This window comes from Lactuca virosa, chromosome 2, assembly GCF_052849685.1.
Source record: "Lactuca virosa cultivar CGN04683 chromosome 2, Lactuca_virosa_CGN04683_v6, whole genome shotgun sequence".
Lineage (NCBI taxonomy): Eukaryota > Viridiplantae > Streptophyta > Magnoliopsida > Asterales > Asteraceae > Lactuca > Lactuca virosa.
In genome coordinates, this window is record NC_136427.1 from 254,053,891 (window position 1) to 254,125,979 (window position 72,089).

Sequence of the window (72,089 nt, forward strand, 5' to 3'; positions counted from 1 at the left end):
ATTTTGTAGTGATTTGGTTTTTGATGAAAACCATAAGGGAATCATATGTATTCGGTTAATCAATATTAGAAATCACACCATCTTTTAGTAATAGTTCAATTATATTGGTTGATTCGGTTTTGGTGTGGTTTTCGGTTAACCGCGATTACTGTTCATCAGCGATACTGTTCACCGTGATTACTGTTCATCGGAGTTACTGTTCATCGTGATTACTGTTCATCGGAGTTACTGTTAATCGGTGTTACTGTTCACCGACGATACTGTTCATCGGTGTTACTATTCACCTGACGATTACTGTTCATCACGGCTACTGTTCACGGATACTGTTCACGGTTACTGTTCATCGCACTATTCATCGGTACTGTTCACGTGCACTGTTCATTGCCACCATTTGCAATTTTGGGGTATGCCTTTTTTGCTCATTTCTGTATTTGGTTTGGTTTGATTTGTTCGTTTGTCGGTTTTGAGGGTTTCGTTTTCGTCTAGCTTTGTTGATTTCGAGATCTTGATCGTTTTTTGCTGCTACTCGTATTTAGTATTTGACTGATATTGAAATATGGCCCCAAGAGATGATTCTCTTCAGTCCATTAGTATTCAACTTGATGGCAAAAACTTTGCCTATTTGAGTTATGTTATGAAAAATTTCTTGCGGTGCAAGAGTATGTGGGGGATTGTTACAGGTGACAAGAAGAAACCAACAGACGAGAAGGCCGCTAATTATGCAACCTTACTGGATTCATGGGAGACTAATAACTCCAAGATCATTACTTGGATTAATAATTCTGTCATCCAGTCTATTGGTACTCAGTTGGCGAAGTATGACACGACAAAGGAGGTTTGGGATCACTTGGCTAGGTTGTATACTCAGTCTAACTTTGCAAAGCAGTATCAGTTAGAGTTTGATATTCGAGCCCTCCAACAGAACAATCTCAGTGTTCAGGAATTTTATGCAGCTATGTCGGATTTGTGGGATCAGTTAGCTCTTACAGAACCTGATGTGTTGAAGGCTTTTAAGCCTTATATTGATAGAAGGGAAGAGCAACGTTTGGTTCAGTTCTTGATGGCATTACGTTCAGATTTTGAAGGTCTGCGTGGATCAATCTTGCATCGTACACCTCTTCCCACTGTTGATTCGGTTGTTCACGAGTTGATTGCTGAAGAAACTCGTATCAAGTCCATTGCTGACAAAGCTCCCAAGACAGCCACTCCTGCTGTCTTTGCTGTTTCACAACGACCCCAATCTTCAAACCAAAATCGTCCCAGAGTTGCATTTGATGAGTGTGCTTTCTGTAAGAAGAAGAACCATTGGAAGGCAAATTGTCCTTTGCTGACAAGCAAGGGAAATCAGCAGCAACAACAAACAAGATCACCAGCACACTCTCAGTCTTCACAGCAGAACAAGTCTTCTGGACAGTCACGTCCCTCTTTTTCATCTTTTAGGCCACCACAGTACGCTGCTGCTACACCTTCAGTTGAGAATGAAACAGATTTCACACCACCATCAGCCTTGGATCCACAGATTGTTGAGCAGGTCAGACAGTTCTTAGCTACCAATCCAACTGCCATGTCAGCTTCCATGTCTCATTCAGGTCTGTCTTCATCCAACACGTCAGGTATTCCTTCATCCTTGTGGATATTGGATTCTGGTGCATCTCATCACATGTCACCACATTTTTCATCTTTTGCTTCATTATCTTCTCGTACATCTGTCTCTGTTATGTCTGCTAGTGCTACACCCATGTCAGTAGAGGGTGTTGGTTCTATTGTCACTCCTTATATATCTTTAACAGATGTGTATTACATTCCTACACTTGCTTTGAATCTTGCATCGGTCAGTCAGTTGTGTAAATCTGGTTGTTGGGTCTTCTTTTCTGATTCATTCTGCTGTGTACAGGACATTCGGTCTCGGAGGGTGATTGGGATAGGCCGTAGACTTGGGGAGCTTTATGTCTTGGAGCAGCTACATGTTGCTGCATCTAGTGTCGATTTGTCGTCTTTTCGTTTAAACCCTTCATCGTCTCCTTTTTATCTTTGGCATTCTCGTTTGGGACATGTTTCAACGTCTCGTTTACAGTTTTTGTTTTCCACTGGTGTGTTAGGCTCTTTGAAATTTGATGATATTTCTGATTGTTGTGGTTGTAAACTGGGAAAATTTTCTGCTTTACCGTTTAATAAAAGTGTCACTCGTTCTGTTGCTCCCTTTGATATTGTGCATTCTGATGTGTGGGGTCCCTCTTCGATAACCTCCAAGTCCGGAGCTAACTATTATGTTTCATTCATTGATTATTACACTCGTTATACGTGGGTTTATTTTATGAAGCGCAGGTCTAACTATTTCACCATATATAGTGAATTCAGAGCTCTTGTCAAGACTCAACACTCTGCTATCATAAAATGTTTTCGGTGTGATCTGGGAGGAGAATTTACCTCCAATGATTTTAAACAATTATTGGCATCTGATGGCACTATACATCAATCATCTTGTACAGACACTCCTCAGCAGAATGGTGTTGCAGAAAGAAAACATCGACATCTCCTAGAAACTGCTAGATCCTTACTACTCTCTGCTCAAGTTCCCAATATGTTTTGGGGAGAAGCTGTTCATACCGCTACTTATGTTATTAATCGCATTCCTACTGTGTACACTTCGGGGAAGTCTCCTTATGAAATGTTGTTTGGACAAATCCCAGATTATTCTTCATTACGAGTGTTTGGGTGTACATGTTTTGTCTTGAAGCCTCATGTAGAGAGAGATAAGTTGTCTTCAAAATCAGCTCTTTGTGTTTTTCTGGGATATGGTATTGGTCAGAAAGGTTATCGGTGCTATGATCCTTCAAATCAGAAACTGTATGTATCTCGCAATGTCACCTTTTTGGAGCATATTCCATTCTATAGCATTCCTGTTCAGTCACATGATGCAACCCGAGAGGAGCTTCGTACTATTGATCTGTTTAGCATTGACATTGATGATCCACCACTTGCTGCTGATCCACCACATGTGGCTGATCTAGCACCTATCGTTGATCCTCTGCCTACAAATCATCAAGACCCCCCTCCATCGAGACCTTATCGTAATAAGAAGTCCACAAAGCTTCCTGAATTTGTCTATTCCTCTTACTCACCGGCTTTTGCTTATTTTATTACTAATGTACATCGTCTCTCTGAGCCAACATCCTATAAAGAGGCCATTTCTGATCCCCTTTGGCAGACCGCTATGGCTGAGGAACTTGCAGCTCTTTATCAGACTCATACATGGGATCTGGTTCCGCTTCCACCTGGAAAACACACGATTGGTTGTCGTTGGGTTTATAAAATCAAAACAAAGTCTGATGGATCCGTTGAGCGTTATAAAGCCAGACTTGTTGCGAAAGGGTACGCGCAAAAGTATGGTATGGATTATGAGGAGACGTTTGCTCCTGTTGCAAAAATGACGACTGTTCGCACCTTGATTGCAGTTTCTTCCATTCGCCAATGGAATATTTATCAAATGGATGTCAAGAATGCTTTCTTGAATGGTGATCTTCATGAAGAAGTATACATATCTACTCTCCCTGGTATTGCTCATCGGCCAGGTGAAGTTTGTCGACTTCGGAAGGCTCTATATGGCCTCAAACAAGCCCCTCGTGCTTGGTTTGAGAAATTTTCTACGGTGATTACTTCTCTTGGTTTTCAACCAAGTAACCATGATTCGGCTCTATTTATTCGATGTACGAATGCAGGTCGGATTAATCTTTCCTTATATGTCGATGACATGATTATTACTGGTGATGATCATGATGGTATAGAGTCTTTAAAGCGTGATTTGGCTCACCGTTTTGCTATGAAAGACTTGGAATTACTTCGTTATTTCTTGGGGATTGAAGTTGCTCAATCTCCAAAGGGTTATCTTTTATCTCAAACGAAGTATATTTCAGATTTGTTTGAACGTGCACGACTCACGGATAATCGAACAATTGATACGCCTATAGAGAGTAATGCAAAGTACTCTCCAACTGATGGTGTCCCATTATCAGATCCAAGTCTTTATCGTACCATTGTTGCGAGTTTGGTTTACCTGACTGTCACTAGACCGGATATTGCTCATGCAATTCATGTGGTTAGCCAGTTTGTCACTGCTCCTACTACTGTTCATTGGGGAGCTGTTCTTCGTATTTTGAGATATTTACGTGGTACTCAGTTCCGCACTCTTATGTTTCCTTCTTCATCCTCTCTTGAGTTGCGTGCCTATAGTAATGCAAATTGGGATAGTGATATTTATGATCGTAAGTCCACTACTGGGTATTGTGTTTTTCTTGGAGATTCATTGATATCATGGAAAAGCAAGAAACAAGATGTTGTTTCTCGATCTTCTACAGAATCTGAGTATTGAGCCATGGCTATCGCCTCTTGTGAGATTGTTTGGTTGAGATGGCTTCTTGCAGATATGGGCGTTCACATCTCTCAGCCTACCCCTTTGTATTGTGATAACGAGAGTGCGATAATGATTGCCAAGAATTCAGTGTTTCATGAGCGCACAAAGCACATTGAGATTGACTGTCATTTCACACGTCATCATCTCCAGAAGGGCACTATCTCCCTTCCTTATGTTCCTTCCTCTTTGCAGACTGCTGATATTCTTACGAAGCCGTTGACTGCTCCTCGATTCCATTTTCTGTCTGACAAACTCCCAATGCTTATTGCTGTTGCATTGTGAGTTTGAAGGGGGATGTTAGCCTAATAAGATTTTGGGCTTTATTTTGTATTGGGTTTTATGATTGGGCCTTTTCGCTAGGAAACCCTAATTAGCTTGTCTATATATTATGTCTTTCCTTTTCATTGTATTTGTACTTCTCTTTGATAATAATATGAAACCCTAGCCGTTATATGTATTTCACTTGTTATTTTACATTCCAAACATAGGTATCAGTTTTTTCTGTTTTTCTTGTATGTTTTCGTTCACAAACTCTACATGATCTCCTCTTTTAAACAATTGTGTTTGGTAATGTTCCTTAGATAATGGTCTTTGGCCTAAGTTTTTTAAAAGATAGGGTAATGTAAGGCCATGGATAATGACATTTGATTCGTTATGTTCCCTGTCATATTATTTATTTCTCTTGTAAAACACAACGGGTTGAATTAGGTTTAGTGTGAGAAGGTGATTGCACCTAAAGAGGTTGGTGATTATGAGGTTAACAGTTTATTGCGACTAATCGGGGTATTTTAGGAAATTGAAGATGATGTTTTTTGAAGGAAGCTAGATCCTTATGGGTGCGTTTGATAAAAGTATACATGGTAATATGGTGATTTTAGACACTTGACAAGAGGGTACGCCTTCAAAAGAATTGGTAATTGGATCTAAACATATTTTTGGAATGATATATGGGTTGGGTCAAGATCGTTAGCCAATCGATTCTCAAAACTAAACTATTAAAAATAAAAGGGTCTCGTCTTTTTATTGTGACACGGAGAAATACTCTACTTAGAAATAGACTTTATGTCCAGGAAGTGGATGTGCAACTTTCCTTTAGTTCTCTAGACTTTTTGCTTGTGTTACTATCATGGATTTGGAAAAGGGTTATTGACATAATAACATATGAAAGTTTCGTGTTTGGTTTTGAATGAACATTTAACTTTTTTTAGACCTTTTAGATTATCAAACTCGAAATATACATGTCTAAAATACCATTTTTTTTTAAATTAACAGGTTTCCCGGCTGAAGTGATGATGTGTAGATTTACTTTTAATAGTTAAAGGTTTCCATAGCCACCTAGACACATCCACGTGAACCTGAGGAATGAAATGTAAATCTTACCCTTCATCTTTAATGGATGCTCCAAAACCCAATAACTCAAGGTCGTCACCTCCAGATACACAAATCATCATCTTGATGCACAAATCGTCATCCTAACCATCTCTATTCTCGATCTCTTCTCTTTTTAGAAACCATTGTTTTTCTCACCTCCGTTTTGGATCTCATCTCGACGCACGCATCATTACTAAAACCTAATCAGACATTTTCTTTAGATTTATGGGCATCCTTTGAACCTAATTGAACCTGTAATTAGTTGAATCAACATAAGAAATCAGCTTTCAGAGAAAGGAATTGAACCTTGCCATCTGGTGTGTTCGTAGCCAGATCGACGAAGTCTCTGGGTATTTCAGTCCATGATTTGTTCCTATAGTTTACTGTTAAGGAAATCCATATGGATATTTCCTTTGTGATTCATCATTATCATCACCATCGCTAGGTATTCAGGGGCCAAATACCCCATTGTTCTAGTTGTTAGTGTTGAAACAAAACTTTTACCATGGTCAATCATCGTGGCTAGCCTTAAATCCTCTAATCGTCCATTGAAATTTGCATCCAACATCATATTGCTAGCTTTAATGTCTCTATAAATCACTTGTTGCTCACATTCTTGATGAAGATAAGTCAAAATAGAGGCTAACCAAATTACGATATTGTCTTCCCTTCATGAAAATGCTTTAATTTTTTCACAACTATTGCATTGCCTGAGGATGCCACAAATGCGTAAACAGACGCAAAGCACCATGCCCAATGATCCGACCTAAATGGAACCCATTTGTGGCTATTTTAAGCTCTATGTAACTGAATTATTTGGCCCTGTTAGAAGCTCTGTTTGAATGTTCATATCTATTTTTTTCCACCTCTGTTTCTTGAAAGAAAGGTATCCGAAAACCACAAAAGCGCTGCACAAAACCAGTAAGGTATATTTTGATGTGGGTGTTTTGCATAAACAATTTTCTTTGTCATGATTTGATACACCAAGGTAATGTTTGGTTTCCACTATTTCTGTTGATAGTCAACGCATCATTCAAAGTGTGGCTAAGGTAAACAAAATTAACTTTTCTTTGCCTTTCTTCTAATTTGACCGTCGGTGTCTTTTGCAGCCGCCAAGAAATCCTATTATTTTTTCCCTTTGTGATTTTTTTTGATCGACAATACAAATATATATTAAACTACTCCTAAATTATTCCATGTCCACAGTGGGACTTGAACCCCCGACCGCAAAGAGGGAGGGCAACACCGGATACCGCTGAGCTAGAAGCCCTAAATTATTCCCTTTGTGATTCATCACCAACTGTAATTGATCGGAAAAATGATAGATTTTGTCGGGTTTGGAAGTCCGACCTTCTTTGGTTCGCGGGTGAAACTTAATACACATTCTCAATTTTTTTTCTCAGCAATAGGTTGGTACACGTGGCAATGGAAACCTTTGACTATTAGAAGTCACTGTACACATAGGAAATATAACTGGGAAACTTGATAATTTTGAGAAAAATGATATTTTAGATAGGTAAATTTTGAGTTTAATGGTTTAAAAGGTCAAAAAAAAAAATTAAATGATCATTTAAAACTAAACGTGAAACTTTCATGTGTTATTATGTCAACTAGGAAAAGGCCCGTGCGTTGCACGGGTGAAAGTTTAGTGGCAAAATATAAAGAAGTAAAAATAAAGTGCCAAAATTATAAAGAGGAAAAATTTGTTGAAACTTTAGTGACAAAATTAGTAAAAATAAAGTACCAAAACTATAAAGAGGAAAAGTTTGTTGAAACTTTAGTGGCAAAATTATAAAAAAGTAAAAATAAAATGGTAAAATTATAAAAGAATAAAGAAAAAGGGTTTTAAAAAAGTAAAAGTGAATGTTTAGTGGCAAAAATATGAAGAAGTAAAAATAAAGGGGCAAAATTATAAATAAGAAAAGTTTATTGAAACTTTAGTGGTAAAATTAAAAAAAAAAGTAAAAATATAGTGTTAAAATTATAAATATGGAAAGTTTCCTGTTGAAAATTAATTAGGGTTGTCTAAATGGTAAAAAAATGTGTCTTTTTAGCCAACATTTATATATATATATATATATATATATATATATATATATATATATATATATATATATATATATATATATATATATATAATAACCCTTTGGAAAATTATTGGTATTGTGATTTATGAGTATGGGGTTATTTCTCGGTTTCCTTTGGATACTAAAGATTAGTGATTTTTAATCAACTTATTGGTTTTTTAGAAAAACTAGAATTTTTTGGCTTTTTAAAAATGTCATTTTTTACATTAAAAATTTGATATTTGTCGAACTCTTTTTTAAGCTTTTTAAAAATTCAATAAATTAATAGTCATTTTGAAAACCACTCCCAAACACCTCTAATTTTATAGCAGCTATTGGTTTAACGAAACCAAACAATTTATGAGGATGGTTTTTTTTTTTTTTTTTGCTGTTGTATTACGACTCAAATTCTTTGGTCGAAGGTGACGAATTACTATTGCATTTGGCTGCAATTTTTTTGGAAATAGCGAATAAGTATATAAATGATCGGGCCGAATTTAGACTTTTATGCAAGCAATGGTTTGATAAAGTTAACTCTTATCATGACTTTCGTCTCGTTATAATAACTTTAAAGTTTCTTTGGTTTGATACCAAATTTATTCAAATGTCAAGCTAAATTATTCAACTTTATTTATTACTTGGGCTATCTTGCGTCGTCAATAATTTGCGGCATCAGTACAGCCACATTTCCAGAATACTTTGCTGGTAAAGTTGGTCCATCCACCATGCGCTACATTATCCTTTTTCTGACTTTTTTTTTTCTTTTTTTTTTATTTATATTTTCTAGATTGCCAGCTAAAACTTGAGAGCGAAATACTGATTATAAATTTAATAAAAAATATTAAGCACCGTAATTCATGAAAAGTCCCACTAACATGATAAATCAAATTGACAATATTACGCTCAACTTTTTTTTTTCTTTTATCAAATTTCACATACCATACCCCACTCCCCCAACCCACTCTTCCTTTTTCCCACCGGAAAAACGTGACGTAAGCACCCTATCTTTCGCTACTTTTTCTGTTCCTAAGCTCCGCCCCATATTTTTACAACGGAGATGCGAAAATGAGATGAATTGATTATCCGGACGATGTCGTTTTGTCTCTCTCCAGACTCCGCGTCATACCTTGAGAATTTTCGCCGCTCTAACAACTGGATTTTCGCGAGCAATAGCCTCACGTCCGGCGGCTTTGTAGTCGTAGTTACAGTCATGTCGATCGGAGTATCGGTGCTCGGAACAAAACATCTCGCCACAACGGCACCTAAACCCCATCAGTCCAACCTTCCTCTTGCAACCTGAGCACCTGTTCACCTCCCGCTTCTTAAACATGTTACAGACGCTCTTATCGAACAGATCCACCTCCAATCGTCGTTTTTGAGGCAGATCCAACTTTTCCGGCGAGGCAGCGGAGTTTGGTCTGAAGTCAACGATAACACCGCTCTTCGGATCCGATCTATCCGGCGACGATCTACGGTCATCTGAAGCGGACATCTTTGAAGAGGCGGCGGGGATCGGCGGTGTGCACAAGGTCAAGGTTTCAGGAACTTTGAGCTCGGTCTCCTCCATCTCTCTCTTCTGAGCCATACCTTTTTGGGATGAGAGAGAGAGAGAGAGAGAGAGAGAGGGGGGGGGGAGAAAGAGAACGTGTGTGAAGGGAAAGAGATTGCGGTTTTAGAAAGAGAAAGAGGTTGGGGATGGGATGGGAATAACTTTAAAGGTCTGAAAGTGGTGATGGTGTAAATGACGGTAATACCCTTCTGAGTAATATAATCACTTCTGACAACTTGCATTCACAAGTCACAACTGAAAAAGAAAGAATACCCTGCCAAGCAAATTATACTCCTTCCATTAATATATAGATTTGTTAAATACAAAAACTAATACATTGCAATTGCAATTTCTATTTCTAAAGTTACATTTTTTATTTAAATCAGACTTTAACATGGCGAGGATGCATTTCCAATAACTTTTAATAATCTAATAATTATTAAAAAAAACTCTTTATAATTTAATGACCATAACGGGATTATCAAACAACTATATTTCTCAAAAATATATAAAATGAAATGTAATTCGTGCCGTGATATTACTTTTTACAGCTTTTGCTGAAAAACAACGATTACATGTATATGGATGGTTTGTGAGATCCATTAATTTTATGAACTACTTTTGTCACATATATTTCTAGAAGATAAACACGACTTTTCGCAAATAGCTCTCTTGGACTGAGTTAATTATTTCATAAACTTTTTATTTTTCTTGGCTAATTTTTTAGAGTTCATGGAATTGTTGAACATTAGGTGAGAAACTTTAAAAGCAAGTGAACATTAGGCCTTTTTCTGCATCAAAGAACAATTTGCAATAAAAGTCTACTCGTTGAGGTGCAGAATTCAACAAAAGATATCCATGGTTCGAACCCTTGCACACCAAAAATATTACTATTGCTCTACGATTTAAAGAAAAAACTTGTAACAGTTAAATAGAAAGTGGAAGTGTAACATCCGGATACCCAGGTATCTTATTTTAAGTATTTTGTAGAATTTTAGAAAGGGACTCGGCGAGTAGGCGCTCAGACTCGCCGAGTGGAATCGCGCTTCTGCCAGCCTGGATTTAATGAAGGGACTCGGCGAGTCCACGCTGTTAAATGAAGCCCTAATTTTCGGGGCTTGTGCCCTATTTAAAGACCCTTATGGCCGTCATTTGAGGCCACCTTGTTCCAGAGAAACCCTAGAGGTATAATCCCTTCTATTTCGTATTGATATGATAGATTTCATGATTTTAGGGTTTTTACCTCCCTTTTTTTATAAGATCTAGTGAGTATGAGGTCCCCTTTGTGTTGATGATATCAGATCTGGACCTTGAGAGGTCCATAGAGTCACTACCTTCTAGCTTTTTGCAAGCAAATAAGCAATTGGAGACTAGGTTGCCATTTCTAGTGATATTTCTCCATTTGAGGCTTGATATGGGTTGCATGCACATAAAGGTTGCACCTTTACGTGACTTTTGAATGTTAGAAGGATGGATCTACTGTTTGGTGAAGTAGATCTGACCTCAAGAGATCTTTTGAGAGTTTTCATGGGAGGAACTCGCCGAGTCCATAAGGGACTCGACAAGTCGAGTCGGGTTGCCCCGTGACTCGCGATCCGTAACGACCCGGGGAGTATAGGGTTGACTCAGTGAGTCAAGTGAGGACCAGGGACGAGGAGGCAGGCATGTACTCGCCGAGTCACTCTAGTGCACTCGGCGAGTCTGGTCAATGTTGACTGTTGACTTCTGTTGACTTTTAGGGATTAGTCAGTGTTTGGACTTATGAGCCATTAGAGGGGCAGAATGGTCTTTTACCCTTCTTAGAGAACTTATAGAGAGGAGTTGGCCTAGCCTTTAGAAGTTGTATTAATTAGAGAATTTATTTATGTGATTAGGTGAAGGCTAGTACAGTATTTCAGAGTTCGAGGTTTACCGAGTTACTCGAGGTGAGTCTTCTCACTATACTTTACCTAGGGTGGTAATTAGAGTTATGTGACAGAGTATTTTGTATGCTTTTGCATGATGGGATTTCTATGTGATTTATGCTATGTATGTTACAGAGTTTACAGAGTTAGGACCGGAAGGTCCACAGAGTTAGGGCCAGAGGGCCCACAGAGTTATGGGACTGGAGGGTCCCACTGAGACACATTGACCAAAGGGTCAAACAGAGTTATAGCCTCGAGTGGCTAATATGCGTTGTGTGTGGTATTTTGGGGAACTCACTAAGCATTTATGCTTACAGTGTTTTGTGTTATGTGTTTCAGGTACCAGTGAGGATCGCGGGAAGGCGCCGGCATGATCAGTACACACTATTGGAGTTTTATACATTATGATCTTGGGATGTGTTTTTATGGATTTGATATGTGATACATTGGGATTCGAGAATATTTATGAATGAAATTATATTTTAAAAAGTGAAAAATTGTTTTGAAATTTACGGTGTTACAAGTTGGTATCAGAGCCTTGGTTTGAGGGATTCGGGTGCATCTTCGGATGAATCTGAACTCAAACTGAGGAATTGAGAAAGTTTTCATAAAATAAACAAATTTTCTAAAAGAGTAAAAAGATTTTGAAAAGAGCAGAGCAGAGCAGTGTGTACGATCAGCTAGCGCCTGAACGGTGATTTCCCAAAATACCCTTACATTATGTGTTATAAGATGTGTTATGATATGATATGCATGCTAGAGTAGGCTAGGTATTACTATTAGGACTAGAGTGACCTGATCTGTGATGCCTTAGCCTAGGAGTTACTGCTACTATGAGATGCTTCGAGAGTAAGTAGGTAGCAGCGAGGAACTTATGAGTGGTTTACTAGAGAGTAGCCTGAGTTTAGTGAGATATGGAGTACTGGTGACCTGGGATCCAAGGAGGAGGACTTAGGGTGAATACTGATGCGGTGTGGACGGTAATATAGGGCCCGTACTACTGAAGACACCGGAGCAGTGCGCACTCTAAGTAAGAATCCTTTGGGTACTAAGAGAGCAAGTAGGGTCGAGTATCGAGTGCGAATATACTCGAGCGAGTCTCTGATTCCTTTTGTGTTGTATTTCAGAGACATCATGGTTGGGACGCGCCATCACCCAGGGGGCAGTGGTACCAGTGGTACCAGTGATGAGGAGATCCGTAGGCTGATTCACGAGGAGGTGGCCGCGGCCATCCGAGCTGAGATACCAGAGATGTTCGGGTCTATCAAGACCACGTTGATCGAGACTTTTGATGAGTGGTACGCTGCTCTCACTGAGGCTGCTGTTACTGCGGCCACCGCAGCCGTCGCTGCTGCCAGGCCGCAGGGGGGTGACTTGTTGCTGTACCAAGAGTTCAGCAACACGAAGCCACCAGAGTTTGATGGGACGCAGGACCGGATTGCTGCGATGAGATGGGTTTCTGATATTGAGGGATGCTTTTATACGTGTTCTTGTCCGGAGCATCTGAGAGTTCGGTTCGCGCTGAACCAGCTTCGCTTGGGAGCGAAGGACTGGTGGAAGTTTGTGACAGCGCACTACACACCTGCAGAGTCTGCCGCAGTGACCTGGGAGAGGTTCACCGCTATGTTTCGTGATGAGTACATTCCCCCGGTGGAGAGGGAACGTTTGGCCCAGGAGTTTCTGACCCTCAAGCAGGGTACTGAGTCTGCGACTGTGATCACCAGGATGTTCCATGAGAGGTCGATGTTTTGCCCTGAGCACGTGTCTACCGAGCAGGCACGTATGAGTCGGTATCTAAGTATTCTGAGGAGGGACATACGAGAGTTCGTGGCGAACTCGTCATACCGGACATTTGCTGAGCTTCAGGCAAATGCCCAGAAGAGGGACATAGAGCTAGAGACTCAGGCTAGAGAGGAGGCGGAGTCTCAGGGGAGAGATCGGCGACCGGCACAGTCCCAGCCGGCAGCCAAGCGGGCTAAGCCCGCCGATTCGAGATCAGGGAACCAGAAGGGCCGCACTTGTGGCAAGTGCGGCAAGGGTCACGAGGGAGTTTGTAGAGCAGGGTCTTGCTACAAGTGTGGCAAGGAGGGGCACATGGCCAAGGATTGCCCCAAGGGGTTTGTAGTTTGTTTTCACTGCAACCAGACCGGACACCGGAAGACAAAGTGTTCGTAGTTGCGAGGGTCAGCTCAGGGATCTGTCCCTGCTGCCGTGCGAGCTACGGAGAGTCGGCCAGTGAAGGCCGATGCGCCAAAGGCTCGCGGGAGAGCCTTCCAGTTGACAGCGGAGGAGGTCCGCGCAGCTCCCGATGTCGTGGCTGGTATGTATTCTTTCATCTGCTTATTTTTGGATTGTGGTGTTGTGCTTATATTGTGTTATGCGTAGGTACATTTCTTGTGTGTTATGTACCTGCTTTGGTGTTATTTGACTCGGGTGCGAGTTGGTCTTTTGTGTCGTTAGCCTTTAGTCAGCACATCAGTACTCGTCGAGAGGCGTTGAGTCGACCTTTGCGAGTTTCCATAGCTGACGAGAGAGCAGTGTATGCCACTGATGTGATTCGAGGATGTGTACTCGAGATCTTCGGCGTTGAGTTTCCGATTGATTTGGTCCCGATTGCTATGGGAGATGTCTGTGTCATCGTGGGCATGGACTGGTTGAGCAGATTTGGAGCGGTTATCGACTGCGAGCGACAGCTGGTGACCATACGAGACCCTAGTGGGGGAGTTCTTACAGTTTATGGCGAGGGTACCCGTTCTGGGTCGGCATTTTGTTCAGCCACAAGAGCGAGGCAGAGTCTACACCAGGGCTGTAGTGGGTTTGTGGCTTATGTGGTAGATACGAGAGTAGGTGCAGAGAGACCAAGGTCGGTCGATGAGGTCCCGATAGTACGTGAGTTCCCGAATGTTTTCCCCGAGGAGTTGCTGGGTGTGCCTCCCGAGAGGCAGGTGGAGTTCCGTATCGATTTGGTTCCGGGGGCAGCGCCTATCGCCAAGGCGCCCTATCGCCTTGCACCTCCAGAGATGCAGGAGTTATCCTCGCAGCTTCAGGAGCTGCTGGGAAAAAGGGTTTATACGGCCGAGTAGCTCGCCGTGGGGAGCGCCGATCCTTTTTGTCAAGAAAAAGGATGGTTCACACCGGATGTGCATTGACTACCGGGAGTTGAACAAGTTAACGGTCAAGAACCGTTACCCATTGCCGAGGATCGATGATCTGTTCGATCAATTGTAGGGAGCGTCTTGGTTCTCCAAGATTGATCTGAGGTCTGGATATCATCAGATGAGAGTGCGAGATGAGGATATCCAGAAGACGGCGTTCAGGACTCGTTATGGGCATTACGAGTTCGTGGTGATGCCCTTCGGGCTCACCAATGCACCAGCAGCATTCATGGATCTCATGAACAGGGTGTGTAGACCGATGTTGGATCGATCGGTGATCGTGTTCATCGATGACATATTGGTGTATTCGAGATCCAGAGAGCAGCATGAGGAGCATTTGAGGGAGATCCTCGGAGTTCTGAGATCGGAGAGGCTTTACGCCAAATTCTCCAAGTGTGATTTCTGGTTGCGAGAGGTCCAGTTCCTGGGACATCTCGTTAATCAGAATGGGATATTGGTCGATCCGGCCAAGATTGAGGCGGTAATGAGCTGGGAGGTGCCGAGGACCCCCACCGAGATCAGGAGTTTTCTGGGGTTGGCCGGCTATTATAGGAGATTTATTAAAGATTTCTCTAAGATCGCCGTGCCTCTCACCAGGTTGACCCGGAAGGGCGTTACTTTTTCGTGGGGTCCTGAGCAGCAGGCCTCGTTTGAGACTCTTCGCCAGAGGTTGTGCGAAGCCCCGGTGTTATCCCTTCCAGAGGGAATGGAGGATTTTGTGGTGTATTGTGACGCATCGATATCAGGGTTGGGTGCAGTGCTTATGCAGAGGGGGAATGTGATAGCATACGCATCGAGGCAGCTGAAGCCTCATGAGACGAGGTATCCCACTCATGACCTGGAGTTGGGGGCTGTGGTGTTCGCTCTCAAGATCTGGCGTCACTATCTGTATGGGGTTCGATGTACCATATACACGGACCACAAGAGCTTGAAGTATTTGATGGATCAGCCCAACCTGAATATGCGCCAGAGGAGATGGTTGGACGTGGTAAAGGATTACGATTGTGAGATCCTGTACCACCCGGGCAAAGCTAACGTTGTAGCTGATGCCCTGAGCCGTAGGGCGGAGAGTGCCCCGATACGAGATGTTTGCTTGAGATTGACAGTGATGACTCCGGTGCTGGACATCATTCGGGAGGCCCAGGCAGAGGCCGTGAGACCGGAGAACCGCAAGAGGGAGCGGGTGATTGGGCAGGCACCTGAGTTCGTTACCGATAGTCGTGGGCTTATGACCTTTCAGGGTCGGGTTTGGGTGCCGTATATGGGCGGGACGCACATCACTTTGATGGAGGAGGCGCACAGATCGAGGTTCTCGATCCATCCCGGGGCCACTAAGATGTATTTGGACCTGAAGAAAGATTATTGGTGGCCCTGTATGAAGAGGGATGTCGCGTGGTTTGTGGAGAGGTGCTTGACCTGTCGCAAGGTTAAGGCCGAGCACCAGCGTCCGCATGGCAAGTTGCAGCCGCTTGATATTCCCCAGTGGAAGTGGGAACATATTTCCATGGATTTCATCACCAAATTGCCGAGGACCGCGAGGGGTGTCGATGCAATTTGGGTGATCGTCGATCGTCTGACGAAGAGCGCACATTTTCTTGCCATCAGTGAGAGCTCTTCTGCTGAGAGGTTGGCAGAGTCGTATGTGCGGGAGGTGGTATCGCGTCATGGAGTACCGATCTCGATTGTGTCAGATCGAGATGTACGTTTCACTTCCAGGTTCTGGAAGAAGTTCCACGAGGAGTTGGGTACGAGATTGCATTTCAGTACCGCCTACCACCCCCAGACGGACGGACAGAGTGAGCGGACGATTCAAACGCTCGAGGACATGCTCCGAGCATGTGTGTTAGACTTCGGAGGAAGTTGGGACACATATCTGCCGTTGGCTAAGTTTTCCTACAACAACAGCCACCATTCGAGTATTGGTATGCCTCCCTTCGAGTTGTTGTATGGGAGGAGGTGTCGGACTCCCATTTGCTGGGGAGAGGTAGGGCAGTGTGTGATGGGTAGCACTGAGATAGTGCTTCGGACGACAGAGCAGATACAACAGGTTAGACAGAGGTTACTGACGGCCCAGAGTCGTCAGAAGAGTTACGCGGATAGGCGACGATCCGATCTTGAGTTCCAGGTGGGAGACTTCGTACTCCTGAAGGTATCTCCTTGGAAAGGAGTGATCCGATTCAGGAAGAGGGGCAAGTTAGGACCCCGGTACATCGGTCCGTTCAGGGTGACCGCGAGGGTGTATAGCCGATAACTCGGCAGTGGTGCCACTGGAGGATATTCAGGTGGATGCGAGCCTGAATTATGCGGAGAGGCCAATCGCGATTCGGGATCGGAAGATCAAGGTTCTGAGGAACAAGGAGGTGTCACTGGTGCAGGTCCAGTGGCAACATCGGAAGGGGTCCGAGACCTGGCAGCTGGAGTCGGAGATGCGGGAGCAGCATCCAGAGTTGTTTGCCGAGCAGGACTTCGAGGGCGAAGTCTGATTCTAGTGGGGGAGAATTGTAACATCCGGATACCCAGGTATCTTATTTTAAGTATTTTGTTGAATTTTAGAAAGGGACTCGGCGAGTAGGCGCTCAGACTCGCCGAGTGGAATCGCGCTTCTGCCAGCCTGGATTTAATGAAGGGACTCGGCGAGTCCATGCGTGGACTCGGCGAGTCCCCGCTGTTAAATGAAGCCCTAATTTTCGGGGCTTGTGCCCTATTTAAAGGCCCTTATGGCAGTCATTTGAGGCCACCTTGTTCCAGAGAAACCCTAGAGAGAGTGAGGAAGGCTTGAGTGCAAGAAAGGGCTTATAATCTTCATTTTGGGGTGATTTTTGCTAGAGAAAGAAGAGAGGATCCATCTAGAACGTGAAGGGAGCTTGGATTGGAGCTAATCATCTTGAGATATTGTCTCTGGAGGTATAATCCCTTCTATTTCGTATTGATATGATAGATTTCATGATTTTAGGGTTTTTACCTCCCTTTTTTTATAAGATCTAGTGAGTATGAGGTCCCCTTTGTGTTGATGATATCAGATCTGGACCTTGAGAGGTCCATAGAGTCACTACCTTCTAGCTTTTTGCAAGCAAATAAGCAATTGGAGACTGGGTTGCCATTTCTAGTGATATTTCTCCATTTGAGGCTTGATATGGGTTGCATGCACGTAAAGGTTGCACCTTTACGTGACTTTTGAATGTTAGAAGGATGGATCTACCGTTTGGTGAAGCAGATCTGACCTCAAGAGATCTTTTGAGAGTTTTCATGGGAGGAACTCGCCGAGTCCATAAAGGACTCGACAAGTCGAGTCGGGTTGCCCCGTGACTCGCGATCCGTAACGACCCGGGGAGTATAGGGTTGACTCAGTGAGACAAGTGAGGACCAGGGACGAGGAGGCAGACATGTACTCGCCGAGTCACTCTAGTGCACTCGGCGAGTCTGGTCAATGTTGACTGTTGACTTCTGTTGACTTTTAGGGATTAGTCAGTGTTTGGACTTATGAGCCATTAGAGGGGCATAATGGTCTTTTACCCTTCTTAGAGAACTTATAGAGAGGAGTTGGCCTAGCCTTTAGAAGTTGTATTAATTAGAGAATTTATTTATGTGATTAGGTGAAGGCTAGTACAGTATTTCAGAGTTCGAGGTTTACCGAGTTACTCGAGGTGAGTCTTCTCACTATACTTTACCTAGGGTGGTAATTAGAGTTATGTGACAGAGTATTTTGTATGCTTTTGCATGATGGGATTTCTATGTGATTTATGCTATGTATGTTACAGAGTTTACAGAGTTAGGACCGGAAGGTCCACAGAGTTAGGGCCAGAGGGCCCACAGAGTTATGGGACTGGAGGGTCCCACTGAGACACATTGACCAGAGGGTCAAACAGAGTTATAGCCTCGAGTGGCTAATATGTGTTGTGTGTGGTATTTTGGGGAACTCACTAAGCATTTATGCTTACAGTGTTTTGTGTTATGTGTTTCAGGTACCAGTGAGGATCGCGGGAAGGCGCCAGCATGATCAGTACACACTATTGGAGTTTTATACATTATGATCTTGGGATGTGTTTTTATGGATTTGATATGTGATACATTGGGATTCGAGAATATTTATGAATGAAATTATATTTTAAAAAGTGAAAAATTGTTTTGAAATTTACGGTGTTACAGGAAGAGTCTATTTAGTCGTCCATAAAACTTGTAGAAGTGGTTGAATTTGACAATATTATGACACTAGAAACAAGTGGTAGGACTCTCAAAGATGAACTAATTGTGCATTTCCAAATGTGTATGCAAATGGGATCCATATATGTATATTTGAGATCCATTTTTGCAACACCCAAAAGTTTTCCAACGTGTTTCTATCCCCATATTAGGATCATGATGGACATAGGGGTAATGAATATAAACAAGCCTATACTCGAAGATTCAGTGCTGGAAGGAAGTGGTTGATTAGAAGTTTTGAAGAAGGAGCGGGTATACGGAAAGTAGAAAGTTGAATGATATGTCGATTAGTAGTTCTCCTAGCGATTATGAATGTATGTATCGTTTACTGCACTTCGATAAATTTTGCGGAGTCCGTTCTTTCACAAAGTCCCATATATATTGTCTTTAAAAGTCGGTAGAGTTCCATGAGATGGACCATGCTTACTTAAAAAAATATTAACAATCTTTATATTGTTTAAAAATGATACATACATTCTTAATCGCTAGGAGAACTACTTACCGACATATCAATTAGCATTCTACTTTCCGTATATCTGCTCATTGTTCAAATGGTCCGAGTACTTCTAGTCAACCTGTCACACCCCGAAACCAGACTGGTGGAAACGTTCCGGGGTGGAGGACGTCATGCGTAGTATTACAACAATTGTATAGCAAGCATAGTAAACACAACCAAACATTGAATACAATATGAAAAAGTGTTTACATCAGTTTAAAACTTGTTTTAAGAACATCAAAAGTATGTAATCATATAACAATATAACTCTTATTGCTCCGGCTCCTCAAAATCCAGCAGGTACCTGTCTACTGATTCCCTGAGAATACAAACAGTTTTGAAAGAATATCAGCATAAAGCTGGTGAGTTCATAAGCATTTAGTTTTTGTGGAAAAAATGTTTCTTCGAAATCCTTTTTGAAAAGTGTTCCTCAAGAAAATCCTATATTTTCTTACGAAAAGTAGTGTTAAAAGAATATCTAGCGGTAGAAAGTAAACCATCAGTTTTAGAAATGCTAGTGTTATCCTGGGAAAATCCTATATTTTCCCTAAAAACGGTTATCTGTGCTAGAGGTAGAGATGCCAGTCTAGAGATCCCTGATTACTATTAGCGTATATATATAAGTAGTTTTATTACTCAAAATAAAACAAATGAAGATTTGAGTCCGTAGACCAAAAATAGTTTATACTTGTTTTGTGGGTCGTATAACCATACTTGATATGACCGAGAGACCTTTATAACGTTCTTCAGGCGTTAAGCTAAATGACATTTGTTCACCACAGGCGTGCCCGCCTAACTGTAGCTAGCAGTTCAGGTGTGGGATTGTCAGTCCCGAATAGATCTATTCACAAATCTCACGCTCTCCCTCCAGGAGACTCTGGTTATACTGGGATAGGATTTATCACTATACACCTAAGGGTACAGTATTGAAGTAGAGCCTCACAATTCTGTATAATCTAGTTTACTAGCGAGAAACAGTATAAAAACATTGATTATCCTTGAATAATAGTACTTTATACTCCTGAGAAAATATATAACATAAACTAAATCTGCCATAGTTTATATATATTCATTTATGAAATCTGATTAGGTAGAGACTGCCTAGAGGGTTATCCCAAACTATACCCATTATAGTTTATTAGAATTTGTACGGAAATCGCTTTGTAAAAACCTTTCTGAAAGCTATGAAGTTAGATTTCCAAAATAGTAGTTTCCCTTATGCTCAACATATTACAAAAAGAGATAAAATATCCGAATATGTTATTAAACGTGGAAATCGTTGGACTGCATTAATAAGTTTAAAACTTAATAAAATACTTTGAATTTGGCTTGTATTCCCCCCCTGAAAACATTAAAAACACGGAAAATGTAGGGGTATGAACTCACTGTTTGACGTAGGATTCGAGCGTATGATCGGTGTGGATGCTGAGTGTCAACTGGTGTTTCGTGCGCAAGTGGATCCTATTAACATCCGGTAACACATATGTATGTTAGAATTTGGGTGTTTCATGACTAAACATGACGGGAAACCACCCTAAAGACTTGGAAATGCTTGTCGGGACCCTATATGATCAAACGAGGGAGGTGTACGGCCAAAAAAGTGTGTGTGCGGCCAGGGTGTGCGGTCAGCATGTATGTGCGGTTGCACACAGGAGTGTGCGGCCGTACAGAGGGCGTGTGCGGTCGTAAAAGGGACTGTGCGGCCGTACACTCTTCATTCATGCCCAAAATGTCGATTTTCGGGTGTTTCAAATCCAATACCAAGTCCAACTAGCAAAATGGAGGCCAAACTCTCACTTTGGAGAGTCTTTAAGGTGTGTGCGGCCACCTTATGAAGGTGTGCGGCCGTACATCTTCATATGATGAAGAACATGATGAAATTTTGATGATTAAGGGCTTAGATCAATGGGTCCTTCTTGTATGTTAAGCTAGGTGATGGAGAACTCACGCTTTTGAGGCATTGAGAGGGTTTGCGGTTGAAGAATCTTGAGAGAAAGGTGATGTGTGCTACCAAGGTGTTAAAGGAATGGAAGGAAAGGGGTCTACCCTTTATATAGGGTGGGTGTGCTGCCCAAGAGTGAGTGTGCTGCCAAGGGAGTGGGTGTGCGGCCGCACACCCATGTGTACGGCCGTACACTCCTCCAAGAGGTGTGTATGGCCCGGTTTTCTCACTATGGGACATGCTGACTCATTCCTAAACTCAACATTGGTCAAATGCAAGCTTAAAACACTTAATGAACCCTTGAGTAGCACCAGAAATCGACAAAACAAGTTGAATATTGATTGTATTGACTAAGTGTACAAGATAGAAGTTCCGGGTTGTTATATCATCCCCCCGTTAGAGGGAATTTCATCCCGAAATTCAAGAATAGAGTACCAATCATGAACTTGGAAAGAGGTGAGGATACTTCTGCTTCATTGAATCCTCGCGCTCCCAAGTGAATTCAGGACCTCACTTGGCATTCCAACGAACCTTCACTATCGAGATGCGGCTCTGCTTCGTACGCTTGACTTCTCGGTCCATGATTTCAACAGGTTCTTCCATAAATTGTAGACCCTCGTCCAATTCGATCTCGTCGAGAGGAATCACAAGTGTCTCATCGGACAGACACTTCTTTAGGTTCGACAGTGGAAGACGGGATGGATGTTGCTGAGCTCTCGTGGTAACTGGAGTTTGTATGCTACGGGACCGATCCTAGCAAGGATCTCAAATGGTCCAATGTACCTTGGGTTTAACTTTCCATGTTTTCCGAAAGGTATCATGCCTTTCCAGGGCAAGATCTTCAGAAGGACGCGGTCACCGACCTGGAATTCCAAGGGTTTTCGTCTCTTATCGGCGTAGCTCTTTTGTCTATCTCGTGAGGCTTTCAGTCGTTCTCGGATTTGCACGATCTTTTCAGTCGTCTCTCGGATAATTTCAGGACCAGTGAGAGTGCTGTCGGGGACTTGACCCTTGACTAGCTGCGTATCACCCACTTCAGCCCAGCACAGAGGGGATCTGCACTTGCGGCCATAGAGGGCTTCGAACGGCGCAGCCTTGATGCTGGTATGGTAGCTGTTGTTGTAGGAAAATTTGACCAAAGGAAGATAAGTTTCCCATGACGCGCCGAAGTCGATGACGCAGGCTCTCAACATATCTTCCAATGTCTGAATTGTTCTCTCACTCTGTCAATCAGTCTGCGGATGATAAGTCGTGCTCATATCTAATTTAGTTCCAAGAGCCTTCTGTAGTGATTGCCAGAATCTCGAGGTAAACCTGCTATCTCGATCGGAGATAATGGATACAGGTACCCCATGAAGGCGGACTATTTCTTGAATGTAGATCCGTGTGAGTCTCTCCATCTTGAAGTTTTCCTTGATCAGCAGGAAGTGGGCGGATTTAGTCAGTCGGTCGACAATTACCCAAATAGCGTCGTGCCCACTCGGAGACGTGGGTAATTTGGTGATAAAAGTCCATAGTAATTCTCTCCCACTTCCACTCAGGTATCTCCGGCTGGTGGAGTAGACCTGAGGGCTTCTGATATTCGACCTTCACCTTGGCGCAAGTCAGGCACTTGCCCACGAAGGTAGCGATCTCTGCTTTCATGTTCGGCCACCAATATAGTTTCTTGAGATAGAGGTACATCTTGTCCGAACCTGGATGAACGGATTATCTAGTCTTGTGAGCTTCGTTCATCACGACCTCTCTGTAACCACCGAAATTTGGGGCCCAGATCCGGTCCATGAAATGATAGACTCCGTCCCCCTTGACCTATAGGTTCTTTTCTATTCCTCTCAAGGATTCACCCGACATGTTCTCTAGTTTCAATGCTTCCAACTGAGCCTCCTTGATTTGCGCGGATAAATGGGAATGGATAGTCATGGTCAGTGCCTTCACTCTATGACCTGAGTACTCCTTCCGGCTGAGGGCATCTGCCACCACATTGGCCTTGCCGGGATGGTAGCGGATTTCGCACTCGTAATCGCTGAGTAGCTCAACCCATCGCCGTTGTCTCATGTTCAGTTCCTTCTGGTCGAAAATATGCTGCATGCTTTTATGGTCAGTGAAGATAGTGCACTTGGTTCCGTAGAGATAATGTCTCCAGATCTTTAACGCAAAGACCACTGCTCCCGACTCTAAATCGTGAGTTGTGTAATTGACTTCGTGTGTTTTCAACTGCCTCGAGGCATAGGCGATGACCTTTCCTCGCTGCATGAGTACACAGCCTAGGCCCTGATTGGACGCATCACAATAGACCACGAAGTCTTCCGTCCCTTCGGGCAGGGACAAGATAGGTGCGCTGCACAGGGCCTGCTTCAATGTTTGAAACGCAGCGTCTTGCTTGACTCCCCAACTAAAGGTTACCCATTTTTGTGCCAGGGTAGTTAAAGGCTTAGCGATTCTGGAGAAATTTTGGATAAACCTGCGATAATAGCCCGCGAGACCCAGGAATTGCCGGATTTCTGTGGGTGTCTTTGGTGCAGACCAATTCTCTATCGCTTTGATTTTGGAAGGGTCCACATGTATACCTTCCTTGCTAACCACATGACCAAGGAAATTTACCTTCCTGATCCAGAACTCACACTTTGAGAATTTTGCATATAGCTTCTCCGCCCTTAATGTTTCCAGCACCTGTCTCAAGTGCTGTTTATGATCGTCCTCACTCCGAGAATAGACAAGTATATCGTCGATGAACACGATCACGAACTTGTGTAGGAAATGGCGGCACACTCGATTCATCAGATCCATGAATACTGCCGACGCGTTGGTTAGACCGAAGGGCATTACTACAAACTCGTAGTGTCCGTAGCGAGTTCGGAATGCCGTTTTGGGAACATCATCCTCGTGAACTCGTAACTGATGGTACCCTGACCTAAGATCTATCTTGGAGAAATAACTGGCTCCCTGAAGTTGATCGAAGAGGTCGTCGATTCTGGGTAGGGATAACGGTTCTTGATGGTAAGCTTGTTCAGCTCTCGGTAGTCAATGCACATCCGAAAGGATCCATCCTTCTTTTTCACGAATAAGATCGGAGCTCCCCAAGGTGAGGAACTCGGCCTTATGAACCCTTTGCTGATCAGCTCATTGAGCTGGCTGGATAATTCTTGCATCTCCGCTGGCGCTAGACGGTAAGGAGATTTAGCTACAGGAGTAGCTCTGGGGATCAAGTCGATACAAAACTCGACTTGACGCTTGGGAGGAATTCCTGGGAGGTCTTCAGGGAAGACATCAGGAAAGTTGCAGACTTCGGGGATGCTCTCGAGGTCTTTAACTTTTTGCGTCTCATCGACAACATGAGCTAGGAATGCATGGTACTTTTTTCGCAAATACTTCTGGGCTTGGATGCATGAAATGATACGAAGATTCGAACTGAGTTTATCACCGTAAATAGTGAGGGTTTCGCCAGAGGGAAGATTGAGATGAATAGCTTTCTCGTAACAAAGAATATCGGCACGATTGGGGCTCAACCAATCCATGCCGATTATGACATCGAAGCTCTTAATGGATACCGGCATAAGGTTGATGGGAAAGGAATGACCGTCTAGGGTAAGAGTACAGCCTAGGAATATATCGTTAGTGATCTCCTTCTTTCCGTTAGCCATCTCGATGGTAAATGTTTCTGTTAAAGGTTGGGATTTACACTTGATTAGATGTTTAAATGCATGACTAACAAAGCTTCTCTCCGCACCAGAATCGAAAAGAATGCATGCATAAGAGTTGTCAAGGAGGAACGTACCCGTCACGACTGTAGGATCAGCGACCGCTTCCTCCTGGCCCATAGATAGTACCCTTCCAGTGTTGCCAGCTTCTACTGCCTTGGGGCAATTTCTTTTGAAATGTCCAATCTCTCCACAGCCATAACAGGCTTGACCAGCACCCGCCCCAGGAGCCTGATTGGTAGGTTGGATTGGTGCTCTGCAGTATCGGGTCGTGTGTCCCTTCCTTCCACAGTTGTTGCAATTCAAATCACGGCAAGGTCCGTGATGATGAAAGGTATACTTGTTGCACAGAGGTAGTTTCCCTGAATAACCACCGGTAGGAGCTTGGGTGGTTGGAACAGCAGTGGGAGTAGCAGTAGGAGTAGTACCAGCGTGGACTGACACTGTTTGTTGCTTCTTGGAGGGCTCCTGGGAGACTGGCCCTTGTGTTTGTTCCAAAATTTCTTCTTCTTTTCACCACTCTCCTTTTGGGGCTCGACGACCGCTGATGCCTCATCCAGATCGATCCCATGATCGATCAGAGTCTGTGCCAGATCCTTGGTGCTCTCAAACGTGGCCGATCTAGCAGCCAAGACATTCCCCTTGGTTGGTTGCGTCAATCCCCAAATGTACCTCTCGATTTTCTTGCTTTCCGGGGTGACCATTCCCGGACAGAGGAGAGCCAGATCACAGAATCTCGCGGTGTAGGCAGCGATGTCGGACCCCTTCATCTTTAAGTTCCAGAGTTCGTGCTCCAACTTTTGCACCTCGCCCCTCGGGCAGTATTCCGCAAGCATGAGTTCCTTCAGTCTTTCCCAACCCATGGCATTAGCCACTGGCAGGGTTAGGGTTTTGACTCGACCATTCCACCAGGTCAAGGCTCTGTCGGTGAAGGTGCAGGCGGCGAACTTCACCTTGTTTGTTTCGGAACAGGCGCAAATTTCGAAGATGGATTCGATCTTCTCGAACCATCGAGTCAAAGCGATGACACCTCCATTCCCGTCGAAGGACTTGGGTTTTGCAGTCATGAAGTCCTTGTAGGAACACTCCTTTTGATGTCCCTGACTTCCATCTTGTCTCTGTGGGTCGGTTCCACCTCCAGCCCCGCCAGCATTCACTTGTGCCATTGCTGCAGTCACGGCGGCTGTAACTGCTGCCTGAAACATGACGGGGTCGAACTGAGGGGGTGGTGGTGGTGGCGAAGTGTTGTCGTTTCTTCTGATGGGTCTTGGTCGGGGAGACATCTTTTTCTAGAAACAATCAAGGAGAAGAGGATGGTAAGTCCTCAAGATATATGAAACAAGATATATCTATTCCGATAATAAAAGAGTTTTACCAAGCGATAAGCACAGGAAGGTTACTAATGCAAGTAAGTTATCGCTTAAGGAAGAAGAGGTAGCAATACTTAGAGTGATTCTGTATACTGAGTTTGGCTCTAGCTAAAATACTCCTATAGTATTTTATGTGGGATGATTTTGGTAAGTTTTAGGTCTGCTGTAACACTACCGTCACTCCCAAGCACATGTTGGTCATGTCTCGACTGAATATAGTTGATCAGGCTATATTCACCCTAGACATGATTACATAACTGCCCAGGTTTAACCGCAGCGATCCAACATCCAAATACTTTTGTTTTGTTCTACTAGTGACACGAATTCTGTTATGTATGCATGCTCGTATACTTTTTATAAAAATACTTATATTTTTGAAAGTATACTTTTAGTGTAGAGCACTTAGGCCCCTTAGTGTTTATAGTTGTATACCACGTAAGGTTCGGTATACTAGTTCGCTATAAACAAGGGCTCTGATACCAATCTGTCACACCCCGAAACCAGACTGGCAGAAACGTTCCGGGGTGGAGGACATCATGCGTAGTATCACAACAATTGTATAGCAAGCATAGTAAACACAACCAAACATTGAATACAATATGAAAAAGTGTTTACATCAGTTTAAAACTTGTTTTTAAGAACATCAAAAGTATGTAATCATATAACAATATAACTCTTATTGCTCCGGCTCCTCAAAATCCAGCAGGTACCTGTCTACTGATTCCCTGAGAATACAAGCAGTTTTGAAAGAATATCAACATAAAGCTGGTGAGTTCATAAGCATTTAGTTTTTGTGGAAAAAATGTTTCTTCGAAATCCTTTTTGAAAAGTGTTCCTCAAGAAAATCCTATATTTTCTTACGAAAAGTAGTGTTAAAAGAATATCTAGCGGTAGAAAGTAAACCATCAGTTTTAGAAATGCTAGTGTTATCCTGGGAAAATCCTATATTTTCCCTAAAAACGATTATCTGTACTAGAGGTAGAGATGCCAGTCTAGAGATCCCTGATTACTATTAGTGTATATATAAGTAGTTTTATTACTCAAAATAAAACAAATGAAGATTTGAGTCCGTAGACCAAAAATAGTTTATACTTGTTTTGTGGGTCGTATAACCATACTTGATATGACCGAGAGACCTTTATAACGTTCTTCAGGCGTTAAGCTAAATGACATTTGTTCACCACAGACGTGCCCGCCTAACTGTAGCTAGCAGTTCAGGTGTGGGATTGTCAGCCCCGAATAGATCTATTCACAAATCTCACGCTCTCCCTCCAGGAGACTCTGGTTATACTGGGATAGGATTTATCACTATACACCTAAGGGTACAGTATTAAAGTAGAGCCTCACAATTATGTATAATCTAGTTTACTAGCGAGAAACAGTATAAAAACATTGATTATCCTTGAATAATAGTACTTTATACTCTTGAGAAAATATATAACATAAACTAAATCTGCCATAGTTTATATATATTCATTTATGAAATCTGATTAGGTAGAGACTGCCTAGAGGGTTATCCCAAACTATACCCATTATAGTTTATTAGAATTTGTACGAAAATTGCTTTGTAAAAACCTTTCTGAAAGCTATGAAGTTAGATTTCCAAAATAGTAGTTTCCCTTATGCTCAACATATTACAAAAAGAGATAAAATATCCGAATATGTTATTAAACGTGGAAATCGTTGGACTGCATTAATAAGTTTAAAACTTAATAAAATACTTTGAATTTGGCTTGTATTCCCTCCCTGAAAACATTAAAAACACGGAAAATGTAGGGGTATGAACTCACTGTTTGACGTAGGATTCGAGCGTATGATCGGTGTGGATGCTGAGTGTCAACTGGTGTTTCTTGCGCAAGTGGATCCTATTAACATCCGGTAACACATATGTGTGTTAGAATTTGGGTGTTTCATGACTAAACATGACGGGAAACCACCCTAAAGACTTGGAAATGCTTGTCGGGACCCTATATGATCAAACGAGGGAGGTGTACGGCCAAAAGAGTGTGTGTGCGGCCAGGGTGTGCGGTCAGCATGTGTGTGTGGTTGCACACAGGAGTGTGCGGCCGTACAGAGGGCGTGTGCGGTCGTACAAGGGAGTGTGCGGCCGTACATAGGGGTCTGCGGCCGTACACTCTTCATTTATGCCCAAAATGTCGATTTTCGGGTGTTTCAAATCCAATACCAAGTCCAACTAGCAAAATAGAGTCCAAACTCTCACTTTGGAGAGTCTTTAAGGTGTGTGCGGCCACCTTATGAAGGTGTGCGGCCATACAACTTCATATGATGAAGAACATGATGAAACTTTGATGATTAAGGGCTTAGATCAATGGGTCCTTCTTGTATGTTAAGCTAGGTGATGGAGAACTCACGCTTTTGAGGCCTCGAGAGGGTTTGCGGTTGAAGAATCTTGAGAGAAAGATGATGTGTGCTGCCAAGGTGTTAAAGGAATGAAAGGAAAGGGGTCTACCCTTTATATAGGGTGGGTGTGCTGCCCAAGAGTGAGTGTGCTGCTAAAGGAGTGGGTGTGCGGCCGCACACCCATGTGTACGGCCGTACACTCCTCCAAGAGGTGTGTATGGCCCGGTTTTCTCACTATGGGACATGCTAACTCATTCCTAAACTCAACCTTGGTCAAATGCAAGCTTAAAACACTTAATGAACCCTTGAGTAGCACCAGAAATCGACAAAACAAGTTGAATATTGATTGTATTGACTAAGTGTACAAGATAGAAGTTCCGGGTTGTTACACAACCTCTTGCTTCCAACGTTGAATCTTCGAGTAGGCTTCTTTATATTTGTTACCCCTATATCCATCATGATCTTAAGATGACTATAAAAACATGTTGGAGAATTTTGGTTGTTGCAAAAATGGATCTCAGTACACATATATGGAGTGAACATATATGGATCCCATTTCCTTACACTTGTGGAAATGCACATTATGGTTTATTTTTAAGTGTCCTACCACTTAGAGCATCCACAATGGTAAGTTCATTGGGAGAGTTAAATGAGAAGACAAGTCTGGTTGTCATTCAAATTTTGAGGGAAAATGAAGCGTTTAGTGTCCATGGAGATGCTGGCTATCATGCTAATGGTTTTGTTATACGATTGTGTAATGAGCAAGGTGTGTACAAACAGTCCCATTCAGCTTTCATCCCATACTTTCCGATCCACCTTATTGCATTCAAATAACAAGAGTTGGATAGAAGAGGTGTACTCTATCAAAAATCAAAAGTTCACTTGGATGATGATGAATCCACCTTATTGCCTGTTTACTCCCTAGGAAAGTTTTGAACGAGGAAGATGAATTCACTTGGATGATGATATATAGGAAAATCAAGAATCCACATGGTAAGTCTCAAAAAGCTGCTGAGGATTTCTTGAATGAATTGCTTCTAAGTGATGTGAGATTGGACCCTGATTCAATTTATGGTGAAGCTCAACAAACCAATTTGGAATACCTGTTGATGTTGGATGTTGATAGATTGATTTGGAGCTTTAGGAACACTGCTGGTTTGCCAACCATTGGTACACACTATGGAGGTTGGGAGTCCAAAGATGAAGAGCTTCGTGGTCATTTTGTAGGGTGGTTTGCTTTATTTCCTCAATCTTATATTTTTTAAGTCTTATATTGTGTTTAAAATCTCAATCTTGTTAAAATCAAAATGAAGGGCATTACTCGAGTGCCTCTGCTCAAATGTGGGCTAGCATTGGAAACAATACTCTTAAAGAGAAGATGACTGCAGTGGTAATATGCACTTGCTGCCTATCAAGAAAAGATAGGCACAGGGTATCTCTCTGCTTACTCATCTGAATTTTTTTATTGTTTTGAAGCTATTGAAAATATTTGGGCTCCATATTACACCATTCACAAGGTATATGTTCAAAAGATTGTTACTTATGAGATAAACATGGATTAAGATTTTAGTTCATATAGTTCTTATAATTGACAGATAATGGCTAGTCTAGTGGATCAGTATCTTCTGGCTTGGAATAGTCTAGCTCTAAAAATGGTGACACACATGGCTGATTATTTTGGTAAACGTGTGCAGAATGTGCTCACACGATACACTATTGAAAGACATTGGCTATCGTTGAATGATGTCCTTTACACACTATACACTATCACAGTATGCTCAAACTCCCTTCATCATGCTTTGTTTTAATTTGTATAGCAAAATGTATGTAAATGATATAAATGAACTCTTGTTATCACTATACAATGACTGAACTCTTGTTGTGGAGTATTATAACTATTTTATATATATGCATCCAGGGAGATACGAAGCATATATGGTTGGCTGATCTTTTTGATAAACCCTGCTTTCTTTGACTACTAGCTCTAAATGTAACTTCAATGTATTTCTTGAATTTTTATCAAATTAGTGAATGCTCCCTTTAAAATTACGACATTAGCAGATGTTAGTCAAGCTTTAAAAGTTTCCTCGATATAGTGTTTTCTTAATATACTATACTCGCTCCATGTTCACTTGAAATGTCAATAATTATATAAATTGGTAGATTTTTTAAAGTACAATAAGCTAATGAAAAATTGAAATTACAAAGTTGTGACCTGTGATAGAAAAAACTGAAAGTAGGATGTTATAATAACCATATAAAATTATAAATGAAAGTGTGTTGCTATTTATTGTATTCAGCAATCCTCAAAAAGTTTGTTTTGATTCCATTGATGTAATTCAGATGAAACATATGCAGTAACATATTATGTTATCGTTAGAAGATGTAACTTTTATGCTTTTTTGATGAGCATGTTTTTAATCTATATCTTATTTGCCACCATGTAAGGCTGATGACATATCTGGTTATCATGCAAATATTCATATTCCAATTGTTATTGGAGCTCAAAAACGGTATGAAGTTACTGGTGATCCTTTGTACAAGGTATACGGGTTGTAAAATTATTCCCTACTAACCCCCATTACTACACAAAGTCAAATTCTAACCTTTTTCATATCTGGCTGCTTTTATTTATATGATTTCCTTTTCCAGGAAATTGGGATATTTTTCATGGATATCGTGAAGGCTTCCCACATGTATGCTACAGGAGGCACATCAGTCGATGAGTTTATAGATTTGCATACTGATTGATCAAAAAAAATTCTTTGATGATAAATCAATAACATTTTGATTATTAATCTAGTGAATTATTCTTTGTGTTCTTAGGTCAGAATCAAAAAGACTTGCAAGCACGCTACAGATAGAGAATGAAGAATCTTGTACCACGTATAACATGCTAAAGGTATTTATTTGCCAATAATATAGAAAATGATCAAATGTTTCGTTGCTATTTTGGGGGGTGTAAATGACATCTTCTGCAATTTTCAGGGGGCAAAAAGTAAATTTCAGATGATATTAATTTGGTGTGTCCACAGGTCTCTTCTAACCTGTTCAGGTGAACTAAAGAAATGGCGTTTGCAGACTACTATGAGCGAGCCCTAACTAATGCTTTTCTGAGCATTCAAAGAGGGAAAGAACCTGGAGTTATGATTTACATGCTTCCATTAGCTCCTGGAGCATCTAAAGCTACTGGATTCCGTAAATGGGGATCACCCTTTAATGATTTCTGGTGCTGTTATGGAACAGGTTTGAATTTCTACTTTATCCGGATTTAGATGAGGTAACAAAAGAGAAAAATATATGACTTTGATAGATTATCTCAAATGGTTTCTTTAGGGATTGAATCATTTTCGAAAATGGGCGATTCAATATACTTTGAAGAAGTGGCAACATCATCCGGTACATATCAAGCTCACTTGAAATCAGGGCGGCTTTTTCTTGCACAGAAAGTTGAGCGTGTTGTTGTGTTGTGTCATGGGATCCTCACCTTCGAGTCACAGTGACCATTTCCTCAAAGAAGGTAGTAAGGTACACATAACATCACATTTCTTTATAAAATACATTATATTTTTGGTAATTAATTATTATTTTTATCATTTTATCTATAGCAAGGAGCTTCATCCACCTTAAATTTTAGAATACCGTATTGGACAACTTCAAATTCAAAAGCAACACTTAATGGCCGGGCTATTCCTATAACGACTCCAGGTATGATTTTTTGAATAAAAAACCTAAAATAAAAGTTCAAGAAATCTTTACCTTTCTTTTGTTGATACAGATACTTTCTTATCAGTTTCAGAACAATGGAGCTCAAATGACAAAATTAACCTTGATCTCCCGATAACTCGTAGGATGGAAACAATTCAAGTTTCAGGGTACCATTTTTAAAAATCTCATTTGATAAAATATGTTTCTATTGGCACACATTTGACAATTCACTAAAAATAAATAAGTGTAAGATATAAATTCATGACTTTTAAGTTATTTTGAACAAGTCCATTAGAAGGGGTGGCCCCATGTCCCCACCTGCCCCTCGAAAAAAGTTTCGTAGAAAGATAGTTTTAATTTTAATTTTTTTTTTGTTTGGGATGTTTGTTAACAGTTATCTAATGTTAGAGTTATTTTCGTTTAATAAGTTAGGATTTACAATTTCAATTAATTCTTTTGAATTTAACATTTTTCAGATGATTGGCCTGAATATACTTCACTTCATGCTATCATGTACGGTCCGTTTTGCGACTAATTAAATTCACTTTCGGAATGGATAACTCCAATTCCGAAGGATTTCAATTCCCATTTAGTTTCTCTTTCCCAGGAATCCAATGACTCAACTTTAGCCCTTTCACACACTGCCAACACCATCCCAAAAGTTCCTTAACCCTGGTTCAAATTCCCCTGTATTTGCAACCTTTCGACTCATATTCAAAACCATTGCACAGGACTACTTTGTTAGATTCGTACAATCTTCCTGATTCACTTCTTGTACACCAAGGAAGAGAAAAATCTAATCAAATAACACAAAACAAAGTGGAATAACTCTCCAATTTTATTGATAAAATATAACTCAAAAACTCAATAACGTTTTTCTGCGTCTCATGCCTCGGTGTGTGTATATATATATATATATATATATATATATATATATATATATATATATATATATATATATTCCTAGACTACCAACTTGTAGAATAAGATTAGGAAACTTAAACCAACTTGCTTAAGCCCCAAGTTTACTTGGTCTCTAAGTCCTACTCGACTTAAGATTCCAACAATCACCCCCGAATCTCTAAGTTCTTTTAGAGACTTCTTCGATCCCGATGAAGCTCCGTATTTCCTTGAACTTGGTTCGAGCTAGCGGTTTCGTAAGAATGTCCGCATTTTGTTCTTCACCGGGAATGAACTCCACCTCCATTTGTTTGTTTTCAACACAATGACGAATAAAGTGAAACCTCATGTGAATGTGTTTACTCCTTCCATGAAAAACAGGATTCTTCGTTAGTTCGATAGCCGACTTGTTATCAACTCTAAGAACCACTTTCTCTTGCGCTTTGTTCATGATTTCTCTGAGCAAATCTTGAAGCCATATTGCTTGACATGTGGTCGCCGTGGTTGCCATGAACTCCGCCTCGCAAGATGATAAAGCAACGATATCTTGCTTTTGCGAACACCATGTTATCGGAGATGACCCGTAGTAGAAAATGTGACCGGTTGTGCTTTTTCTGTCATCCGGGTCAACATTGTGACTACTATCACTATAACCAATAAGCCGCCTTTGTCATGTTCTCTTATACTTGATTCCGTATCCCGTTGTTCCCCGTAAGTACCTTAGGATATGTTTGATTGCATCGTCATGTGATTCTCTTGGACTTTGCAGGTATCCGCTAACAACTCCAACCGCATATGCCATATCGGGTCTTGTTTGCAAGAGATATCTAAGGCATCCTACCACCTTTCGATATTGTGTCGGGTCAATTTCGGGTTCATCTTCGGCCTTTGACAGTTTATTTCCTGGTTCCATTGGAATGTGGGTCGGATTGCAATCAAGTAAACCGGCTTCTTTTAGAATGCGTTAAGCATATGCTTCTTGGTTTATAATAATCCTCGATTCCTTTTGCTTAACTTCAATGCCAAGGTAATAAGTCAATCTTCCAAGATCTGACATCTCAAAGTTCTTGGACATCTCTAATTTGAACCTCTTGATCATGCTCAAATTTGTACATGTGACAAATAAATCAACATAAATTGCTAAAATTAGCAAGTTAGATCCTTCACTTTTCTGGTATATCGATGGTTCTTTCATGCACTTTTGAAATTTTATACTCTTCAAAATCCCGTCAAGCTTCGTGTTCCATGCTCGAGGTGCTTGTCTTAGACCATATAGTACTTTAGTAAGGCGATACACTTTATGCTCGTTACCTTTCTTTATATAGCCTTCCGGTTGCGATACGTAAACAGTTTCTTTCAATTCTCCATGTAGGAACGCCGTTTTAACATCTAAGTGGTGTAGCTCCTACCCATTTGTAGCAACTAAGGCTATAAGAAACCGGATGGTTTCGATTCGAGCTACCGGAGCAAATACTTCTTGAAAATCAATACCGGGTTGTTGCACGTAACCTTTAGCAACCAACCTTGCCTTATATTTATTAATGGTGATGTTTGTATTTTTCTTTAACTTGAACACCCATTTGAGTCTGATTGGCTTCACCCCCATAGGCTTGTTCACAAGAGTCCAAGTATTATTTTTGTTTATCGAATTGATTTCCGCATAGAGACTTCATAAGGGACCATTTGACCTGCAGATCGTAATGCTCCTAGAAAGGCCCAAAAGAGTAGAATCTTACGCCAAATGTCGTAGATAAATATACTCAGTCGAGAGAATAACTAGCGCCTGTCTGTAGTGGTTATAATCTGGTAGATCGACTAGCAGTTTCAGCTACTGCTCGTGATGATGATTTTTATTAGTGAGATGCATGGTTTAAAAAGGCGTTTTGAGGCGTAAGCCTCGAGGCTAGCCTCGGCTGAGGCAGGGGAAAAAAGCCTCAAATCCTAAGCCTCAAATGGCCAAAATGAGGCTTAAGCCTCACCGGAGTGAGGCGGCGTGAGGCATTGAGGCGAGGCGTCGAGGCTTAACATTCATCAGACACAACTTTTTATTGACATTTTGACTTTTATTTAGACTTTTTTTATTACTTTATTGACTTTTTTGTTTTTTATTCACTTGTTGACAGTGACTCTTCGATTCTAACCTATTTTTCTATACATATTTATAAACTTTGTAAACCCTTTTTAACCTAATCAGCCGCCATCGTCTCTTTTCTCTCTCACCATCGTACCCTCTTAAATTCTCTCTAGCAAACGAAAGGCTTCAAGATTTAAGATGGCTACTAAGGGATCACGAACAGATCCAGCTTGGAAGTATGGCGTTGAACATGAGGTGCCGACAGAGGGCGCAAAGAAAGGGTATAAATATCTAAAGTGCAAGTTCTGTGGTAAAGTTATCACCGGAGGAGTACAAAGGTTGAAAGCCCATCTTGCTGGCACACACAAAAATTCAGCACCTTGTCCTATGGTGCCTCAGGAAGTGAAATATGAGATGAAGCAATTCTTGAAATAGTTTGAAAGTTCAAAATTCAAATACCAACGGAATTTTGAGGAGGCCATTAATGGTGGAGCATACTTTGTAGGTAGTGGAGGTGTAAATGGGAGTGTGGGTGTCAACACATCAGGACGTGGAAACTGTTGTCCAAGTGTCCAAATGGGTATTAGAGGCCCAATGGATCGATTTTTGGATACCCCAGGAGAAGATGAATGACCAATATCGGGTGAAAAGATGACATCGGCCACGAATAGAGAGCAACAAAACAAGGTTTGCTTAGACATCATGAGATTCTTTTATGAGAATGGGATCCCGTTTAATGTAGCAAATAGTCCTTCATTTGTTAGTATGCTACGTTTGGTTGGTAACTATGGCCAAGGATTGAAACCTCCTACCATGTACGAGTTGAGAAATTGGATCCTACAAGAGAAGTCAAAACAACAACCGCAACTGTGGACGAGATAAAAGCAACATGGAAGACTACCAGAGTTTCATTGTTATCAGATGGATGGTCAGATATGAGAAATAGAAGCTTGATCAACTTTTTAGTGAACAATCAATATGGTACATTTTTCTTAAAGATAGTTGATGCATCAGATTGTATCAAGAATACCCAAAAATTGTTCGAGTTGCTTGATGGAGTAATTGAAGAAATCGGTGAAGATGTTGTTATTCACTTGGTGACTGATAATGCGAGTGTGTACAAAGCCGTTGGAACATTGCTGATGGAGAAAAGAAAGAGTTTGTATTGGACCCCATGTGTTTCTCATTGTATCGACCTGATGCTTGAGAAAATTGGGGACTTGACACAACAAAAAAATGCCTTAATCAAAGCAAAAAAGGTTAGTAACTTCATTTACAACCATCAATGGGTATTGAGTTTAGCTAGAAAGTATTTAAAAAAAGATATTCTTAGACCAACATCCACGAGATTTGCCACAACATTTTTGACTATACAAAGCATCTATGAATTGAAAGAACCATTACAACAGATGTTTGTTTCAACAGAATGGGGGAGTTGTAATTGGGCAATGAAAGCTGATGGAAAAGAGATGAAGAAAATAATCATGGACGAGAGAAGTTTTTGGCCTAGTGTGGTGTATTCTCTTAAAACCACAAAGCCACTTGTTGAAGTGTTGAGGATTGTTGATAGTGATCAATCACCGGCTATGGCTTTAATTTACGGTGCGATGGACGAGTGCAAAGAAAAAATTGCAAAGAACTTTGATAATGAAGTCTCTTCTTATAAAGAGATTTGGGATATCATTGATGAAAAATGGGAACATCAAATGCATCGGGATTTGCATGCGGCTGCCTACTACTTGAATTCTCAATTTAGATGGAGTCCTAACGTTTCCCAGCATCCAGAAATTAAGAGAGGATTGTACAATGGCATGGACATATTAATTAAGAGTAATGATATTTATATGAAGATTGAAGCTCAACTCGATGACTACAAATACAAAAAAGGAATGTTTGGATGTAGAGCTTCTTTGAATTCATATATAAAGCGTGTCCTTGGTAACTAATAAATAGTTCTAACTTATAAGTTATAATTATTCTATTTTATTACTTTGTATAATTATAATTATTTACTAATTTATTTATTCATTTAACTTATATAGTCACATGGTGGGGCCATTATGGAGATGAAGTTCCAGAACTACATGCCTTTGCGACGAAGATATTGGGTCTTACTTGTTCGACATCGGCATGTGAACGTAACTGGAGTACGTTTAATCAAGTTCATACAAAAAGAAGAAACCGCTTGAGCACCGATAGGATGAATAACGTGGTGTACATCATGTACAATAAGAAATTGAAGCAAAAGTTTATCAGGAAGACTAACCTAAAAGAGTCTGATGATCCATTAGTTGTTGATGAGGTGTTGTCTGATGATGAGTAGATAGCCGACCCGAGTGATGAGTATGAGTGTAGCACCTGGTTCCTGGTATGTATTTCATTTATGTAATTTTACATTTTTGGCCTGGGACTCGGCGAGTTGATGGCCCAACTCGCCGAGTAGAAGCGGGATAGAACGCGGGGTTTAAGTATGGGACTCGTCGAGTCGGATCCTGGACTCGACGAGTAGGCTCTGTTTGGACAAAAACCCTAATCTGAGGGTTTGCACCCTATTTAATCATCTCATTCAGCCCCCACTCGTCCCTATTGCTCCCAGAAACCCTCCCTAGCAAACCCTAAGTGTTTTGGTGCAAGATTCAAGGCTTTTGAGTGATTTTGGTGGATTTTGATCACAAGGAAGAAGGAAGAGCATAGAAGGATCAAGAGGAGACTGAGGGATTCGAGTTTGGTGCATCATTTGCTGTTCTCAGAAGGTATAAAGTCTATACCTTGCTTGTTCCTTAGATCCCTTTTTGGGGAGATTTAGGGCTTTTATAAGTCATTCTTGATAGCCAACCATGATTGCAAGCATGGTTGGGGGTTGAGGCTTCGGATCTAGGTCCATGGAAGGTTCACAAGGCAGTTGGGGGTTGCTTTTGCACCCATGGAAGGTCCCATGCATCTTAAGAGCTTCTTTTTGGGCATTTTAGGCTCAAAGTCCCATGCATGCACGTAAAGTTTGTAACTTTACGTGCTAGATTGAGTTTAGGGACCTAGATCTATCATTTGGACAAGTGTTGCACTCCAGAAATCGAAGAAATAAGACTTGGACTGCATCGACTCGGCGAGTCGTTCTTGGGACTCGGCAAGTCCAAGGTTAGACTCCCCTTTTTCTGTTATGGTTCATGGGAACCAGTTGAGTGAAAGAAAGGTTTTAGAGGGTCCAAGGGAGTGACCCAAACGTATTGGGATAAGCCATAGTCCCGGAGTTCATAGGACTCGACGAGTGCACGAGCAGACTCGGCGAGTCCAAGGCAATCTCCCAACTCTTGAAGATGAACTCAACGAGTTGTTCATACAACTCGGCGAGTCGAGGACAGGACGTGTTCTTAGGATGAAGATGGACTCGACGAGTGTTCATACCACTCGGCGAGTCGGAAGAAGGTTCATCCGAGGTTGTGTTAGAAGGAGAACTCGTCGAGTCGTTGCTAAACTCGACGAGTAGGGACGTGGATGAGGACAGTTAAAGAAATAGGGACTCGACGAGTTGACGACCCAACTCGACGAGCCGGGTCAACTGGAAGTTGACTTTGACTTTGACTTGGACTTGGTGTGGGGTAAAATAGTCATTTTACCCTAAGGGGTAGATATCAGATTCTGATTAAGTGTTTTGTGGGGATTATAGCCGGAGGATTTCTGGAGCAGCAGCAGTCAGGGATTCCCCGCACAGATTATCAGCAGCTACTCGTTTGAGGTGAGTTACCTTCCAGTAGCGGTGGGTCTACGGCCACAATGTCGGCCCACCAGTAGGAGTTTTATGATTGATGATTGTCTTTGTGATATTCATCTAGGTTTGCTACTACCTGTTATGTTATGTGCTAGTATGATATGATGTTAGCAGTAGGGGAGATAGTCCCCAAGATTCCCGGTCGATAGGGCCGAAGGGGGTAGTCATACCCAGTCATGCTAGATGGAATATGATTATGTGTTACATGTTATGTGGTAGTAGTGGTGGGGTGAAATAGTCCCCAGTATCCGGTCGAGAGGACCGAAGGGGAAGTCAGCACCCAGATATGCTAGGCAGTATCCGGTCGAGAGGACCGAAGGGGAGGCCAGCACCCGGATATGCTAGGCGGTATCCGGTCGAGAGGACCGAAGGGGTAGGTCGGGCACCCAGATATGCCTGACAGTATATGTATGTTATGTGATTGTATGGTATGCGATACGATGGGGGAACTCACTAAGCTTCGTGCTTACAGTTTACAATTTTGGTTTCAGGTACCTCTTCAGCGAAGGGGAAAGAGCTGGCGCGGTAGCGGCACATCGTACACACACGCATTGATTTCCGCACTTGAGATATTCTGGGATTTTACTCTGACATGTTGCTATTATATGTTTTGGGTTTTCAGACATGATACATTGATTCACAAAATGATATATTGTTACGCAGTTTTCTTATGAATGTTTTATAATCCGTTAATTAAAATGAAATTTTTGGACTTGAAATTTGGGATGTTACAATGAGGAAGATGAAATTGATGTAGTTTGTAGGGCAATTGGGGAGAGAGGTGAAAGTTCTTCATCCAAGAAGCGGAAAAATGCTGAAGTGAATTCGGTTAATGAAGATGACGATGATGGACTAAATTTGGTTGATGAAGATGACATCTATCATGAGAACGATGAGCCAGAAAATGATTGCTTTTATAATTTTTGAATTTGGGCTCCATGCCTTTAAGACTTTTGTGCTAGGCTTTTCACTTTTGTGCTGTTGACATTTAAGGATTTAGGTTCCATGCCTTTAAGACTTTTGTGCTATTGACATTTAAGGATTTTGTGCTTCACTTTTATGCTACTGACTTGTCATATATCTCATTTAGATATAAAATTATGTTTTTTTATGAGATATATAATTTTATATAATTATTTATTAATAAACCTATGAGGCTTACGCCTTGTGAGGCTAAGGGCATAAGCCTCGAGGCCCGTTTCCGCCTTTTTAAACCTTGGTGAGATGTTCACTTTTACTTGAATTATGCAATAGATTTTGCTTATTCTCCTCTCACGACGTGCCTAGCTATTACGTTCCGACTCATGCATCTGTCGGTAAAGTAAAGCACGTCGAAAGTGATGCGCGCCCCCATAGAAAGAAGCCCGCTCGCCCGAAGTAGCATCCTTAGACACGTCCTTATCGCGGGAGGAGAAGAGATGAAAGATTCATAGTTTCAAAGACAGAAGACTTCTTATACAATAGAAGGGAAAGCAAGCTAATTCCAATGATTCGAGATCTGGATAATGCATTGAGTAAAGCTGCTGAAATAGGACCGCTTGTCAGCCTACTCCTCCATTTATAGATTTCTATTCTATAATAGAAGAAATGAAGCCTCGAGCTATTAATTACTATGAGAGCTAAGCTACTATTTTGCTTAAGAAAGATGGTCATAAAACGAGGGAAAACGTTCGTACGTTGCTAACCTCTTATTCTCCTATGTTGATAGTCTCGTCTGCTAGGATTTTCCGAACTTCCCTTCGCCTTTCTCTCTCTTAGTTAAAGGGGGTTTCATAGAATCATCCGATCGAGATACGGTTGTCAAATAGGGGAAGAGGAACGAGAGGCGTGGAACTGCAGAAAAGTAGTGCAGAGAACTAGTCAGAATTGGGCCTGCCATCCAATTTGTGACGTGGATGATCCGCCGAATCCATTGCTGACTTCACCATGATCGATTAGGTGAAACGGTTCCGCAAAGCCATTGTCCTATGGTTGCACTAAACTTTGAACTGGACTAAACGAAGACAAAGTGAAGTCGAAGAACAAAGTTGAGTCTAAACAATTTTAGATTCCACTGGCGTTTTTGCAATGTTCTCCCGACGCAGACTTATGCCATTACGCTCATGAGCAGAATGATAAAATATGGATCGGATCATGGCCCGGATACACTCTTCCATTCTTTCTCCATCTAGATGCCCAGAGAGGATGAAACAAAAAAGGTTGAGATTCGCCGTTCATTGTCTCAGTTCGGCTCAGACTGGTCTGACTTCGGGGTTGGGAGAGATCGGAAATAAGCTGTCGTAGGCTTGGATGGAGCTATTTATGGTGAAGAGGAATGAGATGAAATGGTCCCGCATGGTTGTTCCACACTTTAGTCTAATTCCTTGTGATGGACCAGGACGAGGCGGTACTTGTGATATTTCGGCTTGGGACGCATTTTCTTTAGCAGTTTTTTGGATGTTAAATACAATTGGATGGGTTACTTTTTATTGGCATTGGAAGCACATTACATTCTGGCAAGGTAATGTTTCGCAGTTTAATGAATCTTCCATTGACCCACTCTGGTTCTTTCTTCGCTTCTTCAATCGATACCGGCTCGTCATTGGTTGTTAGAAGAAGTTCTTCGAGATTATCAAGATCAAGCTCATTATCTTGAAATCGTCTTGGAGGTATTCCTGTTCACAAGGGCCTTTGATTTGCAGCTCCTTGTTGAACATTATTATTGACCAGACTTGGTTGTTTATTATCTTGTACTTCCGCTCCATCTCCAATCTCATGATCCGATTCAATCGGTTCCATTGGGTCATTGTTTACCTCGTTTCCTTGATTGTTGTTCATCTCGCCTTCTGGGTAGTCCCATGGTATTATGAATGAGCCCGGTTCTTCATTGTTGGTTCCTGCTTCTTTCATCCAATCCCACCCTTTGGTTTCATTAAAAATAACATCTCGACTCACGATTATTATTTTTGTCACCGAGTTAAATAACTGATAAGCTTTCATACCCGGTTCGGAACCAACATGCACTAGTGGTCTTGATCTTGCATCCAACTTCTTTAGATTAACCGGTTCAACTTTTGCATGTGCTAGACACCCAAATATACGAACATTTTCTAAATTCGGTTTTCTTTTCTACAACTTTTCGTATGGAGTTGTATCACCAATGACTCTTGTGTAAACGCGATTGATTAGATTTGTAGAGTGATTTACCGCTTCTCCCCATAAGTAGTTTGGAACATGCATTGCCTTCATTATACTTCATGTCATGTCCATAAGTGTTCGGTTTCTACGCTCCACAATTCCATTTTGTTGTGGAGAGTATGGGGCGGTAAGGTGGTGTTTGACTCCGTTTTGATCACAAAAAGAATTAAACTCGAGAGAAGTAAACTCACCTCCTCGATCTCTTCTAAACACCTTCAAAGGATTTCCAATTTCATTCTCCACCAAAGCTTTGAATTTTTTGAAGTGTGTAAACGGCTCACTCTTTTCTTTCATGAGATAAATCGACATAAATCGTGAAATCATCAACTGGTGTAAAAATATACCGTTTTTGACCCTTGGTTTCCGGCGTGATCGAACCGCATAAATCACCATGAACTAGTTCCAATGGTCGTTTTGCTTTGTATGGTGTCATAGTCGGGAATGACTTTCTTGTTTGCTTGCCCACCAGGCAAGACTCACACAATTGATTCTCATGATCAAAATTGGGTAACCTTTTGACTAAACCTTTCTTGGACATCCTTTTCATTGACTCGAAATAGATGTGCCCGAGTCTCGCATGCCATCTGCATGTATCTTCACTTAGTCTCGAATGAAGGAAAATAGGTGCTCCAATTTGTAACTTTATTTTATAAAGACGGTTTGGAGTTCTTTGTACTTTCATTAATAAGCAATTATCGGTATCGTACATGTTCAAATAGTTGTCTTTCATTCGAATATCACACCCGACTTCGGTTGCATGTCCGAGACTAATAATATTGTTCTTGAGATCCGGTATGTAGTAAATCTCCGTCATCAGCCTTTGTTGACCCCTCTTGCATTGGAAAAGTATAACATATTTTCCCTTGATTTTTACACATGAATTATCTCCAAATTTAACACTCCCGGTTATGCCTTCATCAAGTTCGGAGAAAAATGACCGGTTTCCCGTCATGTGATTGCTTGCCCCGTTATCCAAATACCACACATCGTTATCTTGTGAGTCGTATCAAGACGGTATCACCTTATCTTCATTTAAAAATACGGTCTCGTGTAAAAATACGGTCTCGTCGGTATTGTCATATTCGGCAAAATTAATTTCTTGTAATTTTTTAATTCAATCCAGACATTGAGACGCGAAGTGGCCCGATTTATCGCACGGGTAACAAATAATTTTGGACCGGTCCTTCTTGTTTTTATTTTTATTTGGGTCATAATTGTTATTGGGATGGTTGTTGGATCTATTAGTATTGTTATTGGGTTTTTGTCCTTGGGCTGATTTGGTTTTATTCGACTCGTGTGACCTATTCACTTGATTCAACCCGGATGACTCACTCGATCCTTTCCAGTTTCCCTTCGTTCCCGACGAGCTACCCCCACCAGACGACGAGCCACCTCCTCTAGAAGTCGATTTCACAAATAGCACCCTCGATTGATCATTCCCATCGGCATCCTTTTCCCTTATTCTTTCCTCGTAGGCCTTCAATCGACCGACTACAACTTCGAATCCTACATATTTCAAGTCGAGTACCTGTTCCAAAGAGGCGACGATGTGTATGAACTTCGATCGAGGCAAGGTTTTGAGAAACTTCTTTACTAACTTCGTTTCGTCAATAACCTCTCCTAAAGCTACTGATTTTGAAGCAATCCCTGACTGCTTTGCGGCGTATGCATCAATTGACTCCGACTCCTAAGTCGATCGAATTTGGCGGTTAGGGCTTGTAGCATTGCTTCCTTGACCCATTCAGCCCCAACGCGACGAGCTTTAATCGCATCCCATAGTGCCTTTGAGGATTCAACATCTCCAATTTGCATAATTAGAGATTCTGGAATTGCCTGATAAATCAAACCCATTGCAAGTAATCCTTTTCCTCATTCTTCTCTGTTCCTGGATCGATTACTGTCCATGCCTTGTGAATCCGTAACACTACCTTCATTCATAGTGCCCATACGGTGTAATTGGTTGAATTGAGCATGGGACATTGTGCTGAAGTGGCTTTGATTTCCTTCTCCCTCACCGGAGCACTGCCTGAAGCCCCTTCACCTCCTGCCATGTTGACCACCTTGTTCAGCAGGTAAGTTTGCTTTGATTTTAAAGCAAAGCTCTGATACCAATTCTAATCAAATAACACAAAACAAAGTGGAATAACTCTCCAATTTTATTGAGAAAATATAACTCAAAACTCAATAACATTTTTTTGCATAGTCTCATGCCTTGGTGTATATATATATATATATATATATATATATATATATATATATATATATATATATATATATATATAGGATATAGATCCGGTAAGAAGGAAATTTTTGGTGGGAAGGTAAGAAGTTTTTTTTCTATATATTTTTTTGACGAACAAAATAAATGAATCACTAGATGATTCATTTGTAAGATGATTCACAAGAAAAAATTCCCAAAAAAACATCTTTATGATTCATTTTTAAGTAAATTAAGAAAAAATTCAATTTTATAACAATTTTAGTGAATAACAACAAAATCATTGTATAAATGAATCATCGAGATGTTTTTTTTGAGAATTTTTTCTTGTGAATCATCTTACAAATGAATCATCTAATGATTCATTTTGTTTGTTCGCGAAAAAAATATGTAGAAAAAAAACTTCTTACCTTCCTACCAAAAATTTCCTTCTTATTTGATGTTGACTCTATATATATATATATATATATATATATATATATATATATATATATATATATATATATATATATATATATATATTCCTAGACTACCAACTTGTAGAATAAGATTAGGAAACTTACACCAATTTGCTTAAGCCCCAAGTTTACTTGGTCTCCAAGTCCAACTCGACTTAGGATTCCAAAAAAAAAAGTACCGAAATCAGCAATTCCTCCGTTACCTGGAATCCATATTTCTATTTGGTTAATGGTGATCATGTAATTCGATTGGAAGTTCAAAGTGAGAAAGGTTGCTTTGTGTACAGTTTCGGTGGAATGGTGAAGCTGAGGTGTGATTCCGGTGGATCGGATGATGAATTTTTGAAAAGGACGGGTTTTGTGGTTGGGGATTGAATCAACCATTATCATCCTATTAGCATTGTGGCAAAAGGGTTGAGGAGGAATTTCTTTTTGCAACCATTATTTAGTTTGAGAGATGAACATTACACAGTGTACTTTAACATAAATACGTAAGAATGATGAATGGAGGAATATAAAAACTGAAAATAATTGAACAATAGGTTTATATATATATATATATATATATATATATATATATATATATATATATATATATATATATATATATATATTGCTGGAAGACGGCTCAACCTTATATTTTTCTAAACTATGGCTTAGGGCCTTAATTCTAAAGGGCCCCATATTCTCCAACCTTAACCCAATATTAATAAAACTTTGTCTTGGTGATTCACAAAAAAACATATACATAAAAAAAAATAACTTTGCCATTTATAAATTTTTTAGTTTATTATTATCGGTCCTAAGATTGGATAAAAGATGAGGGTTTATAACGTTAAGTATAGTAAAGGCCAAAGAGCCCCATATTTTTGGTTCTCTTAGAGCCCTTAAATTGGTTGAGTGACTCAGGTGGTTGTGTAAACCTACACTGTACCAACTACCAACTACCAACCCACCACCACCATGATATGGTTCGGGATGTTCTCTTTGATGACTGTCGGCGTGCTGGTATTTCTGTGAAGAAAGAAGCGCCAATGAACTTTTTGACGGACCCGCAGGATGGTAGGTCCACACTTAGACCGGCTGACATTTTGGTCTTTGGATGGATAGGAGGGAAGCATGCGTGCGTGGATCTTACTGGGGTCTCTCCTCTCGTTGGTTTGGGGAGCGGGAGTTTCACAGCAGGGCATGCCGCTTTGAAAGCCTCTGCGTGCAAAGTGGTAAAGCACGAGAATGCATGTATAGAAAATCAACATGTGTTTGTACCTTTTGCATTCGATACATTTGGGTTTCTCGCACCAGAGGCGGTGGAGCTCCTCAATAGAGTCCAACGGGTCATGCATTCTAATGTCATATCTCCTACATCCACAAATGTTGTTTTCAAAAGAATTGGTTTTGCCATCTAGAAAGGGCTAGTGGCGCAGCTTGTTGCCCGTTTGCCTTCCATCGATATGTATTAAACTATCCAATTGTTGTACAAAAAAAAATATAAATCCAAAATAGTTAAAATCAATATATCAACGAAAAAAAAGGATTTTTTGAAAAATAATTGGTCCATAAAATTCAAAATAATATTTTGAATTAAAGATTTAAAATTGTATTAAAAAATATTTTTTAGAATTGATAAAAAAACTAAAAATATTCCTTAAAAGAGATGCACTTAATAGATTGTCAAATATTTCTATGTGTTCTCATTCATGCGTACACAAACATATATACAAAGGAAATTGATTTATCAGGGTAATTATTTTTTTCATTTTATTCATAATTGTGTAACTTTTTTTTGTATACATATAACAATGAACTTGTTGGAAGTGTTCACATATAACCATTATTACCGGCTATAGCAAGTTACATCTTACGTGGCATATATGTGGCAAATATAATTATCCAGGAGGGTAATGAACTATTGATTTTGTTCACATCTAGACAATTTCTTTTTTTGTTCACATCTAGCAATTTCTTTTTTTGTTCACATTCGACCATCAAACTTGTTGAAGTTGTTCGCATAATACCATTGTTTCCGAAATGTAAATTGGTAGTTAAATTTGTTCATCTAACTTGTTGAAGTTGTTCACATAATACCATTATTTTTGAAATCGAGACACTTGAATCAATCTGACACAAGAACATCGTTTGTTTCTTATGGCGGGGTTCGAACCAGACAATTAAACTTCTGTTTTACGATTATTATCCTAATGGAAGCTTGAGCTCGCTCCTCAATGGTGCAGGTAGGGATGGATCATGCTCTCGATTATCTACATCATGATTACGTGCTCGTTGTTTTACATGGAGATATGAAAGCCATGAATGTGTTATTGGGCCCGAACCTACATCCCTACCTGGCAGATTTTAGGCTGGCTAGACTTGTTACGAAAGACCAAAACTAGAAACCTCAGTTGGCTCCCACTCTCCCATTTATTATACACGAGAACATGAGCCACGCTTAGTACAAACTCGTACCTAGTATCCCACTATACTCCCCCTTTCCCAATCCCAATACAATGTAGGAGTGAGCTCAAACTTCCATTACGATAATAATAATAAAACAAAAGTTTAATCGTTTGGTTCGAACCCCACCCTAAGAAACAAATGGTGTTCTTGTGTCCGATCGAACCAAGTGTCTCGATTTCAGAAATAATGGTATTATGTGAACAACGTCAATAAGTTAGATGGTCGAATGTAAAAAAAAAGAAAATTGTCTAGATGTGAACAAAACCAATAGTTTTGTAACGTCCAAAATTCCAAAATGAATTCTTCATTTTTAAAATAGAATAAACATACATTTTTATAAAGCTACATTCAAGTCAAACCATGTGTTCATAAACCATAAATCAAAATTAGAGTGATAAGGAAAACAATCCAAAATCTTAAAACTGTTGATGTGTGTATACAATCTTGCCTTCGCAACCAACAAAGTACCTGAAACATTTAAATCCACAATTGTAAGTGATGCTTAATGAGTTCCCCAAAATACCCCACGCATCAATACACATACAATGCATGCACACATGAGCCTACAGTCTTACTGGACCGCATCACAAGGCCTACAGTACATTTGGACCGTTCTCCTAAGGCTGCAACATATAGTTAGACTGCTCTTCTGAGCCTACAGCACATGGTGGATCGCTTTCCTTAGGCCTACAATATCAACTGGACCGCCCAGGTATCTTGGCCGATAGAACAGAGCAGGACTGCCTCAACCTAACCACAATATGTCGACATCTACAACAAACAAATAATAACCATCAAACACAGCTAATCATAACAGATCTACCAGACTAACAGATCACTACATGATAACAACATCCTACACACAAAGGATACATACTGTAGTACAAAGTATAGTGAGAAAACTCACTTGAGCTAAACAACAGAAGCTCCACAGCAGTCTCAAGAATAGAACTAGCTACCCAAGCTACCTAAAGCCAAACCAAGAATATCACTTAGTTAAATGCTCAATTCTACCCAAGTTTGAAAAAAGTCAAACTGGTAAAAAAGTGCACAGCCAAAAGTCAACAGTCAAAACCAATTCAGTTGGCCACCACGTCGAGGCCAAGCATCTGCCACTACGTTGCAATCTCACGACAAGACAGTCACGGGAAAACCCCTTTTGCTAGGACGTGGTAAGCTTGTCACTACGTCGCTGGAACTTCTCTTGTACAACTTAATGGATTAAGCCCTTAATCCATTATGCCACACACTAATCTCTTCTTGAAGGCTTCCTTACACCCAAACATCTTACAAAAATCAATTCTTTATTGACATGCATGTCTTGGACTCTAGTTAGGTAAAAAAATGGTGAAGTCCAACCCATCCCAAAAGAGGGGATCATTCCTAAAGTTCTCAAATACACAATTGACTTCATGACAAGTCATTACTACCCACCGCTCATACGATCGTAATAGTGACCAATACAGAATCTCGCATGGCATCTAATATCCCATAACAACTTAGGTGCACAGTCATTTGACGATTCGTCCAAAAGACCTACAACAAAACCCATTAGTGGTAGCTTAACTCACTTGAAACCGTTCTCGCAAAAAAAACAAGGATCCACTATGGAGAAGCTCAACAAGGAACTGTTGTTATACGATCATAACTTTTCCAACAAGTCCCCTTCCTACTAAAGCCTGATCCAACCTATCGGCTATTGAGCCACCAGTAGCATTTCCATATTGCTCGAACACCTGACTATGCCAAATGTGACTTCCGTAATTTTCACGGCCCGAAAATACCATTTCTTTATGCTTATTTTAAATCAGAGTGTTCTTTATATTGCAAATTTTTTCCCATAAAAGTATTTCTGAAGAAATGTTTTTCATTGATTTATTAAAAACTTGGGATGTCATAACTGATACAAGAAACATAAGCATAAATATAGTCATTACAATCCTTACATTAACTGACCTAAAATTCCATAAATCTCTTGGCAGATTCAACATCAATATCCCTGAACCTTCATATCATTACCTATGATACAAAAGAAACTGAGTGAGTCAAAATTGGGAGCCAGGTGAGCATATAGGGTTTTCAACCCACAATAATAATATTATTTTTTTTCAACAAACAATTAACCTGATTACCCATTCCTGTTATTTTCACTCTCTCTGACCCTAAAATGCTAAACTCAAAAGACATAGCCTAAGGATCTCAGTGAATAGACAATAACTTCGGGGAATCCGTAGCAATATGTGTCGATATGTAAACCATGAGGGAGATAGGGTACCCGAATGAACAACTTTCCTTTTCTCCGAAAAGTATGATCATTAACACCACCTGCTGGTGTTCCGTCAGACTATCTAGAATAGTTAGTGATCATCATCTATACTCTGTTAGATGACTGGTCCCGATAATATAATGTGTGACATCTCACTATTATTTTATTTTCCCAAAACCATTCACTACCTAACCCATTATTTTATTTTTCCAAAACCCTTCACTACCTAACCCATTATTTTATTTTTCCCAAAACCCTTCACTACCCAAATGCGAACTTAAATATGATAAAGTAATTTATACAGTAAAATCGAATGATATTATTGCATATAGCATGTATATCAAGAACACAGATAATAAGCACATATAGCATACAAAGATACTTCATATCTATGTGTAAGCTGAAAGTAACTATGCACTCAGTTGTTAAAAGTGGATGACTCAGAACTTGGGTAGCGCTTCGCCCTACCACTTAGCTTTTCCCTTGATGTGACCTAGGTTTATTTATCACTAAGTCTTAGTCTAATGTCCCTTCAGCCTAATGATAATATAGATTCCTCGACAATCCCAATGTCTACATCAAGATCTCTCAAGTAAGGAATAATCGGGTAGGATCATATCAGAGGTAGGTTCCGTTTGGTATATAGAGTATACTGTTTGGAAATCCCACCTTAAATACCTCACTAAGTGTTGGATTAGTGTCTAAGTCCATAACTATTTTGGTATGTACTTGACCCGATTATGAGCATGGTCCTTTTGGGTTGCCTTCACCATAGCAATATGTAGGATGAATTAAGGAGAGAAAGGTTTAATTATGATTTATTAATATATTATAAGAATAATATATTAAAGGATAAATCATATTGTTAGTCAAGAACTAATTAAGAATTAATTTTGTGACTAAAAGAGATTAATTAAACTTAGGGGACTGGATTTGTAATTATAAGATAATTGCAATTGGGCTATGGATTACCTAAATAATATAGGTTGGACGAATTCTATGGAAAGCCCATAAGGAATTCGTCCAAGGAATATGTTAAAGGAGTCCATGGGCTGCTTAGGGCTTAAGCAGCCAGATTAGGGTTTCCTAGTTGTAAACCCTAATAGCCTACATGTATATAAAGGACCCATATGCCCCAAAAACATGGTGAATACTTCCTTTAGGGTTTCCAGCCGTTTTTGGTGCCTCCTCTCTCCTCCCTCTTCATCCAAGTTGCTTAGTGGTGTTTGTGACTCCATTAGAGGTGCAACACTTGAGGCACTAAGCTTTCTGAAGCCAATCAATGCAAGGAATTGATTGTTATTACTATATAACAATCAAAGGTAATTACTAAACCCTTATTTCAGTTCTTATATGATAGATCTAGGGTTTATGGCTTTGATTATCAATTGCATGTTCATTAGACAAACTAGATCCAAAGCTATTAGGGTTTGCATGTACACCATAGGATTGATGTATTGCTCAAAACCCATCAGTGGTATCAGAGCCTAGGGCTGTTTGTTAGTGAATTTGATGCTTGATTGATCGATTTTTGCATGAAAAACGAAGTTTTTTGCACTTTGCCTTACTGACTCGGCGAGTCAGTGGAGGAACTCGGCGAGTCAGGACGACTCGGCGAGTCCAGTCCCTGACTCGGCGAGTCTATGGATCTGGCAGCCTGTTTTTGCGATTTTCTTGCCTATTTTGCTGTGGGATAATTACCAAAACAATTTTTATTAATAAAATCCGATTTTTATCAATATTTGGAGATTATCCTTGCCAAAATAGAAGATAATTGTCAAAATTTAGATAATCTTTTGTTTTATTAGATAAAGATTGATTATTTGTAATTTAGATTTGAATTATCTTGTGAAAAAGTTTCAATTTTCCCCTTTAGGTTTTATAGTTTAAATTTGAACTTAAAAGTTTTGTTTTTGAAATTTGAATAGTTAAACCCTAATGTTTTGAAAAGTTTCAAAACTTGCCCTCAAGTTTTGGAATTTAAAAGTTGATTAAAAGTTTGATTTTGAAATGTTAAATTCTAAAACCCTCGCATTTTGAAAAGTTCAAATTACACCCTTATGGTTTTGTTAATTAATTAAAGTGTATAATTAAAAGAGAGTTAATAAATCCATATAGTTTTGGTTTACATTTAATTAAATTAAAAGTATAATTTGTTAAATTAGACCACCTAGTATTTTAAAAGTTTAAAATACACCCTTATACTATATGTAACATTAAAAGTCTAATATTATATATGTATGAGTAAAAAGTCAGTCTTACCGTTAGTAGGCCTAATTCACGAAGCTGGTCTATAAGGGGTGTTTAAGGAAATTGCCTATAAAATGGCGATTGAATGGGTATCCACTCTTACCCACCGCACTCTTGACTAGTGGAGGGTCGTTAGCCGAACGCGTAGGATAGGACGAAACCTTCCATTATAAGTATAATGAAGTACAAAGTAACTAAATGCTTTTATAAATTCCCAAATCATAGTTACTTTAGGGAAAATATGAAATCGTATGCTAATCCATGGAATTACACTTCACACCCTTGCCAAACGTTAATGGAGCGTGCGTGGTTAACCGGCACACTAATTTGGGGTTGACATTGGTAGTGAAGGGTGGCTTGATGTTTATCATAGATCAATGGAGCGTGTGTGGTTAACCGGCACATTGATTAGGTGATAGTAGTATTGAGTGCATCACGTAGATTCGTATGGTTATTCACACCTTGTTGTGATCCTCGGCATCCCAGTCGCAAATTTGAAGGGCATAATCGAGATTAAACATGCCATTGAAAAGTTCGATGAATCTCAAAAGATCTAGGAGTTTCAATTCATTTAAAACTTAAACTTCAATTTTTGTTTTTCATGGTGGGAATTGGTAAATCGTCATTTACCTACCTTCAAATATTCTGCAACTAGATTACAGCATCCCTCTTCTAGGTTGTAGAATATTGTGTTGGATCCTAGCCTTGATGTTCCATTTGGGTGTTACATCAAGGATTCTTATCAACTAACTTAAATTTTCTGCCGTTTTGTAGATGTCTAAATATTACAATGGTCTTCCCAAGTCCCTTGGAACAAGCTTTCCAAATGAAGATGACGTTCCATGATACGATCAAGGAAATGAGAGTCATGCTTCACTTCCTCCACCTCCTCCAATTATTCTCCCTAACCCACAAGTTCAAAGGCTTGAAAAGTTCAAGCTCACTCAAGCCCTTTTGGCAAGTAAACACGAAGATGGGAAACCTGTGTGTGCACACATCTTAGAGATGAAGTCACACATTGATAGGTTAAGGATGATGGGTGTCGATATCTCAGAAATGTTGGCTGTTGACTGGATTCTTCAGTCACTTCCTGAATCATATAGTGAGTTCGTTAGAGAGTACTATATGATGGACCATGACGTGACCCTCATTGATTTGACCTATTTGCTTATAGCTGCTGAATCAGAAATGATTTGGCGTGCTGATCAAGCAAATTTGTCTGCCAAATCAAACTCCCAAACTTCAATGGACATTGAAAATGGTGACATTGGAAATCCAGAAAAGGTAAATTCTGAGATAGTTCCTTGTGCCATTCCAAAAGAGTCCATCTGCTTCTACTGCCAAGAGAAGGGGCATTGGAGACGAAGCTGCCCTGTTTACCTGAGAGATCTAAGAGATGGGAGAGTCAAGACGTATGGCTCTACTTCAGGTAAAATCAATTAACTAACTCTATAAGTTCCTATTCTTTGATTATTAATACATGATGTGATAAGATTACATTTTGATGTTTTGTAGGATCGAAGAAAAGAGAGGAAGCTTAAGGGAAGAAGTAAGCTGAATCTGATCGTGAAGAAATGGATTTCGATCGCGTTGCTTGAAGATCGGATTTTTGAGCTACTACTTTAGAGTTAGAATAGATTGCTTAGAAATTGAAATAGCATAAGTTTCATTTGAATTGCATTGTAAGGACAAGTTTTTCCGTAATAAAATGAATTTTGATTTCGTCCTATTTATTTATCCTTGCAATGGCATATGTGAAAATGGATGTTTATGTTTTTCTAATTTTAGCAATGTTGAATTGGATGTGATTCTTGATTGTGTTATTTATGAAATGTCGAGAATTTACCAAATAGGGAGAGTTTCTCATCGCCCAAGTTTCAATTGGACAGAAACTTGGAATCATGCAACATGCATTGCGTGATGAATGAGAAACTTCATATTTTGGATATTAGACTAATTCCTTGACAAAGAGTCAAGTGAAGGGCTAGGGATCAGGTACACTTGGTTGTGTGCTGATCAAGTCCACCACAAGAGTGATAAAGATATTCGTCATGATTTGCTAAAGTTTAGTAAATATGATTATACTTATAAGACTAAGTGTAATTCTGAGTTGATTGAAAATGTTTCAATAAATGGCAGAACGAATAAGAAGAATCAAGAAGGCAGAAAGATAAAAGTTTCTCTATTCTAAAAAGAAGGGAGAGCACCTTTTATTGTGTTTTATGATAGGTCTTAATGATTAAGAACCATGTCTCAATTGATCCTCTAAGTGAGTCTTAGTGCAATTGCATGTCTAAGAAGAGGAATCGAGAATTGTAGAAATGGTTAAATCAAGAAGTCAATCATACTTCGTTCCAATATCAAGTCTTAGAGTCAAGATTCTGACATGAGTGACAAGTCTTAAGTAGGTTTATAACACTCGACAAATGTGGAATTTGGAAAAATTTTATTATTCTTGCACATTTGAAATTGGTAAGTTGTGATGTCTTGGATAAGACAAAGACCAACCAGGACCAATTGTGTGAAGTGTTAAACTTGACAAAAGGCTACACTAACTCTTGAATATTTGTTTGTCAAGAAATGTTTCTTGACAAGAGAATCTTATATGTCAAGGAGTCAGTGGGAGTCTTAATGGTCTTGAAAAGTTTCAAGAACAAATCAAGAGTAAACCTAGTTAATCATCACTAGCGCACGACTTGAGGTTTCTGTGCCATTCCAATTAAGCTAAATATGTATGTGAGTTCTATGAGTTCTCATTTGAATGCATAAAGACAAAACACCTTGATCAATGGAAAATACATTGATATGTAGGGGTGAGTTGCTTGGAAGACATGGTGGGCACTCGTGTTACCATGAGGCAAGAAATCAAGATTGAACAAGTTCAGTCCATATGGTTTTGGATTTGTCGCAAACCTTCGTTTTGACAAATTCACATGGATAGGAACACATACATAATAAAATCTAAGTGTCATAAGGTTTCCCTCCTTCATGAAAATGATTGTGAGGAAATGCTTTCACTGAGAGAGATTTTAAGAAGATAGCAATTGTGAAAATTGTATTCTCAAATTCGATTATGATTACGACATCCCTTTTCATAGTTCGAATTGTGAGATTTGGCAATTGGTCTGAACATTTGGGACTTAGTAACATAAATTCTGAATTGTTTAGACACACATGTGAGCTATCTAAGGCAAAGATGTATGAGCTTAAAAAAAAGCTTAGATAAAGGCTTATCAAAGCATTAGGTATTAGAAATATGAACTTAAGGAATTCAATAAGCATTGTTTTTCTGGAAGTTTAGTTGTATTCTGAATATATGTCAAAGCTAGTGGGAGCATAAGTGTTATGCTGGTAAGAAAATAATCATCATGTTAAGTGGGAGCATGATTATTATGGTAAGTATTGCAAGTTAGCAATATTAATTATAGAAAACAAAGATTCACTTTGCTAAGTTGCAATGGTTGAAAAGTTGTTTTGCTATAATTAAGGGAGATAATATTATACTTCGTTTCAAAATTCTAAAGCTTAGATCGAGAAACGTTAATAAATTTAGTACGGGATACATAGTGCATTCTCAAAATTCGATTATGATTACGACATCCCTCTTCATAGTTCGAATTGTAGGAACATGGCACATAAAATATTATGGCAGAAGGCTGATAAAGTATCACGTCTTTATGTGAGACATTATGCATCGTGTCCAATACGCTTCGGGTATAGGATCGATTGCATATGCTATAATATTTGACCATTCTAAAATTTTCCAAATTCCTAGGGCATTAAGAGGGAAAAAGGGACTAGAATCGGTTTTGACTAAAATAATTAAACAACTATCAAAGGACGATCTGAGGTTCACTGAGGATTTGTCGCTTGTGAGTAGTTAGAAGTATAGTACTGGATGGACTATATTGACATTATTATGAATAGATAAGATTCTATTAAGAATGAGTTGTCATATGGCAAATATGGAAATGTTTCCATTAATGGGAGTTGGATATTAAGAAATATGTCTAGATTAGAAACTTTTATGCGAGAAGGATGTTCAAAGGAATGTACTTTGAATGTGAGACTTCACGTCTATGGAATTGTCTTGTAACAATTTCCGATAGAATACCTTGTAATTTCATTAGCCGGGTCTTGGTGACTTTTGTGCTATGACTTTGCGAAAGGATCGTTGCATAAAATATTAGAATCTAACATATTCTAGTAGTGGCAAGAACCTTGTGTTCTTACACTAACGATGAGGATTAGGAATTGTGAAATGAGCATCATTGGAAAAGTTTTCAATTGATCTATTTCAGAAAGCATGGACCATAGGAAACAAAGTGTGCATGCTTGGAGCATTGGACAATTATTGTTGTAATTCAAGTAATAAGTTGATTTTCTGATACAGTAAGCAATGAATAATGAGTAATCAATATGGTATTTAAATAAAAGTGTTTTTTATTTACGCTCAAAAGTTTTGGGGCCATATAGGATTAATATTATTATTGCGTTTCACTTTGCATGTTTTGACTTCCAGAATAACTGGGTTATTCAAACCTCCACAGTCGGTCATACGTTGGAAGTAAGTATGAAGGAAGACTGTCATAAATTTGTCTGTAGATTGTCTAAAGTGTTTAGACATAGCACAAGTTTGCTGTAGAGTTCATGAGTGCTTTGATAAGATTAAAGTATTGGATTAAACCCACGCTCACTTGAGTCACTTCATGGATTTATCACGGGTGATTAGTGAGACGATAACATTGTATATTCTTCAAACTGAGACGTGTGAGTTGTTATTTGCTGGTCGGTTGCACATTGATGATAAGTAAACGCACCAGTAACTTGGTGTTATAAAACTTATTGTTGTGTGTAATTCGATTAGTAGGTGCAAGCAAGCATTTGAGTCGAAGTTTATCCATTCCTTTTACCCAAAGTGGGATAAAAGTGATATCTGTGGGCCCCTCGATGATTTAGTGATGACACCCTAGGCGCTTGGCCAAGCCGGGACTAAGTTGATGTGTTCAATTGTAGTCTGTTGTCAGTCGTCAAAATTTAGATGTCGGGAAACAATACATAGACAGAGAGAATGATTTAAATCCATGTCTCATGTCTATACGATATCTTGTAGAATGGAGGAATATATAATCCCTTATCTAAATGACACGCGTATCTGATAAGATCAGAGTTGACAGCGGCTTTTGAAAGCTACGATTGCTGATCAGGTTCTGAAGTTATACAAAATAGTTATTAGACTTATCCAAGTGGGAGACTGTTGTATTAGTGTCTAAGTCCATAACTATTTTGGTATGTACTTGACCCGATTATGAGCATGGTCCTTTTGGGTTGCCTTCACCATAGCAATATGTAGGATGAATTAAGGAGAGAAAGGTTTAATTATGATTTATTAATATATTATAAGAATAATATATTGAAGGAGAAATCATATTGTTAGTCAAGAATTAATTAAGAATTAATTTTGTGACTAAAAGAGATTAATTAAACTTAGGGGACTGGATTTTTAATTATAAGATAATTGCAATTGGGCTATGGATTACCTAAATAATATAGGTTGGACGAATTCTATGGAAAGCCCATAAGGAATTCGTCCAAGGGATATGTTAAAGGAGTCCATGGGCTGCTTAGGGCTTAAGCAGTCAGATTAGGGTTTCCTAGTTGTAAACCCTAATAGCCTACATGTATACAAAGGACCCCTATGCCCCAAAAACGTGGTGAATACTTCCTTTAGGGTTTCCAGCCGTTTTTGGTGCCTCCTCTCTCCTCCCTCTTCATCCAAGTTGCTTAGTGGTGTTTGTGAATCCATTAGAGGTGCAACACTTGAGGCACTAAGCTTTCTGAAGCCAATCAATGCAAGGAATTGATTGTTATTACTATATAACAATCAAAGGTAATTACTAAACCCTTATTTCAGTTCTTATATGATAGATCTGTTGGATAAGGTGTCTAAGTCCATAACTTATTTGGTATATACTTGACCCGACCCGGCATGGTCCATTTGGGTTGCACTTCACCCGAACTAGTTATGGATAATTTTATGAGAGTTGTATACTTACGATTTATTAATATATTATAAGTTATAATATATTAATATAAAGTCATGTTACTTAATTAGTTTTAATCTTGAATTAATTATGAATTAATTTAGTGATTAAAAGGAAGACTAATTAAATCATGGGCTATTATATTTATATAGTGTGGGCTAACACTCATTTGGGAATGGGCTAAGCTTATATGGAAGTCCATGGATGATCCATGGAGCTTTTACCCATGGATCCTTGGAAGAGGAAAAGACATGGGTTATTAGGGTTTCACCCTAACCATGTACACTATATAAACAAGCTTATGTTGCATGAAAAAACACTAATGTGTGTGTAAGTGTGGTGGCCAAAATCAAGAGTTAGTATACTCTCTCATACATTTTCCAAGTTTGTGGTGATTTGTGATTTCCATTTGAGGCATTCACATTATTGGTGCTTGGCTCTCAAACTCCAAGTAATCAACAATCAACAAAAGGTATGTAATTCATCTAGTTCTTTTATGGTTAAAAGTACCCCATGCCATGCTAGATAGGTTATAAACCTTGGAAAATAATATTTTGCATGCATCTTAGACAAACATAGATCCAAGGTTTAATAGGGTTGCATGTACACTTAGGAAGTGTTAGAATGCTCAAAACCCAACAGTGGTATCAGAGCCTAGGCTTGTTTGTTTGATACTTGATGCAAAATAGTGATAAAAAGTCGATTTTTTGCTGTCTGACTGATGAACTCGCCGAGTCCATGGGGGGACTCGCCGAGTTCATGTGTAAACTCATCCTACTCGCCGAGTAGGTTCGTGCACTCGGCGAGTAGGAGCCTCAGAATGCAGATTTTCGACTTTTGCTGCTGGAAATGGACTAGAAACATTACCCTAAACTGTTTTGGTGTTTTAAAACTTGTTTTAGTTGGTGTAATGGTTGTTCTAATCCATTTACAATAGCTTATATCAAAATTTCATGCTTTGTATGTGTTCATATAATTCTTGAAACTTTGATGATCATGTTCATGTTCTTATGAATTTAGAAGATGATAGGAATTATTTGCTGAATTGTTTAGGATTAATTCTTGATCATTTATGTGTTTTAATGGAGTCCATAATTTGTCCTCAAGTTATGGATATCCAAAGGTCACTTCTTTTAAACACACACTTAAAACACATAAGTTACATGGAAATGAAGAGTCTTCATTTTTATGAACCTTTAATTCATAAGTTATGAAATGAAAAGTTTTGAATAGTTTCAAAACTTGTCCTCAAGTTTTGGAATTTGTAAAGTTACACACACTTTAATATACTTTAATTCCAAACCCTTAGAGTTTTAAAAGTTAAAATTCAACCCTTATACTATTTATAACATTAATGGTTAATTATTATATATATGTATAAGATCAAAGTCGTCTTACCACTAGTACGCCTCATTCACGAAGCCAGTCTATAAGGTGGGTATAAGGTTGTTGCCTATAAAATGGCAACTTAATGGGTGTCCACTCTCACCCACCGCTTGCTTGACTGGTGGAGGGTCGTTAGCCGAACGGGTAGGACAAGGACTTATAAATTCTCATTAAAAGTATGATGAATATTATAAAGTAACTAAACCTTTTATAAATTCCCAATCTTAGTTACTTTAGGAAAATGTGAATATGGTGCTAACCCATGAAATTCACACTTTGTACCTTACCAAGTCGTTGGTGGAGCGTGTGTGGTTAACCGGCACACTAACTTGGACTAGTAAGGATCACGAAGGGTGACTTAATGTTTATCATAGATCGGTGGAGCGTGTGTGGTTAACCGGCACATTGATTAGGTGATAATATTAAGGGTACCAAGTGAATTTGCATGGTTATTCACACCTTGTTTTGTGATCCTCGGCATCCCAGTCACAAAACTTGAAGGGCACAATCGAGATTGAAACATGCCATTGAAAAGTTCAATGAATCTCAAAGGAATCTAGGAATTTCAAAACCAATTAAACCTAATAATTCATTTCGTTTTCACGGTGGAAATTGGTGACTCGTCATTCACCTACCTTCAAATATATTATAGCTTAGATTACGGCATCCCTCTTCTAAGTTATAATATATTGTGTTGGATCCTAGCCTTAATATTACATTTGGGTGTATTATTAAGGATTCGATATTTCTAATCTAAACTTGTTTTCTTCTTTTCAGATGTCTTCCAACAACAAAGCTTCGGGCTCTAACCCTACTGGCTCCTTTTCCCTCATGAACCTTTGTGGGAGGGTCATCTTTGATGGTTCCAACTTCATGGATTGGATCCGGAACATCAGGATGGTTACTCGTTACGAGGACAAGGAATATGTCCTCGATAAGGAGCTAAAGGAGCTTGATGAGTCCACTGCTACTCCTGAGGAGGTCGCTGAGTATCAGGCACATGAAAGAGATGCCACCAAGGTGACATGCATCATGATGGCCACCATGACAGCTGAACTCCAAAAGTCCTATGAGGACTATTACCCTTTTGAGATGCATCAGGATCTGATGGAAAGGTACCATCAGAGTGCTCGTCAAGAGCGGTATGAAATAATCTCCTCCATGATCACTACCCGTATGAAGGATAGCGAACCAATCACGAGTCACATGCAGAAAATGCAAAGGTATGTGGACCGTCTAATGAAACTGAATGTGAACTTCCCTGAGGAGTTGGCAATTGATATCATTTTGCACTCCTTGCCATCGTGTTATGATCAATTTCGTATGACATACCACATGAACAAGGAGGAAGTCACACTCAGTAAGTTTCAAGGACTTCTGAAGACTGCCGAAAGTGGTCTTAAGAGTAAGTCGGCTGCTACTCCTACTCCTACTACTACCCCTGTTTTGGCTATCGGGCAAGGCAAAGGGAAAAAGAGGAAGCACCCTTCGAAGGGTACCAAGGGAAAGTCCCTTGAAGGTTCCTCATCTGGAACCAAAGGTGGTTCTATCACTCCTTCTGCCATCCCTAAGGATGCTGAATGCTTCTACTGTCAAAATAAGGGGCACTGGAAGCGAAACTGCCCAAAGTACTTGCAGGATGTCAAGGATGGGAAAGTGAAACCATCCCATGCAGGTATTTACACTATATTGTCTAATAACTCACCATATTCTAATTCTTGGGTTCTTGATACAGGTTGTGGTATTCACATCTGTTGTGACTTGCAGGGCCTAAGAAGAAGTGAGGATGTGGAGCACGGAAAGATAAACTTAATCATGGGGAACAAGAAGGTTGCACCTGTTACCAAGATTGGAGTTTATACTTTGTTGCTAGATAGTGGGTTAAAGTTAGATTTGAATAAATGTGTGTACTCGTCTGAAATGGCGAGGAATATTATTTCCTTTCATGCTTTGTACAAACAAGGTTTTACCTTTTCATTTGATAATGAAGTTGGTAGTATTAATGCTTTCTTTAATAATGTTCTTTATTTTAAAGCATTACCTTGTGATGGTGTGTATGAAGCTGTATCGGTTGTAGATAATTTAGGAAATAATGTATTATGTATTGATTCTTCTACTAGCTTGGATAAAGCATCTTTGTGGCATTGTCGTCTTGGACATGTAAGCAAGAAACGCATAGGCCAGCTCCAAAAGGATGGAGTCTTGGAGTCATTCGACCTCAAGTCGGATGATAGTTGTGAGTCTTGTCTACTTGGAAAAATGACAAAATCACCCTTCACTGGTACTTGTGCAAGGGGTGAGGGTTTGTTGGACCTTATACATACTGATGTATGTGGACCATTCAAAACCGCCACAAGGGATGCTAATCGCTATTATGTGACTTTTATTGATGATTTTAGTAGATATGGTTATGTCTACTTAATCAAACATAAGTCAGAAACTTTTGAAAGGTTTAAAGAGTTTAAACAGGAAGTAGAAAATCAATTGGGCAGGAACATTAAGATGCTTCGATCCGATCGAGGTGGTGAGTATCTTAGTACTGAGTTCCTCGACTATCTTAAGGAGTGTGGGATTGTCTCACAATTGACACCTCCCAGGACACCACAGCTGAATGGTGTAGCTGAGAGGCGCAATCGAACTTTGTTGGACATGGTTCGCTCTATGATGAGTCGAGCTTCGCTACCAATCTCTTTTTGGGGGTATGCCTTAGAGACTGCCGCCCACATCCTTAATCTAGTCCCTACAAAGAAGGTTGCCAAAACACCTCATGAGATGTGGACTGGGAAAGTTCCCAATTTGGACCATATCAAGATTTGGGGTTGCGAGGCTTTCGTGAGGCGCGAAACTCATGACAAGCTCGAACCTCGAAGTGAAAGGTGTATTTTCATCGGCTACCCACAAAAATCCTTTGGTTACCTCTTCTACAGACCCAGTAAGAATGTGGTCTTTGTGGCTAGGAGAGGGGTCTTTCGAGAGAGAGAATTTATAAGCCAAGGAGACAGTGGGAGGCAAATTGACCTTGAAGAAATTCAAGACTCAATTGGTGAAGGAACCTCAGACACTAGCAATCAACTTGAGGAGGAAATTCCTGTTGATCCAGCTGACGAGTCTATACTTCCGAGGCGTTCCACAAGGGTTAGGAACACACCTGAGTTTTATTATGGATTTCATATTACTACAGAAGGTGATACATTTATCAGTGACAGTAAACTGGTAAATCTGGATGAACCTAACAGTGTTAAGGAAGCCATGGCAGGCCCAGAGTCTGCTAAATGGAAGGAGGCTATGGACAGCGAGATACAGTCCATGTATGACAATCAAGTTTGGAACTTGGTTGACAATGTACCAGGCCGTAAGACAGTCGGGTGCAAATGGATCTTCAAGAAGAAGACCGACATGGATGGGAAGGTGCACACTTATAAGGCTCGACTGGTTGCGAAGGGGTTTACTCAGACTCAGGGAATTGATTATGATGAAACCTTTTCACCAGTAGCAAAGATTAAGTCTATTAGGGTTATGCTAGCCATTGCTGCATTTCATGATTATGAAATATGGCAAATGGATGTCAAAACCGCTTTCCTTAACGGAAAGTTGGCTGAGGATGTTTACATGAATCAGCCAGAAGGTTTTGTCAGTGCAGAGTACCCCAATAGAGTGTGCAAGCTTGAGAAATCCATTTATGGATTGAAACAAGCATCTCGAAGTTGGAATCTTTGCTTCGATGAGAAGGTCAAAGAGTTTGGTTTCTCAAGAAGTGAAGATGAGTCCTGCGTGTATGTCAGAGCTAGTGGGAGTATAGTTAGCTTTTTGGTACTGTATGTGGATGACATACTACTCATAGGAAATGACATCCCAACCTTGCAGGAGGTTAAGTCCTGGCTTGGGAAGTGCTTTGCTACGAAGGACCTTGGAGAAGCTACCTATATCCTAGGGATAAGGATATTAAGAGAAAGGAGTAAAAGACTAATTGGACTTAGTTAGAGTATCTACTTGGATAAGGTGTTGAAAAGGTTCAACATGCAGAATTCCAAGAAAGGAGAATTACCGATCCAAAGCAATGCCAAACTGAGCAAGGCTCAGAGCCCGAGTACAGAAGATGAGATAGCTGAGATGAGTCGATTACCTTATGCTTCCGCTATTGGTTCGATCATGTATGCTATGACTTGTACCCGTCCTGATGTGGCCTTCGCTTTGAGCATGGTCAGCAGATATCAAGGGAACCCTGACAAGGCTCATTGGACTGCGGTAAAGAATATTCTCAAGTACCTGCGGAGGACTAAGGATTGGATCCTTACCCTTGGTGGGAGTGATGACTTGAGAGTAGTAGGGTATAGTGATGCTAGCTTTCAGACTGATAGGGATAACTTCCGCTCTCAGTCGGGCTGGGTCTTTACCTTAAATGGAGGGGCAATCACTTGGAAGAGTTCCAAACAGGAGACTGTAGCTGATTCGACTTGTGAATCAGAGTACATAGCAGAGAGTGAAGCGGCAAAGGAGGCGATATGGCTGAGGAACTTCATCGGAGACCTTGGAGTTGTACCAACTATTAAGGAGCCTATGGAGATTTTCTGTGACAGCAATAGTGCGGTTGCCTTAGCCAAGGAACCAAGAGATCATGGCAGATCCCGACACATTGACAGAAAATATCACTTCATAAGACACAAGATAGAAGAGGGACTCCTCGTGGCAAAGAGGGTATCGCCAGATGAGAACCCTGCAGATCCCCTTACGAAGGGACTGACGAGGGTGAAGCATTTGCAGCATGCGAGGCGCATCGGGCTGAGGGACGATATTAGTTTTACAGATTAGATAGCCTTTTTTGAAACTTGTAAAATGTAATCGACGTTTGATGATGAATAAAATTTGTGATTTATTTATGAGTAAAGTGTTGCTATCATTGTCAATTATTTACTATTGTTTCAGTTTTGCATGTTTTGACTTCCAGAATAATTAATTTATTCAAACTCTCCACAGTCGGTCATATGTCGGAAGTAGGTATGAATCAAGACTGTCATGAATTATGATTGTAGATGACTAAAGGTGTTTAGCCATAGCAATGGTTGCTACAACATTCATGAGTACTCATAAGTTATGAGTATTGGAATAAACCCACGCTCACTTGTATCACTTCATGGAATTTATCTCGAGTGATCGTGAGACGATAATATCATATAAGTCTTCAAACCTAGAGATATGAGTTGTTACCTATGAGTTGGTTGTGCATTGATTGCACGTAAACGCATCAGTAACTTGATGTTATAAAACGTGCCTTTGTGTGCAATTCAATAAGTAGTAGAACAAGCATATGAGTCGAAGTTTATCTGTTCCTTCTAGAAATAGAAGCGATATCTGGGCCCCTCGATGATTTTGTGTTGACCCATGTACCGGGCCCGGTCAGAACTAAATTGATGTGTTCAGTTAAGTTCTTTGTCAAACAAATCGGAAATCGAGAAACAACTGCTAGACAATAAGTAAGACATTGTTCCATGTATTTGTCCGGCTGATATCATGAGAGCAGAGGATTATATGATCACTTATCTAAAATGGCGCTTCATAGTTCACAAGAGTTTTCGAGAGCTACGATTGCCGGTTGGTTCCTGAAGTAATATAGGCAAATACAGTTATTAGACTTATCCAAGTGGGAGTCTGTTGGATAAGGTGTCTAAGTCCATAACTTATTTGGTATATACTTGACCCGACCCGGCATGGTCCATTTGGGTTGCACTTCACCCGAACTAGTTATGGATAATTTTATGAGAGTTGTATACTTACGATTTATTAATATATTATAAGTTATAATATATTAATATAAAGTCATGTTACTTAATTAGTTTTAATCTTGAATTAATTATGAATTAATTTAGTGATTAAAAGGAAGACTAATTAAATCATGGGCTATTATATTTATATAGTGTGGGCTAACACTCATTTGGGAATGGGCTAAGCTTATATGGAAGTCCATGGATGATCCATGGAGCTTTTACCCATGGATCCTTGGAAGAGGAAAAGACATAGGTTATTAGGGTTTCACCCTAACCATGTACACTATATAAACAAGCTTATGTTGCATGAAAAAACACTAATGTGTGTGTAAGTGTGGTGGCCAAAATCAAGAGTTAGTATACTCTCTCATACATTTTCCAAGTTTGTGGTGATTTGTGATTTCCATTTGAGGCATTCACATTATTGGTGCTTGGCTCTCAAACTCCAAGGAATCAACAATCAACAAAAGGTATGTAATTCATCTAGTTCTTTTATGGTTAAAAGTACCCCATGCCATGCTAGATAGGTTATAAACCTTGGAAAATAATATTTTGCATGCATCTTAGACAAACACAGATCCAAGGTTTAATAGGGTTGCATGTACACTTAGGAAGTGTTAGAATGCTCAAAACCCAACAAGGTCTAGGGTTTATGGCTTTGGATTATCAATTGCATGTTCATTAGACAAACTAGATCCAAAGATATTAGGGTTTGCATGTACACCATAGGATTGATGTATTGCTCGAAACCCATCACTAAGTCCATCATAGACATCATTCTCGTAAGTAAATCAATCAGTATAATGAGTTGGAATCACTGCTAAATCTTATTTATAGGTTCATAATAACGACTATGAACATAAAGATAAGTTACACTTGAAAGAGATATGAGTGTAGCTTAACTTACAGAGATTTTATAGCGAAAACTGGGAGATTGCACTGGCAGAACTCCGACCCAAACACTTTTGTTTGCTGGAATCTCTGACGACTCACAGTTCCGCTAAAACTACTAAATACTAAAGATATTTCGGACTCAAGGAAGAAGTTTTCAGATAGAATTGTTTTGAATGGTGTGTGGGGTGAATGAGGGGCGAGCCTCTATTTATAGCAGGTTTTTGACGATGTGCGCCACGCGCTATTTGTGTGCGCCGTGCGCTCCAACTGCGTTGCTCCTTCAGCTTTGTGACACGTGTCTCAATTCTGGTGGTCTGCATCCCACCTTCTAGAAGCGCCCCGTGTGCACGCTCCACGTGCTTCGCAAAACATACATTTTGAAAATTCTATAAGTTTTTCATACGAGCTTCGTTTTCGACGTTATGTATATCCATGTGTAGCTATCGACGAGATCTGCAGCTTTCATTTAGACTTCATTGGCTAATTCTCACTTTATTTTTAAAGTTATATTTTTATAGGCTTTGACTGTTAAAGTCCGTATAAAAATCATAACTCTTCCATGCGACATCCGTTCTCGACCGTTTTTATATCGACGGATAGGTATTGATGATATCTTTGACCCTCGTTTAAATTGTTTTTCCTAACAATCGACCGATTTGAATTTCGGTTTCTGTGCTAACACAGTTGCGCTGAATACTTCAAAAAATCATAACTTCTTCTTATGAAGTCATATTTTGATGTTCCGTATATGTACGAGTTCGCTTTTATGAATACTATGGATTTTATTTAGATTATTTTTCCTAAATTGTAACAACCCAAAAACAGTAATACAATTTTTCATTGGAAGTCTATCAAATTATTCATCAATTGTTTCAAAATCCAACACCAAATCATAATATTCAAAACATCAGAGTATAATTATTCAAATTGTAGAAATCATGAGGGGAGGATGTTGTGCCAAAATGTCAGTCCCTTCCCTTTCGAATCGGGAGTACCTGAAACCATAAACATAAACTGTAAGCACAAAGCTTAGTGAGTTCCCCAAAGTACTGTTGGATTATGTGTCTCAGCCCATAACTATAACTGGTATATACTTGAATTGATAGTAGCACAGTCCTTTTGGGCTGCCCTCAAACCTAGCAATTGGATATGATGATTTTTAGAGCGAGAGATAGAGATCAATTTATTATATGATTAATAAATTGAAATATGTAGTTTATTAATATATTATGAAAACAATATATTAATTAGAAAAACTATTATTTAATTAATAATTGATCATAAATTAATTAGAATTAATTTTGAGATTTATTGAATTAATTCAAAGTGTAGGGTCTAAAGTGCAATTGTTCAATAGTTGAACAAAAGGCTCAAGAACCTTCCACCATAGGTGGTGGAGGGTTTTGAGGGGATATTCTAGGGTTTCTAGAATATCTCATATGAATAAATAAGGAATGAGATAAATATCAGATTTAAAATATTAATTTAACATTCAAATCAGGGTTATCTAGGGTTTCCTTGTACCACTATATAAAGATCCTAAGGCCTCCTAATTTTGGCCACTCCATCTCCTCAAGGGATAGCCAAAATTCTTCTCTCATCTCTCCCCTCTCTTAAGCCTCCTTCTTGCTAGCTTGGGTGTGAACCATTAGAGGCACGTCAATTGTGGTGCTTGCTTCCAAGAGATCTAGAACTAAAGGATTCTTGTTATTTAGTTAATAACAATAAGGTATGTAATCCTCCCTTTATGATTTTCGAAAATAACCTAGGGTTTCTAGGGTTTATTACTTGATATTCTTAGTTATAGGTTTAATAGTGAAAACATAGATCTGTAGATTGCATGTGAACTTAAGGGTTTTAAGTTTATTTGTTTTACCTAAATCCTATCAGTGGTATAAAAGCATTTGGTGTGTTTTCAATTGAATAGCAATAATAGTAGAATTAGATCTATTAGGGTTTATAGAAACTAAACCCTACAAGGCAAGAATTTCGACTAGGGTTAGGGTTTTTCGAAACCCTAGCCCCTTTCCTTAATTTCAAAATTTAGGGTTAGGATTTTGAAACCCTAGCCTTCCTCCCCAAGTTTTCGAAAAATGCAAGGTTGTTAGGGTTTCCTATTTTAGATAATTGTTAGTTTAATTTGATTAAAATGGATAATTACAAAATTGGATAACTCCTACACCCTAATTTTCGAAAATAAGAGGGTTAGGATTAGGATTAAATTATTTGATTAATTTAATTAGTTAATCTTTATCTGATTCAATTCATTTAATTAATTGTTAATTAATAGATAAATGTTAAATCAATTTTTTGGTTTATGTTAAATTTAGATAAATTGATTATTAATTTTTGAAATTTTAAAATTAAATAAACCTTGTATTTTGAAAAGTTTAAAATACACATTATAAGGGAGGTATAAGGAAATTGCATATAAAATGGTAGTTGAATGGGTGTCCACTCTCACACACCGCTTCCTTGATTAGTGGATGGTTGTTAGCAGAACAGATTTGATAGGACAACTAATTCTCATTAAAAGTATAATGCTATTAAAAAGTACTAGAATATTTTATTTAAAATCCCAAATCTAGTTACTTTAGGAAAAATGTGAATTAGTATGCTAACCCATGAAATTGCACATTACACTTTATAAGTCGTTAGTGGAGGGTACGTGGTTAACCAACACACTAATAAGGACTAATAAAGAGTTGTAATGGGTATCTCATAAATTATCATTGTTGATGGAGCGTGTGTGGTTTACCAACACATCGATTGGGATGATAAATGACATGAGGTTGCCAAGCACATTTTCATGGTTATTCACATCTTGTTTGTGATCATCAGTATCCCAGTCACAAAGAGAAGAGCATAATATGAGATTAAACATGCCATTGAATAGTTTCAGTGAATCTAAAAAGACCTAGGAATTTCACTTAATTTCATTTTTTTCTGGTGGAATTGGTAAATCGTCATTTACCTACCTTTATAAAATTTACAATTAGATTACGACATCCCTTTTCTAGGTTGTGAATTATATATTTGGGTTCTAGCCTTAATATTTTATTTTGGGTTAGTATATTAAGGATTATTCTTGTCTAACTAAAACTACCTTCTTTTTATATATGTCTACTCCAGCTGATGCTTCTGCTTCCTCTTCCTCCAACCACCATAACTTCCCATTGTTGTCGAGCTTCTCAAAGGTGACATTGGATGGCATCAATTATAATGACTGGATGCGCAACATAAAGATGGCCCTTCGTTTCGAGAACAATGAATATGTCCTTGAGAAGGAACTTAATGAAATCTAGGAAGAAAAGGCCACTCCTGAAGAACTAGCCTTCTACAAGAAACACTATGATGATGCGACAAAATTTTCTTGCATCATGGTCGCTACTATGACCCCTGAGCTGCAGAGATTTACTGAAGACTATTGGCCGTATGAGATGAACAAGGACCTTGTGGAAAAGTTCCACAAGCGAGATCGTCAAGAAAAGTATGAAGTGGTCAAAGGCCTCATGGCATGCAAGATGAAAGAGGGAGAATCTGTCTGTGGCCTCGTAAAGAGAATGCAACGATACGTGGAGCGCCTTGTTAGGCTAAATGTGCACTTTTATGAGGATTTGGCTATTTGTATAGTCCTAAACTCCTCACCAAGTTGTTATGATCAATTCATCCTGACCTATCATTTGAACAACATTGAGACCACCTTGGCTCAATTGCACAACCTACTACAGACAGCTGAAGGAGGAATGAAGGGAAAAGGTTTAGACTCCACTCCTGCTAGTTCTCCCATTCTGTCTGTTGGACAGGGAAAGGGGTAGAAGAGGAAAGGTCCTCCTAAACATAACTAGAAAGGAAAATCTCATGCTGGGTCGTCAAGTAATGGAACCAAAGTAAAGCCCAGTTCTGACATTCCTCACACTTCCGATCCCAAAGAGGCCACTTGCTTTTATTGCACTGATAAGGGGCATTGGAAACAAAGCTGCCCAAAGTATCTGCAAGATATCAAGATGGCAAGGTGAAGCCATCTTCTACAGGTATATAAACTATTTAATCTAATAACTCATCATCTTCTCATTCTTGGGTCTTTGATACAGGATGTGGATTTCACATTTGTTTTGATTTGCAGGGGCTAAGAGAAAGTGAGGACGTGGAGCACAGAAGAATGAACCTGATCATGGGGAATAGGCGATCTTCTATGTTGTGATATGTCTCCGGCTTAACTCTATCTCTTTGAGGGATAGAAATGAGGGCCTGAGAGTCACAGCAAAGAAAACAAGATCGTCAGTCATCGTCCGGGAGGCAGTCCCGCAACAAAGCTCCGACGATCAAGTCAAATTTTCTCTTAGAGAGAAGGTGAAAAAGTGTTAGGAAAGTGTTTAAGGGTTTTTCTCTTGATCCCTTCTCTTGGAGGAGAAGGGACCGTTTTATACCTGTGGTCAGGGGGACAGATCCCCGACAGTACCTTCTACCTTTTTAGGTTTGGCAAGGATAGATGGCCTTCGATTGGTAAATCGTGCTCCGCGAGTGGTTGTTTGCTAATGGTGCAGGTTTGCCAGGAGCAGCGTCCTGAGCGCTACACCTATCGCTCTGGGAGGCGATTGGTACTATTTTATCTTGACAATGGCCTTGGCACTTGGGTGCCAAGGAACGAATACGAGATCGCGAGGGCGAGGGAGAGGGCGAGGACACGGTGTTAGGCATACACCGTCCTTTGCCCAAACCATCTATCAGACTGACGGTTCCGTTATGTTTGACGTATTCCTGGTGGGATACGCTATCAAGTCCCCTAGGCTAGTAGACGCCAGCGTTTGCTTAGGGTAGCTGAGTTGTTCTAGCTTAGATCTAGACACACATTTGGTGGGGATGGCTCTTTGACAACTACTGACGTGACGGAGGCGTCTGCACAGTCGGTTTTCATCATCATAACCGCTTGAACTTCCCACCTGCATTTAAATCTTTCCCCATTTGTGTCAGCTCCCCTTTTATTTTTTGCTTCTTCTCACTTTTGCTACTTCTTTTCCTCTTTCTCTTTGTTTCTGATTTTTTTCGATGAACAACGGCTAGCCCAAATTGTGACATCCCCATTTTCACGACCAGAAAAGACTGATTTTGTTTATGCTTTATAAAAATCAGAGTACCCTTTTAATAAAAATGTTACGGAATTTGTTCCCAGAAAATACATGATAAATACTTTATCAAAGCATTTCCAAAGAAATGTATTTTATTCATTTAAAACATTTGGGATGTCGTCGTCAATACAGAAACATAAGCATAAACAGAACTTACATTTATTTACACTAGTGATCTACATCTCTTTTAAATCTCTCAGTGTAAAGTAGCTTCATATCGACACCTGTGATACAAATAAGCTTGAGTGGGTCAGGTTGGGAAACCTGGTGAGCACATAGGGTTTTCAACCCACAATAATATAATTATTATATTTAATCATCAAACAATCAACCCAATTACCCATCCCCATTATCTTCTTTTACTCTTAAGGATCTACCCTTAGAATTATCTACCACTCATTCCTAAGAAATTTTCCTAAGGAATAGGCACGAAGTACATCGTCGCCAGGGTTTAGACAACATGCACTAAATCAATAGTTGCCAGGGTTCATCCAACGGGTGCTAAGTCCATAGCTCATTTATCGACAATATTATTTTCGGCAATCCACCCGAAATACATGTCAATGGGTTTTTAGAGTACACCGGGTGAACACGTCGTTCACAACACCTACAAGTTGCGAGCATGCTAGTGTTCCACTGGACTGTCTAGAATAGTCTGTGGTTGTCATCCATACTCTGCTAGATGACGGGGTCAACGTTTGGGTAAAGGCTTTTCTCACTTTTCACCTCTCACCCTCATCTCATGATCTATACGCCTTTCATCTCATCTTCCAACTCATTTTTCATCACACACCGACTATTTTATCTACCCATGTTTTACCCCAACATATTTGTAGATATAAAATACATATACAGTTTAAATCATTAAAAACGTATATAAAATCGATCATCCAGCATAGACAACAAGTATTCAGATAATATACACACATAGCATGTAATTTTATATAAAATACTTCATATATATATATGTAAGATAAAAGTAATATGCACTCACCTTAATAGCGTGAGTTGATAGAATCTAACTAAAAACAGTCAACGGTTCGTGATCGTCGGGCTCGAGATGCGAAACGCCTTCAGCAA

At 39.7% G+C, this 72,089-nt stretch overlaps 3 protein-coding genes, 1 long non-coding RNA gene and 1 pseudogene across 13 annotated transcripts; 4 read left to right on the forward strand and 1 right to left on the reverse strand.

The window, feature by feature from the left end:
• Window positions 1-8,675: 8,675 nt before the first annotated feature.
• LOC145160782 (zinc finger A20 and AN1 domain-containing stress-associated protein 5 pseudogene) lies at window positions 8,676-9,536 on the reverse strand (annotated as a pseudogene).
• A 19,949-nt stretch (window positions 9,537-29,485) lies between these two features.
• On the forward strand, window positions 29,486-31,582 carry LOC145158410 (uncharacterized). Its single transcript, XM_079077315.1, has 7 exons — window positions 29,486-29,738; window positions 29,837-29,913; window positions 30,119-30,295; window positions 30,972-31,067; window positions 31,176-31,249; window positions 31,350-31,425; window positions 31,559-31,582. The coding sequence occupies exons 1-7, from the start codon at window positions 29,486-29,488 to the stop codon at window positions 31,580-31,582; spliced, it is 777 nt and encodes a 258-aa protein (XP_078933441.1).
• Window position 31,583: 1 nt separating this feature from the next.
• Window positions 31,584-39,594, forward strand: LOC145160783 (uncharacterized). Of its 10 annotated transcripts, none has more exons than XR_013738237.1 (5): window positions 31,584-31,769; window positions 31,860-32,051; window positions 32,132-32,231; window positions 32,317-32,398; window positions 39,463-39,569. XR_013738237.1 is itself a non-coding variant. In XM_079080110.1 (5 exons), the coding sequence occupies exons 2-5, from the start codon at window positions 31,998-32,000 to the stop codon at window positions 39,524-39,526; spliced, it is 294 nt and encodes a 97-aa protein (XP_078936236.1). In that variant the 5' UTR covers window positions 31,584-31,769; window positions 31,860-31,997; the 3' UTR covers window positions 39,527-39,594. The 10 variants fall into 10 exon arrangements, 5 of the variants coding, with proteins under 5 accessions (XP_078936236.1, XP_078936235.1, XP_078936237.1 ...); XM_079080110.1 differs by having other exon boundaries at window positions 32,323-32,398; window positions 39,463-39,594; XM_079080109.1 differs by having other exon boundaries at window positions 32,302-32,398; window positions 39,463-39,591.
• Window positions 35,255-37,151, forward strand: LOC145156184 (uncharacterized). Its single transcript, XM_079075661.1, has one exon. It carries the CDS (start codon window positions 36,141-36,143, stop codon window positions 37,149-37,151), a length of 1,011 nt encoding a protein of 336 aa, XP_078931787.1. The 5' UTR covers window positions 35,255-36,140.
• LOC145160784 (uncharacterized) lies at window positions 37,257-39,456 on the forward strand. Its single transcript, XR_013738240.1, has 3 exons — window positions 37,257-37,573; window positions 37,882-37,958; window positions 38,870-39,456. It is a non-coding gene; the product is annotated as an uncharacterized LOC145160784 (long non-coding RNA).
• Window positions 39,595-72,089: the final 32,495 nt, after the last annotated feature.

Excerpts from the sequence above, each read along its gene's own strand:
- LOC145158410 (XM_079077315.1), top strand. The coding sequence starts at position 29,486 with ATGATATATAGGAAAATCAAGAATCCACATGGTAAGTCTCAAAAAGCT. Across the intron at positions 29,914-30,118 it reads AAGAGAAGATGACTGCAGTG|ATAATGGCTAGTCTAGTGGA; the intron begins GTAATATGCACT and ends TATAATTGACAG. Across the intron at positions 30,296-30,971 it reads ACACACTATACACTATCACA|GCTGATGACATATCTGGTTA; the intron begins GTATGCTCAAAC and ends CCACCATGTAAG.
- LOC145160783 (XM_079080109.1), top strand. The coding sequence starts at position 31,998 with ATGGGATCCTCACCTTCGAGTCACAGTGACCATTTCCTCAAAGAAGGT. Across the intron at positions 32,052-32,131 it reads TCCTCAAAGAAGGTAGTAAG|CAAGGAGCTTCATCCACCTT; the intron begins GTACACATAACA and ends TTTTATCTATAG. Across the intron at positions 32,232-32,301 it reads TATTCCTATAACGACTCCAG|ATACTTTCTTATCAGTTTCA; the intron begins GTATGATTTTTT and ends TTGTTGATACAG.
- LOC145156184 (XM_079075661.1), top strand. The coding sequence starts at position 36,141 with ATGAGAAATAGAAGCTTGATCAACTTTTTAGTGAACAATCAATATGGT.